The sequence below is a fragment of the Chiloscyllium plagiosum genome, chromosome 2 (genome assembly GCF_004010195.1).
Source record: "Chiloscyllium plagiosum isolate BGI_BamShark_2017 chromosome 2, ASM401019v2, whole genome shotgun sequence".
NCBI classification, from domain to species: domain Eukaryota; kingdom Metazoa; phylum Chordata; class Chondrichthyes; order Orectolobiformes; family Hemiscylliidae; genus Chiloscyllium; species Chiloscyllium plagiosum.
The window spans coordinates 80,179,041-80,245,627 of record NC_057711.1 but is presented as its reverse complement, the minus strand read 5'-3'; the positions used below and the strand labels follow the sequence as shown (position 1 = coordinate 80,245,627).

Genomic DNA, 66,587 nt, shown 5'->3' with positions numbered 1-66,587 from the left:
AACTCAATCAAGTTTGTGAGACATGATTTCCTGCACAAAGCCATGTTGACTATCCCTAATCAGTCCTTGCCTTTCCAAATACATGTACGTCCTGTCTCTCAGGATTCCCTCCAACAACTTGCCCACTACCGATGTTAGGCTCACTGGTCTATAGTTCCCTGGCTTGTCTTTACCACCCTTCTTAGACAGTGGCACCATGTTTGCCAACCTCCAGTCTTCCGGCACTTCACCTGTGACTATCGATGATACAAATATCTCAGCAAGAGGCCCAGCAATCACTTCTCTAGCTTCCCACAGAGTTCTTGGGTACACCTGATCAGGTCCTGGGGATTTATCCACCTTTAACCGTTTCAAGACATCCAGCACTTCCTCCTCTGTAATCTGGACATTTTGCAAGATGTCACCATCTATTTCCCTACAGTCTATATCTTCCATATCCTTTTCCACAGTAAATACTGATGCAAAATTTTCATTTAGTATCTCCCCCATTTTCTGTGGCTCCACACAAAGGCCACCTTGCTGATCTTTGAGGGGCCCTATTCTTTCTCTAGTTACCCTCTTGTCCTTAACATATTTGTAAAAACCCTTTAGATTCTCCTTAATTCTATTTGCGAAAGCTATCTCATTGTGTGTCACTAACTTGATTGAATTTTCTGAAGAAGTAACGAGGAGGATTGATGAGGGCAGAGTGGTGGACGTGATCTATATGGACTTCAGAAAGGCATTAGACAAGGAATTTCATGGTTAGAGGGAAGTTAGATCAGATGCAATATGGGGAGAACTAGCTAATTCGAAACAGAACTGAGTCAAAGGTTGAAGAGAGGTGATGGTGGTGGAGGGTTGCTTTTCAGACTGGAGGCCTGTGACCAGTGGTGTGCCACAAAGATTGGTGTTGGGTCTACTGCTTTTCATCAGTCTTATAAATGATTTGGGTGTGAAGAAAGATGTACTTAGTAAGTTTGCAGATGACACCAAAATTGGTGATGTAGTCAACAGCAAGGAAGATTACCTCAGAGTACAACGGCATCTTGATCAGATGGGCCAGTGGGCCAAAGAGTGATAGATGGAACTTAATTTAGATATATGTGAGGTGCTGTATTTTGGAAAAGCAAATTAGGGCAGGGCTTATATACTTAATGGTATGGTCCTGGGGAGTGTTGCTGAACAATGAGATCTTAGAGTGCAGCTTCATAGTTCCTTGCAAGTGAAATGTCAGGTAGATAGGATAGTGAAGAAGACATTTGGTATGCTTAACTTTATTGCTCAGTACACTGAGTTTAGGAGTTGGGAGGTCATGTTGTGGCTGTACAGGACATTGGTTTGGCCACTTTTGGAATACTGTGTGTAATTCTGATCTCCCTGTTGTAGGATGGATGTTGTGAAACTTGAAAGGGTTCAGAAAAGACTTACAAAGATGAGTTTGAACTATAGGGAGAAGCTGAATAGATTGGGGCTATTTCCCTTGGAGCACCAGAGGCTGAGGGCTGACTGTGTAGAGGTTTATAAAATTATGAAGAGCATGGATAAGGTAAATAGACAAGGTCCTTTCCATGGGATGGGCAAGTCCAAACCTAGAGAACATTGGTTTAAGGTAAGAGGGGAAAGATTTAAAAGGTTTCAAAAGGGCAACTTTTTCACACAGAGGATTGTGCATTTATGGAATGAGCTGCCAAAGGAAGTGGTGAAGGCTGGTACAATTACAGCACTTAAAAGCATTTAGACGGGTATATGAATAGGAAGGGTTTAGATGGACATGGGCCAAGTGCTGGCAAATGGGATTTGATTAGGTTAGGATATCTGGTCGACATGGATGAGTTTGATTGAAGGGTCAGTTTCCATGCAGTACATCTCTATGACACTTGATTGTTTGTACACATCATACGAAGCTTCATTGAAATCCATCAATTTTAATTCTTTCACCAGATAAAGAAAGCCACCTTTCATTCAAGACCCTGTCAATCAAAATGTCTCCCAAAGCTCTTGGAGCACACATAGATAATTTCAGATCTGTGGGTCACATTGGTACCTAGAATGGAATGAATGCTGTTTACGTGCCCATGTAAACCACAGGGAACATGTTAATAAACTCCAGGTCCTCACTATATTCAAAGCAAAGGCTGCAGAGGTGTTTTGAGAGAATGGGAGCAGGCCTGTTTAGAAGTTGAGATTAGATATGTGAAGCCATATCATGAGAAAACCTCCAAGCAGCTTCTGATTTTTGCACAACAAGCATCAGTTTCAGTGTAAGCTCTGGTAAATGTGACAGCTTGTGACACTAATACAGAGTCATCTGCATAGGAGCTCCAGGACTGAGCATGAAGTGACTTTGGTTGTGGATTGAAGGCTGCGTCGGTGGAATGATTTCCTGTCTGTTGTGTAAATTACCTCCACATCTTTGGGTAGTTTTGGTGGAGGTAAGGTGCAGCATTGTGCTACAGAAAATGGAATAAGGATTGGTATGATGTCTTTCTTCACTGAGAAAGGATCTGTAGTGGTTCAGTTCCTCAGGATTACTGTTGTGATTTAAGAAGAGAATGGTGAGAAATATCCAACAGCAACCACGTTCGAGGAGGATGCTCCATGAAGTCTCACAGCTGACAGAGTCAAAGGCATTAGTGGGATCAAAATGGCCATGTATAGCAGTCACTGCTGCTCCTTGCGTTTTACTTGGCTTTGCTGAGCAATAACAATCATGTTTCTATTGCCTCTAGATGGTCAACCGTTACAATGAAAGTCCGTAATCAGCTGCTTGCTACAGTGAGGAAGTAGTTGAATTGAAAAGAGAAAGTAAAATCTTGTTAAATTACCATCAAATATCCATTATCTCGTTCAACAAAGTCTATTTGAAGATAGGAAATATTGAATTTTAAAATCTCAGGCAAACATTTCTCTACTAGAAATCCTTCCATTGTTTCTGAACACATCAAATGGGGTTTACGTCATCATTCATCAGGAGAATTTTTTTGTCTCTATTTGGGAGCTTTGTGAAATAATCTCTTTGCTGTGAACTTTTGAGAGCTTTAGAGAAATAGATCTGACAGTCTAACAATAATCTTGACAATTTAGGTAACAGCATGGAATCATGATGGTATGTAATTTGATAGAAGTAGCAATCTGTTCCATCTCAGACTCCTACTCTTAAGTTTGATATTCCCATTAAGAAATGTCAAATCTCTCCTGATGAAATTCTGGGAGTTGCTGCTCCTTAAGGACTATTACATGAGACTCTCATAGCTATATCCAGTCAATTAATTCATAATCCAGCCTCCCTATTTCAAAAACCAACAGACATGATCCAACTGAGAGTATACAACAGGCACTGTTCCTTCTAATACTCAGGTCAAGGAGTCAACAACGCTAAATAACAAAAAAGTACAAGGCTCAGGAAATTAAAATAAGGGTGGAAATGCATTTTCAGTTGTTTTTAAAATACTAAATTCCTTTCATATGTAAACAAAATATGAATAAAATAAAATTGTTTTACCTTCTGTAATTATACTTTGAAAAACAAAATGGAGAACAATGGCTAAAGATGGAGGATCAAAAAGGTGTCAAGTAGTATGAGATAAAATAAGGTTGTGGAAATTGTTCTAGATTTCTGCCAAATGTTCAAGGGAAAGCTGTGGAAAACCCATAACTAACTTATTTTGTAGACAAATGCTTAGGTCCCTACAGAAGCACAACTTCCATGATTTGTTTAAAAACCAGTACTAATGTAGGAAAGAAAAAAAATCTGAGTGAAGTACAGAATTTCAGATTTGTGGTTCTGGGAAAGTAAAAAATAAAATAGGAAACCATACAATGAGCTGAGGATACATTTGCAAGTTTACCACTTGGATAATACAGTAGAGGAATCAACAGTTCACCTGTTGGGGAACTCATGTGACTTAGAACAGAAATCATTGTAGAATGGGTTCTACAATAGGTGAGCAATCTGCTCTATCTTTATATGGAACAATTAATTAAGAATGACAAGTTATCTCTTACATTACAAAGATGTATGTTTTGGGATAAATCTTCTTGAAAGATGAATTAATTCTTGGAATTTACACAGGTAATTAAAAGCACCTGTTTCTCCTGAAAGTTGCAATGCCATTAAACTGAACTGGAAGTTTCATGGTGCTTCATCGCTGTGAGACAACAGATATAATGACCTGTACTCCTGATTGGTACAGATGTTATTTGTATGTTCACTTTGATATAGATGATGAATTGGCTAATCCTGAGTTGATTCCCCCAGACATTGCAGGAAAAGGACAATGACCATCATTGGTACAAGTGAAGCATATAATGTTTGAGGTCTGTCTTTAATTCTCAGTCCAGATTTCAATTACTTATTGAATCAACATCAGTAGTACACTTGTAAGTTTGAATTACAAATCACAAATAAGGCTTAGAATCAACATAGAAGCAGGTCATTTGGACCATCGAGTCCACCTTGACCCTCCGAAGAGCATCCAACTCAGACCCATCCATCTACCCTAACCCCTGCATTTTGCATGGCTAATCAATCCCTGGACAATATGGCAATTCAGCATTGCCAATCCATCCAAAATGCTAATCTTTAGACTGTGTGAGGAAACAGGAGCACCCAGAAGAAACCCACACAGACATGGGGAGAATGTGTAAACAACACACAATCACCTGAGGGTTGAATCAAACCTGAGTCCCTAGTGCTGTGAGACAGCAATACTAACCACTGAGCCACTATGCTGTCCCTTTGTTCATTTATTTGTTCACCATTTTTGTTTAAGCAGTGTTCAACCATGGAATAACTGTACATTAGTCAGATTGATAATCTGAATTTACTAGTAGAAAAGAAAATGTGTCATAGAATTCTGTGCAAGGTGCAATTTGTACCACTTGTACTTCCTCTGATTATTTATTTATGGGACAAAAAATATTAGAGGGGAACCATAAAAAGCACAAAAGACGGAAACACTACTATTCAAATCAGGACACTCACATTCCATACACTTCACAAATGAAAATGTAACAAAATCAGCTGTAGTTATTTAACTTAACAATATGAACAAGATACAAAAAACAAAGAACTTCAGATGCTAGAAGTCTGAAACGAAAATAGAAACAGTTGGAGAAACTCAGCAGGTCTGGCAGTACCTGTGGAGAGAAAGCAGAGCCAGTGCTATGGATTCAATGACTTTTCTTCAGAATTGATAGTGAACTCCATGTTGCCTTTTGACTTAGCCAATATTATCATGCAATGCAAATGTAATAAAAATATTATTTAAAATCCAGGGTTATCAATATTTTTACCATATTCAGTATGCTGATTTTCCACTTCAGTTCTTCAACAACAGTCATGCTGGTGTCAGAATTGTGAAAATTGTGATGCCAAACAATATCTAACCTGAACATTTGTATGTCTATAATTTAATTAAAATAACCAATTGGCAATCAATTATTATTGTCAATTTTCTGCATTGTGAAGATGTCAAATTATTTTTTCTATCTGTTTCATTGCTCAAACATTATCTCCTGATAGGATCTATCACCTCGTCATTATGTACCTGAAACAAAGAAGCTCAAAAGTGTATTTTTGGCCATAGTTAAACTTCCTTTAGCACCATATTGTGAACATTGAGTCCCTAGTCCTCCACCTATCAAGACATAAGAGTAATTTTTGTGTCCTTTGTTCTTATTTGTGCTTCAAACAGGTTAGTAGCAGGACAAAAACATGTATGAAATGAAATTAACTGACTTCTGGCAATGTTTCTCATTATTCCAGTTTTCAAGTGGCGAGACAACACCGGAAACAATCATGAACTTCATTAATGAGGCTAATTAGGGTGAGGTGGCATTATTACATTCCCAAAACCATTTTGTCTTTGCTCCTTATTATTTCCAGTTCTTGCCCCAACCACAGACTACATTTGGTACAAGGTGAAATGCAACCATTTTCAGGGACATTTTATTTTAAAACCCTTTGCTGTAAAATTGTGAAAAGCTCTGAGATGTTTCCTCATATTAGATAACACCTTCTTTCTGTTTAGGTAATTTATTATAGTACATTCCAAACAGTGAAGGGGTTTCCGACATCAACTTCTTTTCTTCAGCAGAGGGCCTTCAGTGAATTCTTCTGAATAGAGAATGAAGAGAAGTTAAAATAAGTACATTAGCAGTGAGGAGAAAACTGAGCTGCAGTTTCTATTGGGCAAATTTGAAATGATCACCATATCCAAGAGTTTACAATTGCAAAATAAAATTCCTTCCTGTTTTTCCTCTCCCAATCCAGTGGTACTCAGCAATGTCTGGAGTATAGAATTCATCTTTCATTTAAAGACTGAACCCATATACTCTCTGGGGCAAAATGGTGTTGACCCAATAAACAGGTACAGCAATCACAATATGCAATTAACCCACACCAGTTCCTTTTATATCAGGTAGCATGTCAAATTCAGTGCCCTCTCCATTTGCATGATGCTCAGTGCAGTCAGCACAAATACACTATTGATTGTTTGCAAGCCTGAGCATGGTTAGGAACATTGTGAGAAGCTAGCATTAGCTCAGACCAGCTTGAAGCCAATGTGCGCTTCTTCAAGGGGAAGGCATTTTGACTGCAGCATGTGCTGGATGTCATTCTAATACTACATCTTACCTGAGTAGGACAGAAGAATGGCACAAAACGTGAGACACCACGCTCCAATGTTCTCTGATATTGCACTGGTGTCCTTGGTGGTGAAGGGAACAGAGACATCTAATCTACAGGGAAACCTGAAGTTTACTGGACTTCCTCCAGACCAATGTTGTAAAGGCAGTGCAATGAAATAGCCAGTGCAGACATTCCAACAGCATAGTCCCCAAGATCTGGGTACAATGTTGCAAAATGTTCAATGACATTACATAGGAGATTAAGGCCAGTGAAAGTATTTTGAAATTACAGACTCGCGCTGCCCCACCAACCCTGCCCTCTAATCTACAATAAGCACTCATTCACGTATCTGGACCATGACTTCCTCCCTGTCTGATACACAATCCATCTGGCGCCCTTCTGTTTGGCACTCTATCCATCACACCCACCTGGCATCTGACCCACCTTGCACACTACACATTTCGCTCATCTTGCACACCAGCTTGCCAACCAACAATCATCTTAACCCCATACTTATTTTACATATTTACCTTTTCATAGTTTTCATGCTCCAGAAAGCCTCTTGTTGACTGCCACTCAACATCTAAATCATAGAACATGAAACAGTGACTGCCACAAAAGTGGCAATGGTTTCTATCAAGATCTTCCTTGCTAGTTTTGACAATTCCTGAACAGATTTGCAACTGGAGGTTTCAACCTGGAATCACCAGTGGAGAAGACATCGAAAAGTAAGTGTATATTTTTTAATCCAATCAGGGTCAGAAATCCTATTTGTAACCATGATAGGAATATCTGGGTGATAGATCTTGCCTGAGGCATCAATTACAAGGGGGCTATATTGAAAGACAACAATATCTACCTTCTCCTTGGAATCCTCTAGACAGGTTGCAAATCCAGTCCTCTCAAGAAAGTAATTTATTTTTGTTAGGTACACCTCTGACAGTGCATACTCCAGGCTTCATGAAACCCTAGCAACCTTAGTTTTTACTCCTTTCCAAATGAGCTTGACATAGAGTCATAGAGTCATAGAGCCATACAGCACAGAAACAGACCCTTCGGTCCAACTCATCCACGCCAACTAGATATCTCAACCCAATCTAGTCCCCCCTGCCAGCATCCAGCCCATATACCTCTAAACCCTTCCTATTCATATATCCATCTAGATGCCTTTTAAATGTTGCAATTTGTACCAGCCTCCTCCACTTCCTCTGGCAGCTCATTCCATACATCTGTGTGAAAAAATTGCCCCTTAGGTCTCTTTTATATCTTTCCCCTCTCATCCTAAACTTACACCCTCTAGTTCTAGACTCACCCACCCCAGGGCAAAGACTTTGTCTATTTAGCCTATCCATGCCCCTCATGATTTTATAAATCTCTCTAAGGTCACCTCTCAGTCTCTGAAGCTCCAGAGAAAACAGCCCCAGCCTGCTCAGCCTCTCCCTATAGCTCAAATCCTCCAACCCTGGCAACATCCTTGTAAATCTTTTCTGAACCCTTTCAAGTTTCACAACATCCTTCTGATAGGAAGGAGACCAGAATTGCATGCAATATTCCAAAATTCAATAATTAATTTGAAGAACTTAGGCACAAGGCTAGAGCCTCACATACTCATACTGTGATTAAGATTTCAGTAACTTTGGTACTTCCTCCCAGAAAGTGGGAGCACATGTATTTCAGAAGGATGTTGGATTTTTCAGATCAAAATTTGCCTTTAACATGAGAAAGTTAAATGAAAGGCCAAATCCTACAGCACAGGATAGCACTGAAGTTTTCTTTATAGAATCCCTACAGTGTGGAAACAGCTTCTTCAGCCCAACAAGTCCAAACAAACCCTCTGAAGAGTAACCCTTCAGACTCATTTCGCTATCCTATTGTTCTACATTTACCCCTGACTAACACACCTAACCTACACGTCCCTGAACCCTATGGACAATTTAGCATGGCCAATTCACCTAACCTGCACATCTTTGGATTTTGGGGGGAAAGCGGAGCACCTGAAGGAAACCCATGCAGACATGGGGAGAATGTGATCTCAGTTATAATGGAAAACTGGTGTAAAACTTTGCCTTTTGTTTTCTGTCTATTGCTTATGATCTGTACATTAATGCAACTATGTAAAGTGCAGAGAAACATAGGATAAAGCTTCTAAGATCCACAAGAGGCTTTCTGGAGCATGAAAACTATATCTGCAATATAATTCATTATAATGGAACAATCTAAAGTGTTTACATTCCTAAGAGCATGGTCATAAAAAAGCCACAGCTAACAATCATATGGACAAATCTATGACTCTGAGGACCAAAGAGTTTGCCAATAAAAACACAGACAAGGTCATAGTCTTGGTATAGAGCTTAGGGACATAACCCTGGAAAGGAACAGTGCATTGGCTTTCTTAAGCCACTGGAAATAGCTTTTAACCCTCAGACTAATCGTTTTACCGATACAGCCATATTTTATGTGTTGTAATCTATAGATTACAGTGTTTTCTATTATAGAGCATCTGCTAGTGACAATTAACATTTGATTTAACTTTTCTTTATAACACACGATTACCTCTCTGCTGCTTCTCTACCATAAGCATGTTATTTTCCATTTACCTCTTAGGAACCTAGCAATGACCATGTACTTTGTCCACAAGTACTTTGTCACAAGTGCAATGGAAGTGCTCACCCATTGAAAATAAGTACCTCATTTCAAATAGCAGACTTATGCTTCAGGGCTCCTATCTTAGAGAATATATGTTCGGTCAGTATTTCCTCTCCACTATTGTTTCTAAATTCACAGGGTGAACTAAGGCGGAATCTTATAGGAGATTGAATGGTGTACGCTTTGCAGGGAAATATGGCAGAATCATGCCATAAGCCCAGTGATGCCTATCTCAATATTGGGAGCAACTTCAGCTCCTTTTGACAAAGTTACAGTGGGGGTTGGTGGTTGAGGTGAGACTTTCATTAAGCAGCATCGAGATGTCTAGTAGGGGAGGTTATTATTTATTAATGATTTTGTTAACTCCATATCTCACCTCATTAACGTGTGGTTTCCTATCATCACAGCTGCCACGATCAAACTGGACAGTAACCATTCTTGAAATGGTTGCCGGAGCAGGTACCTGGCAACCTGAGTTCAATACTGGCTATGAAGACCCTTTATGTTGCTCAGCACAAAGCAATATTTCAAGGCTTGATATACGCACCAGCTGGATGCACCCTTTTCTATGGACGTCCAATATTTGCCAATTCCTCAAGAACCTCATGACACTTCTCTGATCCACTTTTAAGGACACCAAAGGATCTCAATCCATCATTAGGGGTGTGGGGGAGTGACACATAATGCCATTGTGAAGGTAGTTCAACTATAATATCCATGAGATACTACTTGTAAACTCCCAAGATGGATCCCTCATTCAAGGCATTCTGTATCTGATAAAGGACCTAGTTTTAGGGTAACATAAGAACATAGAACATAAGATGAAGGGCTTATGTCTGAAACATCAATTCTCCTGCTCCTCAGATGCTATCTGACCCGCTCTGCTTTTCCAGCACCACACTTTTTGACCAGGAGCAAGCGTGGTCAAATCGACTCCTGGAGCCTGCTCCATGATATGATCATGGCTGATATTATCCTGGCCTCAATTCCACTTTCCTGCCCACCTTCCATAATCCCTTGACCTATAAATAATTAAAAATATTTCTATTCTTAAATGTATCAAGTGCCTTATTGTCCATTGATACCTGGGATAGTGAATTGCACACATTTACAAACCTTCCAGAGAATTAATTTTCCTCCTCATTTCAGTTTTAAATCTGCCAGCCTTAGCCTAAAGCTGTGACCTTTCATTCCAGCAGTGGGCTATTTCAGGAAATATGGCAGAATTGGGGAGCCTACTGAAAGCCAACCCCTTTCCATTGCTGCCAACCCCCTCCTCCCATTCAACCTGGGATACTTACCCAGCAATTACCTCACCAGTCAGCACTTGGATGACAAGGCTTTGGGTGTGTGGGGGACTGGCAGCAACTACCATCTTCCCACTGGTGCTATCATTGAATAAAGCTGGCAAATCTCAGTAGTTGGGATTTCCATCACTAGGGACTTATCCTTGGGTAGGACCCAAATCTGTTCAATTAAGTGCCTGAGAGGGACTTATACAACAGATATTCCCCAAAAGAGGCAACATCAGACTCCTGCCATAAGTCCCCACTGCCTGTATTACATCCTGTGCAGATTTCTTTGATGTGCAGAAAGAAACCAAAATAAGTTATCAGAAGGGTTAGTAGCCCTTTAGCTCACCAATGGTTTTAATGAAGGTTACATTTTCTCCTTAAATAAGCATTAACTTCTGTATGATCCCTTTTAAATAACCATTAACAGCTGTTTGCTATCATTTCTTCAACTACAATTTGAGATTAAGTTTTTATTTTTGTAACCAGTGGGCATAGTTCAATATGATTTGAATATTGTGACAAAAGTCTCCATTCAATCTATATTCCTTTGAAAATGCTAAGAACAATGTTAGTAATGTGATATTTCCTGACACAGAACTATCAATTTTCAGTCATCACTAACTTGATTACAAGGGGCCAATTGGAATTATATGTTGCACACTACAATCAATTTTTGTGAACAATTTTAACTCAAAGTAGCACGTTCTGTAAATATGCTGACTGGTACAGCAAATGACAGCCTTCATTAAGTTAGTTTTGTTTGCAGTGATACAAAGTTAGTGTTGCAAAGCAGTGATCATGTGAACAAGTCTTTCTGCAAACAGCAAAAAAAGCTAATTGTTCCAATGAATAATGGCTGACATAGATTATAGTTGTAACATATGTAAATTCAAACTGAAAACAGATGTGTCATTATCCCTTCACAGGAACAGGGGAAATACAACTTGTTAACAAATTCCTTGAAATCATATTGCAGTTTCAACTGAAAAAAAAAATGGGAATAATAACAATAGGAATCTGATTTTCAACTTTGGTGACTTAATACTGGTCACTGAACAGAGCAATGTTTCCATCAGTAAATGTCTTAATTCCAGCATTTACTAATTTAGCATATGTTTAATTAGTAATTCTGTTTATTTCACATTCAGCGAGTGCTATCACAAGTGCACTGAATCAGATTTCATGAAAAATGAAGTGTGATTTTTAATACAGAAAACAGAGAAAGCTGCTTGTTCTTTCATTTGACAACACTTCCCATGTGTGTCCCCAGCCTGTGAAGGTAATCGTGATAAACATCAAGCAGAATAGTCTTATTGTTCTTTTTACAGAGAATCTATAGGTGTCCAAAGAATCTATTAATAAAATTAACAGAAATCAAATGATTACTCTTTTTGCATATGGTTCAGTTAAGTTCTTGATGTGCATTGTTACTTTAGAGAATTAAACATTTTTAACAACAAAACATGAAACGTAATCAACCAATGATTTAACCAATACCTTTGTAGACATGTAAACCATATTTAATAGTATTATTGGTTATTATGACAACAATAATTTTGAATACACGTACAAACAGATTCAAGAACAGCTTCTTCCCCACTCTTATCAGATTTTTGAATGGACCTCTTAAATTTTAATGTTGGTCTGTCTCTGCACCTTCTCAGCAGCTGTAACATTGTATTCTGCATTCTGTTCTGTTATCCTGACTGACTTGTATAGAATGATCTGCCTCTAATGTATGTAAGACAATCCTCTTCATTGTACCTCGTTACATGCAACTGGTATGAATCAAATCAAATCAAACTTACATTCATATAGCATCTTTAATGCAGTAAATTCACCACAAGCACTTCACAATAGATTATCAAACAAAACTTGATGCTGAAACACATAACAAGGTATTGAGGTAAATTAAACTTGATGGGACATCTTAAAGGAGGACTGAGAGATTTGAAGTTTAGGAAGGAATGCTAGTATTTAGGGTATAGCAGCTGAAGATATATTGGCTGAAGAATTTATAATCTGCAAAACACATTTCTAAAGCTCACTTTTCCTGGATTTTTAAATAAAAATTAAAATAATTTCTTAATTGATTTAATAAAGCAAAATATTGCAAATGTGGGAGATCTGAAATATAAACAGAATGTTTATTACTATTAATTTAATGATTTGACAACGTTTGGTCATACTTCTGAATGAATATGTTTTAGACTTAACATGTTCCGACTTGTATATCACTTGACTTGTGAACATATTCAGAAACTGGATCCTTTCATAATCCAGGGGTTGTCTATATGTGGGCTGAAAATGTGTTGCTGGAAAAGCGCAGCAGGTCAGGCAGCATCCAAGGAGCAGGAGAATTGACGATTCGGGCATAAGCCCTTCTTCAGGAATGTTTCCTGAAGAAGGGCTTATGCCCGAAACGTCGATTCTCCTGTTCCTTGGATGCTGCCTGACCTGCTGCGCTTTTCCAGCAACACATTTTCAGCTCTGATCTCCAGCATCTGCAGTCCTCACTTTCTCCTTGTCTATATGTGGTTCTGTTTGACATTATTAACCATGAGGAGGGTGATAGCTTCAAGAAGATCCAGATAGGCTGGTGGAATGAGCAGACCATGAACAGATCAAATCTGCAAGGAAATTACAGAGAGGTGGAAACATCATTGAGTTACTAAAATGCAGGACTTTAATAACTTATACAGACTGGGACAGTGGTAATGTAAGGAGCAGAAATGGATAAGTGTTTCAACATTGTGTTCAAAACAATCTCCTTCAGTAATGTGTGTTCAGTCCAAAAGAAAAGTTGTACTACTGGAATTGTTTCTTCAGAATGCGGTGGGTCAAATAAACCAAGTGACAGACACAGATCATTTTGGTGACAGTGATCATTGTATCATAAGATTTAGGATTACAGTGGAGACTTTAACATTGATCAATCCAGACTAAGAATAATCAACTGAGAAAGAGGGCTGACTCCAATGGGTGAAGAATGGAGCGTGACATATACTAAAGGGAAAAACAGGAGCTGAACAATAGGATATCTGCAAACACTAGATGGATCAAATTCAGTCAAAATATAGTCCCTCAAAAGGGAAAGTTGGAATAAATAAATCCTGGGCCTTCTGCATCACAAATGATATAGAAATGAAGTTAAGGGGGAAAAAGTATGATTATGACAGGTGTCAGGTAGTAAATTCACTTGAGAACCAGAAAATACAGAAGAGCAGTCAAAAAGCAATTATGAGAAACAAAGAGAGATAATGAATAAAGAATGGCAACTAACAAAAAAGGAAATCTGAAATTCTTCAACGTGCGTCAGTTATAAAAGGGTGGTAAGGGAGCTATAGGGGCCATTAGGGACCAAAAAGCAAATTTACTCAGGGAGGCAGAAAGCAAAAGACACAAGGACAGATCTTAATGCAGTTAAGGATATTAAAGGAAGTTAAAGCGGATATTGTGGAGGCACTGGTAATAATCTTTCACTCTTACTTATATTCCAGGGTGACGCTGAAGGATTGGAGAATTGCAAATATCATGCTCTTGTTCAAAAATCTTTGAAAACATAGGTCCAGCATTTACAGACCAGTTAGTTTAACTTCAAAGGTGGAAAGCTTCTATAAAATAAAATTCAGGATGGCCTTTGTTGTCACTTGGAAAAATATAGCTTAATTAATTTGGAAGAGGCAAAATGGATTTGTTAAGGAGAAATTGATGTTCACCTAACTTGCTAAAGAGTTTTGAAGAGGCCCATAAAGAGAGTTGATGAGGTCATGGCTGTTAATGTGGTGTACCCCTGTACATGGACTTTCAGAAGATGTTTGATACTGTACTACACAACACACAGTGATAATTGGTGGAATAAAAGGGACAATAGCAAAATGGACACAAAACTGGCTGAGTGATAGGAAACAGAGAGCAATGGTCAATGGATATTTTGGGGGCTGAAGGAAGGTTTGTCCTGGAATACCCAAGGGTTTATATTGGAACAATTGTTTTCCTGATCTAGGGCACAATTTCAAAGTTTATGGGTGACACAATTGTAAACAGTGTGGAAGTCAGTGTAGAACTTCAAAAAGATGTTGACAAGTTAGTGGAGTGAACAGGTAGGTGGCAGATGAAGTTCAATACAGAAAAGTGTCAGGTCATGCACTTTAGTACAAAGAACATAAGGAGATAGTATGAAAAAAGAGGTAGTATTCTGAAAGGGGCAAGGAACAAAGAGATCTGGATGTACATGTGCATAACTCATTAAAGGTGACGGTACAGGTAGAGTAAGCGTACAGTATTCTGGCCTTTATTAATAGGGGCATAAAGTACAAGAACAAGGAGCTTATGCTAAACATGGATAGTGCATTATTAGAACTAAGCTGGAATATTGTGTACAATTCTGGATGTCACACTTTGGAGAGAATTCTAATGAAATGTACAAGAATGGTTGCAGGGATGAGACAGTTCAGTTATGGGGCTAGATGAAGAACGGGGAGAAGAAGGCTGAGGGGAGATTTAACAGAAGTTTTCAAAATCATGACTGGTGTGGACAAAGTGGCTAGAGAGAGGTGCTTTCTTTTCTTAAAGGTTCAAAAACCAAAGGACACAGTTTTAAAGTGTTTTGCATAAGAAGGAATTTCATATTGTTAAGTGGTCAGGGTTTGAACTACATTGTTGAAAGCGTGATGGGGGCAGGTTAGGTTGATGCTTTCAAGAAGATACTGGGTGGTGAAACAACATGCAGGGTATGGGGAAAAGCCAGCTGTTAGCCACTAGGCCAAAATGCTCAAAGTCAATGCAAACATGATAGGCTGAATGACGTGATTTTTTTTAACTGATCAAGTGTTTAGGGTCTGGAATACACTGCCTGTTCTCATAGTACTCTCTCACTTCACACTTACCTGTCTGCTTGCAACATTCATGCCTTGCCTTCCATTGCATTGCATTATGTTACATTGTTTTGTCTTGCAGTGCCAATTAGTGCAGTCACACAACCAGACAGCATGCCGTGCTGGTCAACAGTCCTCAGACAATGGGCTGAACATTTTGCAGAATGTTGTAAGAGTGCTACATCAAACTCACACGTGCACCATGTGCCAACAGCTTACATTGAACATGAAGTGAACTGCAGCCTCCAATACCAGTCCAGGGATAGGCTACGGTCAGACATTCTGTCAAGTGTTCTCATTCTGAGTATTCACACATCTGCTGCACAGGCAGGAGTGATGGTGTGTGGTTCAGTCTTCAGCTTGGTGCCTTCTAGTATCATCCTTTCTCCTTGTGAAGATGGGACTCACGGAGTGAGTGCCAGATTCCCCAACCCCAGTGGCAGTGCTTTCAGTTTTCAGGGCCAGTGGCAGTAGCCAGGCATGTGCACCTCTCCAGCAGACTCTGAAGCTGTTGGGCCTAGCTCCCCATGGCAGCAGCCAGACGATTGCATACTTGAGGAACCTGGGTCCCCGGAGCTTAGGTGCATTCCTGCAGCTTCTGGGCGATGAGGTCCATTGCATCCCACATTCCTGACTGCTGTTCCTGTTCCTCCCTTTGCATGTGGAGGAAGCCCCTGACTGACAATACCACTGGGTCCTGTCCTGCCTGGAGGTGAGCGGGGACCTGGTCTCAAGTAGTCTTCTGAGTAACTGCAGCCTGTGTGTTCCTTCCTCGGTCAGCCATGGAGGTGTCACGATGTGGTGCTCACCAAAATGCACTCACAAACACTCTAAACCTGATGTTCCCAACAAGGTATCAGTAACTAAGCTAGTGCAGGAGGCATCCTTGCTGCTATTTCCTCTGAGACCTCAGTACTCTCATCCTCAGTGGTTGTGGAGGCAGCTTCTGATGGAGCTGAGGTAGTAAATACCCCACTGATGCCAGCAAGGTAAGAAAGAGAAGGCATCACATCCAGTGGTTAGAAGTGATATGCACCAACAACAGGGTTACAGGGATAGTGAGGGTTGCAATGGAGTGATAATTCCTGATGAAGGACTTTTGCCCGAAACATCAATTCTCCTGCTCCTCAGATGCTGCCTGACCTGCAGTGCTTTTCCAGCACCACATTCTCAACTCTGATCTCCAGCATCGACAGTCCTCACTTTCCCCATGAGGTGGTAATTGGCAGGTCATGAATGTCTTGGTATCGCTGCGGAATTATTCCTGGTCTTCTCCTTCCAAGGCCAAGATTCTCTCCTCATTGGGGCTGTGGAGTCTGATGTCAGGCAGGTCTCCATCCATCCTGGTCCTTTTTGCCCTACTGTGGGCTGCTTTCCCCGGCACAGAGAATGGGAGGGATTGAATGAACTGAACAGGGCAATGGGAGGCTTACAGCTGTTAGTCCTGGTGTAGGTGGGCCAAAGATGGCAAGGTATCTCAAGGAAGTGAGGTCAAGGCATATTCGCAGAGGCCATGCAGGGCTGGTGCTGTGGGAAGTTGGGGGAACTAAGTGAAGACATTGCAGACAATAGTGAAACTGACGGAACATGATTGTTGGTGCAGGAGCAGTAATAGGATGAGTGCAAGGTAGCAGAGAGAAGAGTGTGGCACTTAAACCAACAGAGTGAAGAAGGTCATTGTACTTCTTACACATCGTTGGTTGTTCCTCCTCAACTGAGATCGTACTAACGTGGGTAGTGACCTCACAGCAGGCTGTTGTGGCCTCCTCTGTCAATCCTATGAGAAAAGGATGCCCCTCATCTGGACCATCCCCTCCACCAGGACCTTACTAAAGTCCATGTAGATAATACATTCTGCTCTGCCTTCATCTATCATCTTGTAAGTTCTTCACAAAACTTAATCAACTTTGTGAGATACGATTTCCCACACTCAAAGCCATGCTGACTATCCCTAATCAGTCTTTGCCTTTTCAACTGGATGTGAATCTGTTTCTCAAAATCACTCCAATAACTTACCCACCATTGATTTTAGGCTCACCAGTCTGTAGTTCCTTGCTTTTCCTTGCAGCCTTTCTTAAATAAAATTAGCCTACTTTCTTTCTTCTGGCACCTTGCCTGTGGCTGTTGATGACACAAATATCATTGCCAGGGGCCTTGCAATCCCCTCCCTAGCTTTCCACACTGTCTAGGGATACACTTGCAAAATAGAACCAGTTCACTTTGAGAAATCTGGTCAGAATGGATGAATTGGACTGAAGGGTCTATTTCCATGTCGTATGACTCTATGACTTTATGACCTCCAAATTCCTGTCGGAGAATCACAGCACCATCTCTCGCTTCTCCAACAAGTTCACACTTTATCAGCCCACAGGGCAGTTTCAGAATACCAGCATATGTCAGGGTGCACAGCAGTCTTAAATTTACTATGGGCACCGGGGACATGGGTCATTTGGCAAACATATACTGAGTAGTGAGTTGTTCCCAGAATTACATGAGCTAGATAAGGCTAGAATCAGACATAAGGGATAGCATTGTGGATGTATAAGTTGTTAATGAACGTTGTAACTCAGTAGCTTGGGGATTCCTACCTTCTCTGATCACAAAAGCTGAAGGATCATCTTTAATAATTTCAAAAGGCGGACGTCCACAGTCAGTACGTTTTTGAGGATACTTTATTTTGCTGTTTAAAATGATATTTGATCAAAACGAAGCTGAAAGATAAAAGTGAAGAATCTGCTTTGTTCTTTCTGGAATATACAGAATAAAAACACAAATGCAACTTTGATTGTATAATCGAGTATCAAGGTTCTTGTAATAACCTTCACAAATCCTCACTCTATCAATTATTAATGTTATTAAAAGTAGATCAAAGTTTGAAACCAATATCAAAATATTTCCTATTTGTTTACAGAAGTCATTTAATAATTTGCTATTTAAAGAGCTTTTGGTGTTAATTCTACTTGCAAAATAACAAAAGAATTATAATCGTTCACAACAAATGACATTGAAATATTTCTTCAATGGCTCAAAACATGAAAGCCTAGTGAAATGCCCTGTGAAGTTTCTGGAACATTCTGTTGCTTTTACGAGCTAACAAGTTTGATGTGGCCCTTCGTTTTATTCCATTCCAGGCTTGCAGCTGTTTTGGCAACAGACAAGAATCCCATAACAAATCAGATAAAAGCCCATTCTACAGAGAGGAATTGAAAACAGCAGGCCTCAAAAGGACTGCACATGAGATGCCTTGTTCTGGCTTTCAACACAACTGAAATCAGAAACACATTACCATAATCTGAAACAGCTCACTGCTAACACAAGACAGATGGTCCGTAATAGCCCATACAACATTAATAAATAAATTCCAGCATTAAAGACTTTGCAAAGTATGACAACATTATCTCGACATATTTATGACCTTCACTGTTATTTTTAGGGTCTGTTTGTGATGCTAGAAAGTAAATATTGCATTAATTTTAGAAGTGACCTAATAGAAGGCTTGAAGCTGTGCGTTACAACAAAGAAGTTTGAATAAATGCCAGAGTTTTAACAATGCCCTCATTTATGGATGAACAAAGAAGACTGTCATTATTTAATTCCATGACAAGCATGTCTAAAAATAGAAACCTATTCCTTAGTACTTGAACATCTTAAATCATCGATGTGAACTGTCCATTCTTATAACATGTAGCTTCTAGGTCAGTTTAATCATGGGCCCATAGACTTCTTCATTTATGTCATACTCCCTTCCCACACTCTGATGAATGGACAAATATTTGTCAGGGCAACAGGGTTAACTTTCCTCTTGTTCATCAAAGTATTTAGTTGTAGATCTTTTATCTCCACTTGAGATAGAGTTTTACTTTGGTTTCAAATGCAAAAGATGACGTGCAGAGGTACAGTATTCCCTCAGTATTGCATGGAAATGTAAACTTATATTTTTGTGTAAAGAGCTCTAAAGCAAGACTTGAATCCAAAACTGTCTGCCTCAGAAGCAAGAGTGCTAATAATGGAAGCATGGCTGACACAACACTACATTGTGACTACACTTCAGAGAGGTAGCTTGAACTGTATGGTGCAAAAATGTATCTCAATTCAAAGTAGCAGTCAGAGTCCAAAGGGCAGGAACTTGGCTACACAATGCTCTGGGAGGACCTGACCACAGGTGCTATAAAAATATTCTAATTATTTTCTTATTTTAATCTGATTGTCTGAATAGGATGCATGCAAATAAATTAATAGAAACTAAAACCAATCCTTCAGATCATATTATAATGACAGCAATAGTCCTCAATTTCTTCCATACTTGGTGACGTGAACAGAGGAAGGGAGAGGGTTGGGGTGTGGGGGGTGGAGTTGATGGGGGAGAGGGGAAATGGAGAGAGGGAGGGACAGAGAGAGACATCCATTGTTTCTTTCACACCAGGTGAAAAAAATTTCAGAAGGAGATAGATTCCAAAACAAGAATTTAAACAGTTTATTATTTCCCATATGGAGCTAATTTGAATAGGGCCAATTGTCTAAATGCAACCGTAAAGTTATAGTCTTCCCTGCCCTGTCCTTTTTATATAATCTGAAATTGTCCTAAAACTCCCCCTAAGAATGTGTACCTGTTTAAGAATTCCTCAATTCGTGTCTCCTGTATTCTAGTTGCTAGTTGGAATTGGGACTTACATTTGTACCACATAATTTAAATACCCAATGCATTGCGATGGTTGTAACACTATCTTCTTCATTACCCATGCTATTTATGATTTTAGCTTAGCTCATTTGACAGCACTCTTTCTTCTGTGAGTTTAATCAGCATTTAAAGTATGAATGCAATCCACTCTGACACTTTATTGCACTACTGGCAGAGGGCTGACTCATCAGAAATGTATTCTGTTGATTGAGATGTTAACCTAATACCCAAAATGTCTGTACATGTGGGAAATCATATCTTACAAACTGGATTGAGTTTTTTGAAGAAGTAACAAAGAGGATTGGTGAGGGCAGAACGGTAGACATGATTTATATGGACTTCAGTAAGGAGTTTGACAAGGTTCCCCATGGGAGACTGATTAGCAAGTTCATTCTTCAGGAATGAAGAAGGGCTTATGCCCGAAACGTCGATTCTCCTGTTCCCTGGATGCTGCCTGACCTGCTGCGCTTTTCCAGCAACACATTTCCAGCTCTGATCTCCAGCATCTGCAGACCTCACTTTCTCCCTAACCAATGAAACACACTACACAGACGCTATTGCACTGACAGCCTGACTGAAGGTAAGACAGATACCCTTACACCAAAACGTCACAGATTGTGATGACATGTAACTCCTTTAAAGGTACACTGTCTCCCTACTCTAGGGTCTATACCATAACATGACATCCCCTTTATTGCTTTGAAAGAAAGAGAACCCTTTTTATATAACAGGTAAAAGGATCTATCTTTCTTCTTTCTTTGGCAGTTCCTCACATTTGGGGATGATGAGCATCCATTCCAGGGGATAGTGGGGTTGGGATCTACACTGGCTGAATTGTCCAGTCCTGGAGCCACAGACTCTGCCAGAGGTGATGCTTGAAGTATTTGGCACCTTCATGGATGCTTCTTCTTCAGTTTAAGTGTTCAAGGGCAAGTGACTCCCATGTGCCAAGTGTGGTTTTGCATTAATTTAGGGAGGCTTTCAGAGTGCCATTATAGCATTTTCTCTGTCCTCCTAGAGATCACTTACTATTGTAGAGTCAAAGTAGAACATCTGTTTTGGAAGTCTTATGTTAGATATGTTGACCATCTGGCCTGCGCATTGCAGATGGTCATGTCTGACCAGTGCCTTAATACTGGGGATATTAGCCTGGGAGAAGACAATCACATTGGTACACCTAACCTACCAATAGATGTGCTTGATTTTGCAAAGACAGGGCTGATGATAATGCTTCAATGATTTGAGGCATCTGCAGTGCATGGTCCATGATTCTGATGCATACAGGAGCAAGGGGACCATTGTTGCTCGATAGACCATGAGCTTGGTGCTAGGTGTGAGGTATCTCAGACTTTGAAAACGCTTTTCCTCAAGATACATTGCCTCTACACATTAAGATTTGGAAGTGCCCATGTTAGACTGGGTGGACACAATTAAAAATCACACACCAGATTATAGTCCAACAGCTTTATTTGGAGGCACTAGCTTTTGGAGCACTGCTCCTTCATCAAGTGTTTGTGAAGTATAGGATTGTAAGATACTGAATTTATAGCAAAAGTTTACACTGTGATTTTCGGTATGCATGGGGGTGGCCTTAACCGGGACCTTGGGTTCGTGTCAAACTATAGGTGACCCCACTGCACTACATACACACACACATGCGTGCCCACGCCCACACGCACACACACACAAACACTCCTACAGACCATACACTCTCACAGACCCTCTCTCATTCACAAACTCTCTCTCATATGCTCAAATATACATACCCCCCACACTCACATCCACACACGCACCCTCTCACAGACTTACACCCCTTTACATTCACACACATACATATATGCACACTCTCTCATAGACACTCACAACCTCCCCCCACCACCACCACACACACGCACAAATATGGGGTGAATTTGTACTTGCAGAATTACATTTTATTTTGCTCAAAAACTGCATGAATCCATGTGAGCTTCTGTAAATTCCTTTTTTTAGAAATAGAATCAGTCTAAACATTGGGACACTGACAAACTTTAACCTCACACCTTCAATGCATGGTGCTGGAAGAGTACAGCAATTCAGGCAGCATCCGAGGGCAGGCAAAATCGACGTTTCGGGCAAAAGCCCTTCATCAGGAATAAAGGCAGAGAGCCTGAAGCGAGGAGAGATAAGCTAGAGGAGGGTGGGGGTGGGGATAGAGTAGCATAGAGTACAATAGATCAGTAGGGGAGGAGATGAAGGTGACAGGTCAGGGAGGAGAGGGTGGAGTGGATAGGTGGAAAAGGAGCTAGGCAGGTCGGACAAGTCCGGACAAGTCAAGGGGACAGTGTTGAGCTGGAGGTTAGAAACTAGGATGAGGTGGGGGAAGGGGGCACCTATTGTTAAAGTTCACTTGAGAATGTTACTTTTAAAAAAGTTCTGGGATTTACATATGAAAGAACTGAAACCAACATGCCCATTCTAAAAGATGAGAGACTTAACAATCAATGCAAGTCTTTTTCAATATATCATTTCAGTTGCACCACACTGTAAACTTTTGCTATAAATTCTGTGTCTTACAATCATAAACTCCACAACCACCTGATGAAGGAGCAGTGCTCCAAAAGCTAGTGCTTCCAAATAAAGCTGTTTGGACTATAACTTGGTGTTGTGTGATTTTTAATTTTCTACATATAAAGATAATGTCTTAGCAGACATATGATTCAATGAGAACTAACCCCTATTAAGGTATCATGATTTGGCTGTATAACTTCACTCTGTGAATTATGGCAGATTGATAACTCTCATCTGTCATGGATGTGTGGTTATTGTCTGATGTGGTCAAGTGATGGGCCCAAAACTGGACATTCTAATTGACCCACAGCCTTACAGAAAATTGGTCAAACTAAATGAAATGACAACCAGCAGCCAGCAGCCACAGAGAACAATGGAAATCAAGGTCAAAGAGGTTACAAAGGTTCAAGTGGAACCAGTTGTAACTAGGCAGAGGGTTGTGTATTGGAGAAGTATCAAACAGACATTCCGGCACCTTGACTTCCAGTCAGTGCCTCAGGATGCACACTTAACACCTCCCCAGCATGGCAACAGTGAAGGGTGTTGGTGTGATCCCATTGGATGCTTTGACTCCATGACTCCATTGCTTAAAGGCCACAGAGCATTCTGGAAGGTCCAGAATGAGGAGGATAAAAATGCACAGCTGAAAACTACCCTTCAGTGAAGACTCACAGCAAGATTCATGCAAAAGACCGTATGGCAACTTTAGAAGCCCCATGATAAGATACGCCCCTACCTGCCACATCAACCTTCATGGAAGAGAGCAGCCCCACATCAGAGAGGAAGGAGATTCTAAATACCAAGTTCAAATATGTGGATTGTTGTGAATAACAGCTTTCCTTAGACAGATATAGCTAGATAGCGAGTAAATATTGTGAGAATTTGGGAAATGCTTACCAAGTGTTTATAATAAGGAATATTTTGTTAATAAAATTGAGTTGAACCACAAACTGTGCCATTCTGTCCGCCTCACTTACATAAGCACTTGGGGGAAAATGTTTTTAACACATAAACTGGCCGAAGTGTCCAAAGCATGGACAATACTGCAATGGTATCTTCAGTATCTGAGATATCATCATATGTGATGAGTGATTGATGATTAATTTGAATATATTGTCTTTTTCTTTACAGGACTTGACTATTGCTCATTGCTGTATTGTTTCACCTCAGCTGGACACAAGAAAATTAATAGCTTTTCACAAACCCATTTTTGTACAGAAATCTCAATCTCTTATTCTTTGTCCTGTTTCAATACAGTCGGGAGTGTGGTGCTGGAAAACACAGCTGGTCAGACAGTGTCCGAGGAACAGGAGAATTGAACTTTTGGGCATAAGCCCTTCATCAAGAATCCCCAATACAATCTGAGATACAATCTGCATGCTCATTGATCATGCTGTTATAACATTTTCTCCCTTCTTTCCAACAATATGTGATGCATTGGTGATGCAAGTATGGAAGGGTAGAACTGGGTGCATCTGTCTTCCAAATATGAGAGCTGCCAGTGAAGGTAAGCCTTTGTCTTGAGGAATAACACTCAGATTTAACATAACTTGATAATCTTGACAAGTCACTCTAACTTGACTATTGAGAAGTTTACTGTCCAGACAGTGCATTCTATGAGATTATTTAACAGAAGAAGGAGTGATATGTTGAACACCCAATTTCCTGTAAAGGTCTTGCAAGGCACAAATATATTGCAGACCATTGTCTGACCAAATTTACTGAGGAAAACTGAACTAACTGAATAGGGCGGTTAATGCACTAAGATTTGTTTATGTGCGGTCCATTTTCTATTATCTGAATAGCGCACAGAAGAGAATTTAGTGAAGTAGTCAACCACCAATATGTCATCATGCCTTTGATATGAAAATGTCAGTGCCACTGTTACACTACAGCTCAGAAGAAATGTTGAGTGGAAAGAGAGGTGCTCTCAATTGTTGACATTGATGGTGTAGACATGTTTCACACAACTTGATTAGAAATTGTTAATTGATATCCTTGTTTAAGTCAGGGCAAACAATAAACACATGCATCAATTTCTGTTATCTTTTCTGCATTGATGTGGCCTATAGGCATATGGTCTGGCATGTCTTGATGTAGACCTTGAGGAAGTATCACTTATTTTGCCTCTAAAGATTACATTCTTAGAGAATCCAAATTTGTCTCTGAATGACCTGAATGAACATGCAAGCTAGGGACCAGTGGGATGTATCAGGCAGCTGGTGATAGTCTGAAATAGTTTGCTGAATTTATTCTACTTGGCTGTGACCAAGTGGATGAACTTGATGTTGCATTGTGGAATCTTTGGATTTGCAGGTTGATAGGTCTGTTACATTGTGACATGTGTTAATATGTGGATCCATGAATGCTAGTGGACCAATAATAGAAAATCTTACTGTCTCATTGATATGATAGGTTTCAGGTATCAATACTGTTGAGCTGTATTGACAGTAAAGAGGGATAATGCCAATGCAATGGTTGCCAGACCCAATATAAAGATTTGGATAATTATGAATAGATTTAACCACATTGTACCCATATCTTGAGCACAAATCTTGGAAGATCTAGAAAGAGAAGATACTTGTCGATGCCAATCTTGATATTTAGTGCACTTCGTCCAATGCCTTTTGGGGTATGCTACTTGGATGAGGTTAAAGGTGCCAACTTTCCTGACAACATCTATGTGGCTTGTCAAATTGACCATATATACTGTTTGAATGGGGTCTGTAAATCGTAATGTTGCAGATACTTTCTGGGCTTCACTGTCATGCTTTGATGTCATGGATGGAACTTTGGAATCATTATTAAATTGTTTCTTTGTTGCCTTTATTTCATATGTTGCTATGAATCATTACATTGTAGTTTAAGGGAAATTGGATTTCAGACAGATTTTATCCCAATGCTCTCTTAGCTTGCAATGTGACAAAATATTGGACACTGTTTTGGAGGGTGAGACAAGCAACATTCCATATAAAATTTGTATGTTTTACTGAATCTGTTGATAGCTGCAATAGTTACTTGGAATTCAAGCATCTGAAAATGCTGCTGGTCTGCTATAATTGCTTCAAACTTGTATGTTTTTTTGTCAGTGCTTCATTCTTTGGGTTTGATTTAAGTGCCATGCTGAATGATTTAATGAGTTTAGAGGCACTGAGCAGTTACATACTCTTTCAGTTAAGTTATTTTGATGAAGTCACATTCCACACATTTCCATTGATACCTGCATATGAATTGGTTGATCATTTCACCTGGCTATTGTCAATTTGACATGAGCTCACGTCTGTGTAACCTAAAATTGATTTGAACTTGTAGCTTATCTGTAGCTGAAAAATATTGAGAGGTCTTCTTGGTCTCAATTAGAACTATTGAGGAACTTAACCCTTCTTTCTATAACTAACTGAAATTCTGACAGAGTGTCAATCACATGCCAATCCAGGTTCAGACACTTGCTTACCATCTTCACTGTGTTCATTGAAGTGTCAGAAAGCAAATCTGTCTTGCAATACAGTGCAATTTCTTCTCATTTGTCTATAATTAGCTCTCTTTATTCTCTTATTGCTTTCAAAGTAGTAAGCTTTAGACTATAGATGGCATTCGAAATTAAATTACTAAATTTACAAAGTTTTTTTTGCTTTCATCAATGCCTTTATTTCACTGAATCTCAATTGAAACAAGGAAGTGAATGTTTACTATGGTGAGATCCTTAAGTTAGTCTCTGGATTGAACATTATTGTCATGGTTGACTGTTAATCTGGTTAATTTAATTAAAATTACTGATTTAAGTAATAGAGAAAACAAGCGATTGTAATTCCTTTGAAAATTGCAGAGATCAATCTGGACAGTGATAATTGCTTGGAAATTTCAGAGCTGCAAATCAGTGATTTGCTCCCTATTGTTTTTCTGGAGACAGTTTTTCATCTGCACAAAAATGTGAATCTGGTGCATGATGACCAGAGAGTGATTGTGCATACAGAACACAAGATTTTCATATACTATAACAGTTCTCAAAGCTGGTCAGAAAAGTTGCCATTCCACTGTAAAAAAAACTGGATCAATCAGGTGTTTTCATATGCCATTTGACTGAAGGAGGTGTTATAGATAAGATGATCCTACCCATATCTAAAACCAGCTACAATTCATTATTCCATACAGAAGCAAAACATTGCTGTTGGTGGTCTGAATATTCAATGCTGTCATGTGCAGGGTTTTAATGGAGGTGCCAACAGTAAAAGTGCAGATACGGGAATGCCACGCGGACCCATTAAATATTTATACATTATAAACAGCACTTTCCAAACTGTAACATGTTCTGACTTCACAAAATCTTGTAAAGCAGGATGTAATGAATCTTAATATATCCCCTGTCTAGTTTTTCAATCCTTCTTTCTTCCTTTCTTCCTGGAAAGAGTGGCACATGTTAACTGCTCTTCAGTCCTTCAGCTAATGACAGTACTTCGGGCATGTGTTTAATGATCAACAGTTTGAGGAAAGCCTTAGGCATGCATAATTCTTCCCTCATCTAATGTCCACATTCGCTCTTTTTCTCCAGCTAATGCCCGGACTATCATAGCTCACTGCTGTCACTCCATGCTTTGTTGGTTTAAGGTCAGCACAGATCATATTCTGGATCCAAGATGTTTGTGTGTGGCTCAATATATCCTTATGCAATTCTCTTAATACATTTTTAACAGCATCACACATATTGTTTTCATAAACAGTTTCAAACACATGAAACAATAGCAGCTGCCTTAGGTATAACCAAAAATAAAACAGCACACCAATAAGAGTATTTTATAATACAAAAAAGTCAAGGTGAACACAAAGCAATACTTCATGTCAAATTTTTTTTGCATTTTGCAGTTAACATCAAACATGTGAACTAATAGAATTGTCATGAAGCAGTACTGTTCCTGAAATAACACAATAGCGAGGGCTACATATGCTGGGAATCTGAATTGAAATCAAGAAAATGCAGGAGATAACAAAAACAGAAACTGCTGAAAAAGTTCAGCAGATCTGGAAGCATCTGTGGAGAGAAAACAAAGTTAACATTTTGGGTCAAGGAACCCTTCCTGATGGTAGCTAGAAAAATAGCAGTTTGTATGCAGAAGATTGGCTGGGGGGAGGGGGTAAGGAGTAAACAATAGGTGGGGATAGAGCCCAAAGAGAGAAGGACAGTTGGACAGACAAAGGAGTGGATAGTGATCTGGCTAGGCGGGTGACTACCTATTAATAGGGACTGTTAGTGGCTAACAATGGGTTGTGTGTAATAGCAGACTGTGATAGCAAGGCTTTCTGTATGGAGTTTGGGAAAAGGACATGGGAGAGCTATGGCTTTAAAGTTATTGAACTCAATATTGTGTGCAGAAGACTGCATTGCCCAAATGGACAATGGGGTACTGAGCTTAGCTGGAGCACTGCTGCAAGCCTGAGACAAAGATGTTGGCAAGGGAACAGGGTGGTTTGTTGAAGTGGCAAGCAAATGGAAGGTCAAGGTCTTTTTTACAGATAGAACATAGGTGTTCTGCGAAGCAGTCTATGGTTCATTTCCCCAATGTAGAGGAGATCATATTGTGAGCAACGAATGCAGTAGACTAGATTGCGTACAGGGGAGGTAAAACGCTACTTCACCTAGAAGGTATGTTTGGGCCCTTAGATACTAAGGAGGGAAGGAGTAAACGAACAAGTATTACACCTTCAGTGGTTGCAGGGGAAGTTGCTGTGAGGCTGTAGAGAACGTTGGGAGTGAAGGAAGGGTGAACTAGGGTGTTCCGGAGAGAATGGTCCTGCGGAAGGCTGACAAGGGAGAGAAATATGTTTCTGGTGGTGACATCTCACTGGAGGTGATGGAAATGGTGGCTAATGATCCTCTGGACATGCATGTTGTTGGGATGGTAGTTGTGCACAAGGGGGGACCCTATCGCCTTTGGAGGAGGGGAGAGAGGAGATGAGTGCTGAAATGCAGGAGATAGGTCGGACCCAGCTGAGAGCCCCATCAACAACAGTGCTGGGGAATCCTCGGTTGGGGAAGAAGGTGGACATTTTGGAGGCTCACATTTCGAAGTTGGCATCATCGGCATGTATGCGATGGAAATGGAGGAACTGGGAGGATGGAATAAAGATTTTACAAGAAGTAGAGTGTGAGGACATATAGTCAAAGTAACTGTGGGAGTCAGTGGGTTTGAACTGGGTATTGGTGGCCACCCTAATCTCAGAAATGGAAACAGATGTTGAGGAAGGGGAGGGAGAAGTCAGAGGTGGACCAGCTGAAGGTGAGAGCGGTGTGGAAATTGGGAGTGAAATTGATTAACTATTCCAGTTTCAGACAAGAGAGAGAGATGGTACTGATGATATAAATCGATATAATAGAGAAAGAGTTGTGGTTGGTGTCTGGAATAGGACTGGAACAAGAAAAGTTCCATGTTACTAAAGAAGAGACAGGCATAACTGGGACCTGTGCAGGTACCCATGGCCATTCCTCTGACTTGGAGAAGATGAGAGGTGTTAAAAGAGAAGTTGTTCAGTGTGAGGACGAGCCCAGCCAAGCAGAGGAGGGTGGTGGTGGGTGGGGATGGTTCAGGCCTTTGTCCCGGGGAGAAGTGGAGAGCCCTGAGACCATCCTGGTGGGGGATAAACATAGTCATAGAGACGTACAACATGGAAACAGACCCTTCAGTCGAACTTGTCCATGCCGACCAAATATCCTAACCTAATCAAGTCCCATTTGCCAGCACTTGACCCATATCCCTCCAAATCCTTCCTATTCATATACCCATCCAGATGATTTTTAAATGTTGTAATTGTATCAGCCTCCATGACTTCTTCTGGCAGTTCGTTCCATCCACGCACCAGCCTCTATGTGAAAGAATTGTCCCTTGGGTCCCTTTTAAACTTTTTCCCTCTCACCCTAAACCTACACCCTCTAGTTCTGGACTCCCCCACCCCAGGGAAAAGGATTGCAGGCCTATATTAAAGAGTAGGTGACTGGAGACAGCAAACTGGAAATTCTGAAACTAGCATAAAACATCAGAGGAATTGTGGATGTAAGTGGGCAGGGATTGAACTGGGGAGAAAGGATTGAGTCAAGGTAAGAGGAGATAAGGTCTGTGGGGCAGGAGCAGGATGAAACCATAGGTCTGTCCGGACAGTCCTGTTTGTGGATTTTGGGAAGGAGGTCGAAGTGACCTGTGCCAAGTTGGGGGACTATCAGCTTGGAGGCAGTGGGAAGGATATCATCAGATGAAATTAAGTTGGTAACTAGTTGATACAATGGCCTGATGTTCCATCGTGGGGTCATGGTCCAGGGGAGATAGGAAGAGGTATCTGAGAGCTGGCACTCAGCTTCTGCAACGTAGAGGTCAATCCACCAGACAACAACAGCACCACCCTTATCGGCAGGTTTAATTACAAAGTCACAGTTGAATCTGAGAGCATGGAGTGCAGTCAGTTCCTGGGAGGGTAGGTTGGAAAGGGCAAAGGGAGCAGAGAAATTGAGGCGACCAATGTCACGTTGACAGTTCTCAATGAACAGGTCAAGTGCTGGGAAAAGGCCACAGGGAGGGCTGTCGGTGGAGGGAGAGTGTTGGAGTTGGGTGAAGGGCTCTGTGGGACAGGGAGAGGTCTCTTGTCCAAAGAAATGGCCGTGGAGGTGAAGGCAATGGAGGGAGAGTTCAATGTCATGTCATGCCCAAAATTCATTCAGAGAGGGATAATACTGCAACCTTTGCTGAGTACAGAATGGAGAGTGGATACTGCAACCTTTGCTGAGTACAGAATGGAGAGTGGAAGGTTAGGTGGGATGGTGAATATGTGTCAGGAGGTGGAGTTGGGGGAGGGGATGGAGTCAGAGGGAAGGGAAGTAGACAAAGGTTCCGGAAGGCTATGGGTATCTCTAAATTGTTGCATCTTGTGTGCCTTGATGCCTGAAAGAAAAGAAAAGCTTCAACAAGGGAGCCTCTGAAATGTGCACCTTCTTCATCACCCGAGGATTCCACAGCCTTCAGCCAGGCCTCCAGGTCTGGCCCAGATCCTGTACTTCTGCCCTCACCCACTCTCTTCCCTTCTGCAAGATTCACCTGTCCTCACCAAGAATCCACATCCAGAGGATCAATAACTATCATTTTTGCCACCTCCAGTGAGATGCCACCAGCAGATACATATTTCAAACCCCCTCCATTGCCTGCCTTCCGTAGGGACCATACCCTCCAGAATAGGCAGGTCCGTTCTTCCTTCACTTCCAACAGTCCTCCCACAGCCTCCTGACACCTTCCCCTGCAACTACAGAAGATATAATGCTTGTCCATTTATTTCCACACCCCTCAGTATCCAAAGGCCCAAACACACCTTGCAGGTGAAGCAGTGCTTAACCTGCGCTTCACACCATCTGGTCCACTGCCTTCGCTACCTTCTCCTCTACATTGGGAAAATGGAGTTGACTGGGTGACTTCACAAAACATTTTCAGTCTGCCTGCAAAAAAGACTCCAGTTGCCTGCCACTTTAACACACTGCTGTTACCATCTCTGTCTCAGGCTTGATGCAGTACTCCAGCGAAGCTCAGTTTAACCTCATTTTCCACTTGGGGACCCTATAGCCTTGTGGACTCAATATCAAGTTTGATAAATTTAGGGCTTTAGCTCTCTAAAATCCTTACCCCAACTCCCACACACTAGGCCTTGTTATCATGTAGTCTGCTATTATACACAATCCATTGTTAGCCACTAACAGTTCCCATTAATAGCTATTCACCCTCTTAGCCAGATTGTTATCCAATCCTTTGTCTATCCAACCTTCTTCTGTCTCTCTGGGCTCTATCCCCAGCTATCATTTACTTCTCACAATCTCCTCCCCACCCTACCTTCTGCATATAAACTGACATTTTCCTAGCCACCATCAGTTCTGAGGGAAGGTCACTGGAACCGAAATTTGATTTCTTTCCATGGATGCTGCCAAATCTCCTGAGCTTTTCTAGCAACTTCTGTTTTTGGTTCTGATTTCCAGCATCCACTGTTCTTTTGTTTTTTTTCTCTGTAGAAAAAGTGTTTACTTCAGTGAGGTTTAAAGCAAACAGGGAATCAGCGATGACTCCATGCATCTCTGCAGGCAAGGTTGAATTCTATCTTCCAGTTTTCTTAAAGGGAATGCATTGACGTTCAATGCTGGGAGGTATACATCTCCCCTCTTCCTCATAGCACATTGGCCTGCTGAGAGAAGTTGCACACAGCTGTCTCCATGGACAGTTTGGCTGTTGGCAGACATGAGCATGAACCTGCAGTCCATTGCTGCGTTGAGTATTGATGACAAGGTGAGTTTAATCTTTTTTAGGTTAACTGCTATCCTCCAGTATGCTGAAACATTTTATGGTAATTTAGTAATCTGCACAAACTCTAAAACATTGAAGACTAACCAATGAAGGAAAGGAGAAAAGGAGAGCTTCAGCTTGCTGTCTATCATGATGAACTTCACTGCATAACCCTTAGACCCATGTAGACTTAAAACCTGAAAAGCTACATAACCTGAATACCAGGCCATGTTGCTGCTATGTCTCAGTTACTCTTACTATTTCCAGAACAGTGAGGAGGATGTATAACCTGAGTCATTCATTCAGGAGCAGGTTTCAATGAATATTTGACAATGCATCATTCTATTATGGTCTCTTGGATGTCTCTCACAGTTAATTTCCCAATCCTCATTATCGGCCACAGAGGATGTCTCAATGTCTTATTTTGTCTGTGTCTAGGACATCTCCTTTGCATGCTGCAGTTGTGAAGGACACAGACTGCCACAACGATGTAGCCTATTGCATCTTGGCAACTGTTATGACCTCTGGTGGTCACATTTGAAATCTGGCATTGCTGGTTACAGATGAACTGAACATTGATGGAGTGGAAGGAGATAAATTCTGATGATCGGTTACTCTCAAAGCAAAGTCCATAGTACTCCCCACCGAGGGAGATGCCAGTGATGCTGGACATTCTCACTGCCTGATCTACTGACTTTATTTGTCACTGTAAAAGAATGTCAATGTCACTGGAGAAGATGCCTCAGTGACATTCCAGATACATTTGTGGGCCAAAGATTGGGAGCTGATGTTTGCTGCTTAGATTGAGCTGTCAACATTTAAAATTCAGGGAATCAGGATGGGATGGATACTCATTCCTTGCAAACGCAAGTCCTGCTCCAGTAGATTTTACATTTCAGTGATGATGACCTGAGATATCCTTAATCTGTGTCTGCCTCTGGTTTCTGAGAGCTGCAGATAATGAAAGCTGTACCAGCAGAATCGGGGTCTGGTCATTGTCCTCTGTCTCCTTGAGAGATCTTCACCTTCTTCTCCCTCTGGAGACTGTGTGGGAGCTGTGGAGGTTGCTGTTTTGCCTGGGCTTGCTGACAATATTAAGATTGATGCCTTCATTGACACTGTCAACACCTGTTCAACAAAGCTACGAAGGAATCCTTCAGTTGTGGGAATGATGGCAATAGAACAATGTATCAATAATGATACTCCTGATCCCTCGCATCAATCACCAGGAAGTGACATTATGCTTGGTACAGCATGGCATGAAGGCTTTGTCAGAAAGGCAATGTCATGTCTTGACATGGATCTCCAAGCTATAGAGCCTTACCCTGACATATGCTGCATTGAGGAAATATCCATTGTAACAGCGCACCTTCCCAAACAAAGCCACCCTTGGACACCACAGACCATCACTGACTTGCACACTTACAGTTTGGTGCGAGAATATGACAGTTCCAAAGCATTGCTTTCTAGTGTAAGGTATGAAAAATAATGCAGAAATAGCAAATCCAGATGAAGCTTTTTTTGAAAATTGCATCTGCATAGCTTTGCTTCTCTGATATGACAAGTAATTGTCAAGATTACTCGAATCCATAATTTTATTGTTAACTATTGCCAAATGAAATACTTTTCATTTAAATCCAATTTGATGGCAAATGGGTGGCATTAACCAATCAAAGGATGCATAATGCATGGCTCCACCAAGGCCACATATGTGAAGAATTATATGCTCTGCCCCGAAGAGATCTGTCAAGCTTCCCACACTTCCATTCAATCCTTTTATATTTCTGTTGATATTCACTGTTCAACTTGAGTTGTGACTTTACAAAGTGCCAAATCATTGTTAGCCAAGCATTCTCCTCATGCTGAATCCAAAACTAGTGGAAACCAACATCTCAGCCCACGTGCACACCCCCTCCCCCCATCCGACCCTCCCGCCATGCTGTACAAAATCCCACTCTTCTATATTGAATTATGCAATCTCATTATCATCATTGCCTCAGTAACCCAGTCCAATGGAACCCTTGATATGAGCTTTCCACTTTCCTCAAGACTCCACAAACTGCCCCAAATAAGCCCTGATCATTAATACCTGAAACCCCCAGAAGTAATTAAGGCCTTGCCAACTGTCATCACTCCTGCACACCCCACCAGTCCACAACTCTACTAACTTTTCAGGACAGCCCTTATTGAGCATAGCCCTGCTAAATGTCCCTGTAATCTCTGGATTGACTGCAACTACCTGCAGGACTATCCATGGTCCAATCTCTCGACTGCAATGATGCTGATATCTGACTCCAGTAGAGCAAGCATCTGATTAATCACAGCCAACTCCCTCCAACAGGAATCGGGTGAGCCTCTTCACTGAGTGTGAATCACACTCCCCCTTTACTCCACTGGTACTTTCTGACTTTCCTGTGTGGTTGGTTGCTTGATGTGAATGGAATGTTTTTGTTGTATATGCCACTGGTACATCCTGTAGGTGTGACATTGATGTAGCACAGTGCCTACAACAACATATCCATCCCTTGATCATTCAATGCCCTGAAACATGATAAGCTGCCTCTCCCCCCACCCCACCACACTCCCACACCCCCACTCCACACTAAATGGGAAGCAAAGCCAGTGTGCCTGGCAACCTTTAAATAATTGCAAAGACAGTGAGTGCTAAAAAATGAAGCTGAGAATCATAAGCTACATCCTGCCTACATGCATGAGATGCACCTGTGTCCTTGCGGCCAAAGTACCTGCAAGGCATAAGTGTCCCTGTGTTCCAAAGTGATGGCACAAGTGGTGTGTGAGTTGGTCTGTAAGCAGTCATTAGCATGTGGTGAAACTGGTGAAAGAGGTAGGTATCCGTATAGCAGGGAAATGGTGGTGAAAGAAGAGTTGGATAAAGGCCCAGAGAAGCAAATGGTAACCGCTTTGACATTCATGTCAGGAATTAGGAGCCACTTAGTTTCTTGTGGAAGGAGGGGAATTGGGAGCTGCATAGAAATGAGGCAGAATTAGCTCATAATAAGATGCAAATGAGATAGCTGCTGTACATTAGCAACATTCAGAATTCACCATTGAAGCCCTAAGGGGAAAACTTGAATTGTTTCTCTTGAAACTTGGAATCTGATTTTTCCATCCTTACTGTCCTTTCCAAGTTTTCTCATTACTGTCTTGCCACTCAAGACAGTGGAAAATGCCACTCAGAGTTAAGTTCAGGTTGATGATATTACATCAGAGTAGTGGCTGTTCTACTGTTCTGATGAAAAGACAGTGACATGAAACACTGAGTGAAATCTTGTTGAGATGTTGTGTGTCTTTCCCATCAGCTGAGAGCTAGCAAGAGGCCAATTGCCATTTTTCAAGAAGACTCGCCAAAGCACGCATCAATCAGATAATAATGAGGCTGCGAGTGGATCTTCACCTGAAACCAGATATTGAGGGTGGAAATCCAGCCGAGTGAGAGTTGCCAGCCATCAGAATTTTAGAGAGTTTATTTTATTAAATAACAAGCATATTATTGCTATCACTTATTCCAGTTAATGTTGCTCTTGTGTAATTGGTGAGGTTTGAATCTGTTTCTAATTGTTGGCATTATAAAGGAAATAATAAACAACGCCAATTCACATTCAACTTTAACAATTCATGAACATTCATGAGCCACCATTGATTGTTGTAGTCTAGACAATAGAAAAAGTGTTTGTTGCTCACATTAAGAGGATTGGCAATTAAGGTTATCTAAACCTTGACAGCTATATGATCATACGAAATGCTTGTTTCTATATTAGTGAATGTAAATATAACTCTAGAAATCTTAGCTTTTACCTGTGACTGTATTTTGGAGTATAGTTTCTAGTTAAGCTGAAATGTTCACTTTAAGAACCATTTATTTAATTTAAATCAATGTCAATAATTCAATTACTAATAATAGTGTTAATGGAGCAGAATCTAATAACTTGGCTTGTTTGATATTATCAAATGTACAAACTAGGCAAACTAGGCAGCATCTGCTGCATCATTAGACAAGGTCAGCTTCCACACCAAGCTTTGCTTACGTTCCGCTTCATTGCTATGTCTACATGCATGACTTTAATGGTATTCATTACCATTACCTCAACACTGTTAGGAGGTCATGTTGGGACTGTACAGGATGTTGGTTAGGCCACTTTTGAAATCTTACATGCAATTCTGGTCTCCTTCCTATCGGAAAGATGATGTGAAATTTGAAAGGATTCAGAAAAGATTTACAAGGATGTTGCCAGAGTTGGAGGATTTGAGCTATAGGGAGTGGCTGAATAAGCTGGGGCTGTTTTCCCTGGAACTTCAGAGGCTGAGGGATGACCTTTTGGAGGCTTAAAAATCATGAGGGCATGGATAGGGTAAATAGACAAAGTATTTTCCCTGGAGTAGGGGAGTCCAGAACTAGAGGACATAGGTTTAGATTGAGAAGGGAAAGATATAAAAGAGATCTAAGGGGCAACTTGTTCACACAGAGGATGGTATATGTATGGAATGAGCTGCCAGAGGAAATGGTGGAAGCTGGTACAATTGCAACATTTAAAAGGTGTCTGGATGGGTATATGAATAAGAAGTGATGAGAGGGATATGGGCCGGGTGCTGGCAAAAGGGACTAGATTAAGTTGGGATATCTGGTCGGCATGGACAAGTTGGACCGAAGAGTCTGCTTCTGTGCTGTACATCTCTATGACTCTACGAAAGCTAATCTGCCTTCTTCCCACCTGAAAGGTTACTTATCCTCCATGTTATTCTACCCAGTACTTTTTATGGACATTACGTCTTCCCAAATCTGATATCAAAATCAGGAAGATGATATATTACAGGATAGGCTGACACAACGTTTTGGCTCCAACATTACCCACTCATTTCAACTCAAAGTAATCTGAACAGGCATTATGACCCAGGGATAGTAAGTTAAACCAAGTCAGCCACTATCAGTCAATTTGCAGCCCTGTCATCTTCAAACATTGAATGACTTTGAAAATTGTTCAATTGCTGCCTACACAATTTGACAAATAACAGATGTTGGACACCAAGTTTATAACTTAAACAAAAAAATGTACAATTTATTATTAAGAATGTGACTTTAGGAGAACAAACATAAAATAAAAGGCAAACTAATTAATGGCTACAATCGGAGCCTAATCTTCTTCTAATATACACTCCCATTCACACATCAACAGATTGAATTAAGGGATAAATTAAAGACAAGAATCATTATTTGTGTGTTTGATAACTATTTCACAAAATCCTTTAAAATCAGTTTGTATTACAGGCACGTAGGACAAATATTTTCCAAAATGTCTGATCAATGCAAGCAAATTCCACAGACTTTTGGTGACATTTACTTACTTCTTGGAAACTGGGGTCCTTTTTCTCAAAACTTTCAACAAATCAACAACTAGAGAATAACTAGAGACAACAGCACCAAAACCAAAACCAATCCACCAGCTTCTAAAATAAAACTGTTTCTTGCCCAGAAACTCACTCTGTTATCTCTTTCTTCTTCAGTGTTCTCTGTGATTGGCTGGTCAGTCCCAGGCCTCCCTTGATTGACCAATTCAACATTCAATCAACTGCCAATCTCTGAGCATTACACATCAGTCTGCATTTTCTTTCCATTACAAACATCAGTCTTTTATTATCTTTTTTTGTTTTGAAACAAACTACTGCTCAAAATTCAAAGTTCGATTTTCAGCCACAACTCATAATTCAAAATCAAAAATGAGAAAAATAAAAGAAACATACTGATGATCTCAACACAGGCAGTGTTCTGATTGTACAGTTATGCATACAATATAATGTATAGGAATTCCTTTTTGTTTCTTTGCCTAATGTATCTACTATTCCTCACAACATCAGACAAACAAAATGTTGGGCCACAATAAGCAATTTTTGTGGTACTATTGACATCACAACATTCTTTTTTCCGTAATATTAGAATAGTTAGTGGTTAGATAAATCTATCAAGAGAGTTGCAATCTCAGATTCTAATGTTCCATTCTTGAAAATATCAATAATGATTGAAAAACATCCATGATTATGGATAAATAGTTTACCACACAATTCAATTAAGTATTTCCTACAAAGTTTCACATATATGTCCCAAATGTGAAGTTAAGTTCCCTGGATTCATTTTACCTTACTCTCTCCCTAGATTTTCAAACATAAGATTTGCGGGCACTTAGGAATTCATGATTTCTGCAAATTAGTCAAGATTCAGCCAGCATCAGATCAGAGATACCAAAAGCTGTTAGCTCAGCATTATGTATATTACATTTGTTCACAATGCTTGATGACCTAATAGCTTATTGTTCCTAGTAAATTATGTCCACAAAACATATTTTCTTCAACATACTTTTGTTATTTTCTTTCAAGTGAGTGGGATTTTTCAGACATTAGGATTGGGCAGCGAGACTGTTAATAATTGCAAAGGAACACTCACAAAAACATTTGAAAAATGCTGTAAGAAAGTAGTTACTTGAAAGAAATCAAATCTTTTAAGCAATCAAACTATCCCACATCATTACCTCTGGAGCATCACAGGAGCATACCTTGTCCTTTCCCCCGAAAACCCAATGTTTTCCCTATTTGTGCTGACGACATCCAATTGTACTTCATCACCACCTCTCGTGACCCCTTCACCATCTTTGATTTGTCACGTTGCTTGTCCAAAGTCCATCATTGGAAAAGCAGAAACTAGTACTAAATGATATTGAGAAAACTGAAGTTATTACTTTTGATACTCATTACAGACTCTGAACTTCAACTACCTTACTCCATTCTGTGTATACATTTGGCCTCCTATTGAAAGAAGGATACATGTCCGATGGACATTGTTCAGATGCTGTTGTAAAGTGAAAGATGGATAAATGTACCTGACTAATCTTGACCAGTTTGTAGTAACCCTTTTAAACTCAGGCGCATTGCGCGATAAGATAGCCAAAGGGACAAGAGTCTGGGGAAGGTCCAACAGAACGTCATTGAACAGTTTATCAAGGGAAAGCAATATTTATGAGATTATAATATTGCACTTTAATTAAACTCTACCAATCTCTTCACAGGGTTCTTCAGTAAACAGTCTCAAATCTACTCTGGTTATCTATGTCTGACACATGCTACCAAGGAGTCTCTATACCCTATTCACAGGCCTCTACCACTGTATTTGAACTGTTTGTCTGAAAGGATTGGTAATAGCTGTTCAAGAAGGCTGGGATAGGATGTTCTTCTATCATTGAGGTTTGGCTGATGTTTCAGATCTACAGGATTTGTATGCATGCTATCTTAGCAGTTTCAGGCCTCTCTGGTTTTGATGGGAAGTTGATAGCACAAGGCCTGGCTGCATGAATATTGTCTGTTCCAGTGCTACAGTTTATATTTTGTGACTAGGTTTAAACTTGGCTTTCACACTTCGAGATCTTATCCATGCTCATTAGAAAATGTCAACATCGCTGTAATAATCCTGGTGGTCATGGGACACCTGACCACAGAGGAATGAGCAAGTTGTCTTATGAAGGGAGACTGAACAGACTCAGTTTTCTACTGAAGAGTGAGGGGAACTTAATTAAGTGTATACAATCCTAAGTGGTCTAGATAAAATCCTAAGTGGTCTAGATGTGGAAAGGATGCTTTATAGAAACATTGACAATTGGCTCAGAAGCAGGGCATTTTGCCCTTTGAGTCTGCTGTATCATTCAATATGATCCTGTTCCAGCTTCCACCCATACTTCTTGATTCATTTAGCTCTTAAAACTACATTTATCTGCTTCTTGAATCAATCAGTGTTTTGCCTCAACTTTTTATGACAAAGAATTCCTCAGGCTCTCCACTCCCTAGGTGGACACATTTCTCCTCATTTCAGTCTGAAGTGGCCTACCACAAATCTTTAAATTGTGACTCCTGGTTTGGGACTCCCTAGTCATCGGGAATATCCTTCCTTGTTTACAGTCCTGTTAGAATTCTATAGCTTTCAATGACATCCCCCTTCAAACAAGTCATGGCTATATGTTTGTTAAACAAGTCATGGCTCTCTTGACCAGTTTCCTGCCTTGCACACTCCATAAGCTAAAGTTCCTCAAAGACTCTTCTGCTTGTGTTCTTATGTCCTGCAGTAGTTTGTTAGAAATATTTTTATCCTTGTTTTGAATATCTCCAAGGTCTTGTTCTTCATTTGCTCTGTAATCTTTACCAGGCCTTTAGTCCTCTAAAACATTCAATTCTGATCTCTTTTACATTCCAATCACTGCATCATTATGCGTATGCCTTGTGGGTAGGCCATACATTCTGAAATTCCTTCCCTAAAATACACTGTGTTTCTTTCCCACTTCCTCTCTGCAGGGCATCCATGTTGTTGGCCCTGTCTCTTCCTTGCATGAAGTAGGCAGATCTTCCTTGAAGCAAGGTAGCATGGTCTCATGGTCTACTCAAGTCCTAGTGGAGCTCCCAACTGTTTCACTGGCCTCCAGCCAAGAGTCTTGCAGAATGGTGAAGCAAATTTAATCAACATATTTAACTTCAAGAATACTTCAAACTCATAGTGAGGAACTGTGAAGATTGAATTATGTGGAATAATTGGATAAATTACCCATTATTTACATTAGATGACTGAAAAACCAATGTAATCTAGAATTATTACACTAGAGCCATGGAGAGAACAGTTTTTAGTATTTTAGTTCTCAGTTTGTTATTCAAGCTGGAAGATTGGAATCTGCAATTACTTTTCTTGAATTTTAATGTAACTTACTGGTAAAAGAAAATTAGGAATGCTTATATAATTTCCCCAGGTATTAAAGGTTATGACTGGGGCAACATCAGATGCCAATAGTGGAAACAGTTTTCATACATCTGGATGGATTCAGAAATTAAAATATGCCAAGCTGATTGACATGTATTTTGAAATATAGAAGTGAAAATATTAACCTTTCTCAATAACAATACACACATGCACACACACACACTGGCTAAAGAGAAAAAAAGGACTTTCTTTGCAGAGATCAAGTTTCAAAACCTTTGGCCATGTAATTATTAATTCTTGAAGAATAATGGATGAGGAATCAAAAACTTCCAAATGGCTTTCAGTTTGGTACCCCACTATACTTAGATAGGTGTCACTGGGCATATGTGGTTGTGGCAGCATTGTTTCAGAAGCAGTCCATTCAGGAGAAGTGAAGAAAATGTCTTCCAGGACGCTCAAAGTTTTTCAGGATGAGATGAGTGAGTTTTGCTCTTAGCAGGCTGTACATTAGCTACTCTTTCCAAACAATATTTAAAAGAAAGCTTGCATGAGCCATAAATGCAGATATGTGTAAACAATTCCAAGCAGTTCCATGGTCCAGAGGGCTCTGGCTATATACTTGGCTTAATATTCTCTTCCAGCAAATGGAAGGTCCAAAATGTTGTTTCATTAGTGGTTTGGCATCTCCCTGTCTTTCAAACTGACGAATTTTCACAACTTTTTAAACACAAGCCCTCAAAAAAATATTAATAGTGGAAGCACCTTCATAACAACATAAAGGAGCTGCAGATATGTACCATGCGTGCCTTCAATTGCAAGGAAAAGATTACAGAAACGCAACCTTTGCAATGTTAGTTCCCTGACAAAGTGGTGAATCCAGGCCTCTTAAGTGTCCAGAAAGACTAACCAACCCCTATACAGATTACCTTATCTCATCAAATAAGCATTCTGACAGGAATTGTCGGTTAGGAGCATGACTAAATATATTGGCAGACACTAAGTGTAGACACAGCGTTAAAAGGTAGCTGGAGACAAGGATAATTGGATTTTTATCATCAGTTAACTAATAAACACTGTTTGTATACATAGGTTTCTGAGTTTATTTATTTGCCTGCTTTCAGCATTTGGAGTTTGGACAATGAAAATGTAGATGTTTGTCATGACGAAACTTGGCAGGAGTCTTCTCGAATGAAAACCTCATGGTAGCTTTCTGACTGTCTGGCACTAATGTCTAGAGTACGGGAAGACACATCTTACAAATTGAACAGTAATAAAATTAAAATATTTTCTCTTTGTAAAATGGTGGTCGGGGCCAGAATATGTTAAAATCCATTTGCTTATTTGTCTCTCCCGTCATTTGTGGGAAACTGTAAAATCTGTCGGTCAGGCAGAACCTGTGGAGAGAATAAGTTAATGTTTCAAGTCAATGATCATTCATCAGAGAAGTTCTGATGAAAGATCATTGATGTGTAATGATGACTCTATTTCTCTCCATAGATGTTGCCTCACTGGCTAAAGCATTTACAGCATTTATTGTTTTATGTTAGTTTCCCAGCATTCACAGCACTTTACTTCGGTAAAGTGATTAAACTAGATGGCTTTAGTTTCTGTTTGCTTCCATTGATAAGGATAGAAATTGTACTACTCTCCTCCATGAAGCAACTGTAGTAGTGTTAATCCATCCCGCTAATGTGGGGAAAAGCACTTTCTTCCGACTGGAGTATTAAATCAAACCTATTTTCTTAGTTTAAGGGTGTTGCAGGTCTTCACCTAGTCATTGACTTTTCTTCCCAATGCCTCCACAGAGGCATACAGCCATTTGGGGCACTGATGTCATAAGTCTAGGTTTATACACCCTCTTAAGTGAGTACGTGTGCATGACAAGATGTGTCTTGTATAAAACCTTAATTTCTGATTGGGCTTTTCTGCTGCTTGTTTGATGCACTTTGATGAATAGTCATGGAAACTTTCGAGATAGAAACATTGAACAGTTCATTACATTTCCTTGACAGCATTTACATGAGGCCTATCAGGCCCTAGGGACTTTGTTAAGTCATTATATCAGGTGCAGATCTTTTTTCAGTAGTTTTGAGTGATACACACTGTCTAGAGGTGTCTTGGTATGTGAATAAATTGACTGGACTCAAAAACTTGTTTAGAGATTTCGACAGATTTGCCTTACAAGTGAACTGACAGTTTAATGACATCAGAAAATTCTGGTTGCAAAATCATTTTTCTTCATCATCTTTTTGCATGTGAAATACATCATGCGTGTGACAAATTACAGATCTTGCATAGGTAACCACAACTGTTTCAAGTATGAATTTAATTTCCTATAACTCACGCTTCATTAACTGTTAAAATCTACAAGTGCAAGATTTGCCACAAAACTTTATGTCAATTTGTAGAAACCTGGCAGCAGACTATGGACTGTGTATACAAGGAGGCCACAGAATCCTACATTAACTGGAATTGCCAGGAATACGCCAACAACTGCATCAGCACAGCCTTCTGGCTGGAAGAGTTGACTGAATTCACAGCTTTAAAATCCAGAAACAATAAAACACAGTAAGTAAGTTGCTGATGCATGATTTAATGAAGTAATTAATTGTTTGCATAATTGGGTTGAAATTTCTTCCTGTGGTCAGGATAAAGTTTTATGCTATTCAAACCACATCCTGCCAGAAATAGTCCTCTGATCTGACTTGGCCGTGTCAGCCCAATTCATGACCAGAGGACATGCTCACTCTCCAATGAAGGATGGCTTGACAGCCAAATGGAGATCCTTTAATTTTGTAAATCAGAAACCTCACCATTTGAAGTCCTTTTTGTTGGAGAATCCAGAACAAGGGGTCATATTCCTGTTAACTTTGCAATTCTCACAAACACATTCTTTTCAGATTTAAAAGACTGATTACTGTCTTGTTTAAAGACTGATGACTTTAATTCCTTTCCTGAGATTGTGAAGTCAGAAAATCTTTTTAATCTGGAAGATATTTCAGCTCAAGAGCATCCTTTATGGAAGACTGTTGCTTTCTCATAATATCACGGACCTCTGGACCAGGCAGTTTTCACTTTGTGTAACAATCTTGAATCCCTGAACCAAACATTCTTTTTTCTTGACCATGTCCTGAATCTGTAGATATTGGTTGTGCTGACTCAGTGGACGTTCCCATGGGGTTGTACGTACCAATCCTCATTCTGTGTGAGCAAATTTGTATTCGCATTCTGCAGGTAAAGCTGGACTGAAGTGTGGAGACTCTTCTTCAAACTTGTATTCAAACATTAATACTTCCATTCACTCTTATGATTATAGTATGACTGAAATCAAAATGATTGTTTCCTCAGTCATAATCTTTGAGGGTTATTCCATGCTTGGCGCAATCTCTGTTTCTGGTTCTAAGGATATTTTCTGGGATGATAAGAAAATTAAATCTTCTCACCAAGACTACTGTGAGCATATCTGAGTGTCCCACCTTGGGAAGGAGATATTAGCTTTGGAGAGAGTAACATCATCGGTTTACACAAATGATACCTGGACTTCAGGGGTTAAATTGAGGGGAGATGCTAAATGAACATTTTTAGATTTAGATTAGGTTCCCTACAGTGTAGAAACAGGCCTTTCGGCCCAACCAGTCTACACCGACACCTCCAAAGAGCAACCCACCCAGACCCATTCCCCTACATTTACCCCTTCACCTAACACTACGGGCAATTTAGCACGGCCAATTCACCTAACCTGCACATCTTTGGACTGTGGGAGGAAACCGGAGCAAACCCATGCAGACACGGGGAGAATGTGCAAACTCCACACATACAGTTGCCTGAGGCGGGAATTGAACCCGGGTCCCTGGCACTGTGAGGCTGTAGTGCTAACCACTGAGCCACAATGCCGCCCTAATATTGGACTTTTACTTAAAAAAGGGGAAGCCTGAGAACTATAAACCAGTCAGTCTGACATCAGTGGTGGTTAATTGTTAGAGGAAATACTGAGAGATAAGATTTACAAGCATTTGGAGAAGTAAGGACTGATTAGGGATGACAGCATGGCTTTGTCGAAAAGAAATTATGTCTCACAAACTTGATTGCGTTTTTTGATGACATAACCATCGTGATTGGAATGAAGTTGGCCAGGTGAATCTCATTGAGTATGAGATCCCTGATTGGGGTTGACCTGGGCCAATCAGGGAGCCCTGGGTAACAGGAATAAACTGAGCTAGTGAGGTCAGTGTAATTTATTATGCACATCTAAATAAAGAGTGACTTGGTGACAGGATACCAGCCTTTGTGGAGTTACTTCATTAACCAAAAGTCTGATGAGGGCAAAGCAGTAGACATTGCCTATTAAAACCATTGACAAGGTTCCACATGGTAAACTACTTAGTAAAGTTAGATGACATTGTTCTCCCCGTGTCTGCGTGGGTTTCCTCCGGGTGCTCCGGTTTCCTCCCACCATCCAAAGATGTGCAGGGTCAGGTGAATTGGCCATACTAAAAAATTGCCTGTAGTGTTAGGTAAGGGGTAAATGTAGGGGTAGGGGTGGGTTTCGCTTCGGCGGGTCGGTGTGGACTTGTTGGGCCGAAGGGCCTGTTTCCACACTGTAATCTAATCTAATCTAAAGGAGAGCTTGCCATTTGGGTGTAAAATTGGCTTGACGGTAAGAGACAGAGGCTGGTGGTGGAGGGTTCTATTTTTAGAATGGAAGCCAGTGACCACCAGAATTCCACAGAGTTCGGTTCTAGGGCCACTTTTTTGTGTCATTTATATAAACAATTTGGATGAGACCTTAAGATGCATGGTTAGTAATTTTGCAGACGATGGCAAAATTGGTAGTATTGTTGACAGTGAAGAAGGTTATGTAAGATTACAGAATGATCTTGATCAATTGGGTCAATGGGCCAAAGAATGGCAGATGGAGTTAATTTGCATACATGCGAGGTATTGAATTTTGGTAAAACAAACAAAGGCAGGTCTTGTACAATCAAAAGCATGGCCTTGGGTTTTAGGACAGAGAGACATAAGAGATCAGATGCATAATTCTTGGAAGGTTGCAGCACATATAGACAGGGTGGCTAAGAAGGCATTCATCATGTTTGTCTTCATTGATCAGATCCTTGAGTATAGGAGTTGAGACATTGTGTTGAGGTTGTGCAGGACATTAGTGAGTCTTCTTCTGATGTACTCTGTTTAGTTCTGGTCACCATGTTACAGGGAGTATATTATTAAGCTGGAGAGGGTTCAGAAGACATTTATCTGGATGTTACTGGGAATGAAAGATATGGATTATAAGAAGAGGCTGGATAGGTTGGGACATTTTCACTGAAATGTAGAAAGTCGAGGAGTCATTTTATAGAGGCTTATAGAATCATGAGGGGTATAGATAAGGTGAATGGCAGGTCCCGTTTCCCTAGGGATGGGGATTTCAAGACCAGGGGGCATAATTTTAAGGTGAGAGGAGAAAGATTTTAAAAAGACATGGGGGCAATTTGTTTTATATGGAGAGTGGTTCATGTGTGGAATCAACTTTCAGATGAAGTGGTGGATGTGGTACAGTTGCAGTGTTTAAAAGACATTTGGATAAGTACGCGAATAAGAAATGTCTGGAGGAATATGGGCTAAGTTTGAAGTTTTGAAGGAGTTTCATAAATGCCTAAATAATGCTGTCTTCAACATTTTTTAAATAGTGATCACTGGAATGGTGAGGAGGGCTATGTCTACATTATTCAGATTGATGAATCAGTTTGCAGAGCTCGAAGATGTGGAGAAATCTGGGTGTTCTACTGCATGCATTGCAAAAGACAAGTATGCAGGTAATCAGGAAAGCTAATAGAATGTTTTATTCTACTCCAAGGGGAATTCAATGCGAGAGTAGGAAGGCATGCTTCAGTTATGTAGGGCATTTGTAAGACCACATCTGGAGTAACTGTGTACAGAACCGGTCACCATACTTATGGCAGGATGTTAATTTTTTAGAAACAGTTCAGAGAAAGTTTACTGGACTAATATCTGGAATGCACAGATAGCCTTATGAGGAAATGCTAGACAGGCTAGGTTTGTATCCTTTGAAGTTTAGAAGAGTTAGGATGACTTAATTGAAACATATAGGATCCCAAGGGAACTTGAACGTGTGGATATTGAAAGCATGCTACCCCATGTTGGTGAATTTAGAACCAGGAGCCATTGTTTAAAAATAAGTGTGTGAGCATTTAAAACACAAATGAGCAAACATTATTTTCTCTTAAAGAGTTATGAGTCTTTGGAATACCATTCCTCAAAAGGTATTCAGGTTGCAGAATGGCATGGTGGCTCAGTGGTTAGCATAGCTGCCTCACAGCACCAAGCCCTGGTTTGATTCCAGCCTTGGGTGACTATCTGTGTGGAGTTTGCATGTTCTCCCCTTATCTGTATGGGTTTCCTCCCACAGTTCAAAGATGTGCGGGTTAGGTGGATTGGCCCTGCTAAATTGCCCATAGTGTTTATGTGGATCAGTCATGGGAAATGCAGTGTTACATGGGCTTGGGTGGGATTCTCCTCAGCAGGTCATTGCAGATTCAATGGACTGAATGGCCTGCTTCCATACTGTAGGGATTCTATAATATTCAAATTTTGTTTAAGCTAGAGTTAGTCAGATTCCTAATTAACAAGGAAATGAAAAGTTTCAATGATATGCAGGAATTTAGAGTTGAGATTCAAATCAGATCAGTCATGATCTTATTGAATGGCAGAGCAGGGGCTGTGTGGCCTCCTCTTGTTCCTTATTTGTATGTTTGTATGTTCTTATATAACAGAATATAGAGTTATATTTACAAGCTTGCAGAAGACTGTGATAAAACTCTGCGAAATTGAGTTCTATGTGGGAAGATAGGGTTCTGAGAAAGAAAAATAGTAGTATTTTCTTTAAAGAGAAACATGCGGAGCTATGAAGAAACAAAATGACTTAAATGTGATTTTGTTGCAAATAAGTAACTTAAAGCTAGTGCACAGGGACAAAAAGATAAATGGAATGTCAGAATACAGAGGAGAACATGAGGCACTTCAGCTGTGTGAACTTCATCAAGGGTATTACATTCCCTCCTGCTCCTTTTGTCCCTATGAAACCTTTTTAAATGAATGAACTTACCTCTTATTGGCTTGCATAGCTTTGTGGTGCTGGATTTAGTGAGAAGGATAACAGCAGGCGCCAATCGGTCCAACTCTGAATAATATCATCAGATGTCAACATTGGAATCTAAATCAGGCCCATGAAGATCACATTACCAATATTTTAACTGCCTGTGGATCTGGTTTTAATTGGTTGCAGAGGGATAAAATTAGATAATTGGCCATGATAATAAAAGTGAAGTGAAAGGGATCAGTCTGTGGAAGAGGCAGGATTTAACTGAGATTTGCATCCAATTGTCAGTCAGAAGTGATGATTGGATGATCCATCACAACTTCCTCCAGTGGTCCCCACTAACTCAGATTCCAGTCTTCAGCCAATTCAATCCACTCAAAATGATGTCAAGAAATAGCTAAAGATACTGGATGCTACAAAGGTTATGGGTCCTGACAACTTTCTGGCAATTATATTAAAGACTTGTTCTTCAGAACTTACCACTAGTCAAGCTGTTCCAGAATAGCTAAATCATTGACTTCTCTCTGACAATGTGCAAAATTGTACATAAAAACAGGACAAATCCAACCTGCCCCATCAGGCTACTCTCAATCATCAGTAAAGCGAGGGAAGATGTCATCAACAGTGCAATCAAACTGCACATGCTCAGCAATAACCTGCTCAGTTACACCACATTTGGGTTCTGCCTGATCCACTCAGCTCCTGACCTCATCACAGCCTTGGCTCAAACATGAAGAAAAGAACTGAATTCCAGATGTGAGATGCGAGTGGCAGCCCTTCACATCAAGGCTACACTCAACCGAGTGTGGCATCAAGGAACCTTTGGAAAATTTGAGTCAGTGTCAATCAACAGAAAAAACTCTCCACTGGTTGTGATCATACCTTTCACATGGGTAGATAGTTTTGGTTGTTAGAGGTCAGTCATCTAAGCTCCAGGACATCTCTGTAGGAGTTCCTCAGGATAATGTCCTAGGCCCAACCAAGTTCAACTGCTTCATCAATGACCTTCCCTCCATCAGAGATTCAGAAATGAAGATGTGCACTGAAGATTGCACAATGTTCAGCAGCATTCATGACTCCTCAAATATTGGAGCAGTCCATGTTCAAATGCAGCAACACTTGGACAATATCTAGGCTTAAATGATAAGTGGCCAGTAACATTTTCACTGCACGAATGCCAGTCAATGGACATCTCCAAAATGAGCCAATCTAACTACTTCCTCAATGATATTTCCATCATTGAGTTCCCCACTATCATCATCCTGGGGGTCACCATTGACCAGAAACTCAACTGAACCCCGCCACATAATACAGTAGCTATGAGAATGGCAGCAAGAAACTCACCGTCTGTCTCCCCAGAGCCTATCCATCATCTCCAAGAAGTGTAATGGAATACTCCCCAGTTGCCTAGCTGAATACACGTCCAAAAACACACTCAAGAAACACGACACCATCCAGGATAAAACATCCCCCTTGATTAGCACCACATGCATAAACAATTACTCCCTTCACCAATGATGTACAACTGCAGCAGTGTATCATTCACAAGGTGCATTGTAGAAGTTCACCAAAGTTCCTTGAACAGCATCTTTCAAACACAAGACCACTACCATATAGAAGGACAAGGTCAGCAGATGCATGGGAATGCCACCACCTGCAAGTTCCCCTCCAAGCCATTCACCATCCAGATGTGGAAAAATGCCACACTTTCTTCTGCATAACTGTGTCAAAATTCTGAAACTCTCTTCTTGACAACATTATGAGTGTACTACAGCTAATACACTGTAGCAGTTCAAGGAGGCAGCTCATGACTAACTTCTCATTGACAATTAGGGATGAACGATAAACCCAACAAGCAATGTCCAAATCCCTGAAAGAGCAATAATATATCAAATTGTATTGATTCTACTATTGTACATTGTTAAAATAATACAATGGCATTTATAGGCATTTTTACTTCCCAGAAGACCAGCAGTTTTTCATAATGAATTTCCCAGTCACAATCAACCACATTGAGGACAGTGGAAGGGAAAAGCAAATGGGCATCAGAGCAGGGGTAAGTTTGAACATGGTGTGGGAGAGGGAAGGTCAGACATTGGTGGAGGAGAGGAGGAAGCTGCAGTTTGGAAGAGGAGTGAGAGAGCAAATGAGACAGGAATGAATTGATCAGAAGGATTCTATTTGGAAGGGGGCTTAGTGCTAAGGTAAGCTTAAAGTAAAGGACACCTACCATTTCTTGCCCAAACTCTGTGTTGCAAAGACCTGATGGATCCAACTATTCCGATTAGTGTAGCTATTCGATTTATGAAGAGATATTGAAGTTGTGTTTCAGACTGTTGAATTTTTAAAACCTCTGTTGTCTGTATTAAGAAATTAAAATTTTCTCATTGTGGTTGCAAAGAATGAACAAGAGTTTTTAAATTACCTACTGTGAATGACTGTCATTTTCACAAGAGAACTAGTAAGTAATTTACATTGACTCCCATTTAAAAATTCTAAAATACCTAATATATCAAAACTGACCCAGTAAATGGCTTTAAAATGAATCCTAAAATAAGTCTTCAGAGATCAGCATCCAATCATCAAGTCACTCTTTATTTACATGTGCATAGTTCGGCTTCCTCAGAGTCCGCTCTCAGAGTAGACAGAACCTTTGACATTCCTGTTTATTTTTTTTTTATTTTTTTTTGAGGAAGATAGGAAAACACCCGGGTGGCCAGTGACAAGCACTGCCCTTCACATCAAAGGACAGTGCTGTGTGATCAAAAACAGTGAAGGGGAGGGTAGGGACTAAATCAAAATAGAGTTGGAGGGAGAAATGATGCACTCCACACCCTGCGGCGCCCACCTCTCCCTGAACAACTCCAGGGTGTTGGTCGACACCGCGTGCTCCTTCTCCAAGGACACCCAGGCCCTAACATAGCCGCGGAAGAGGGGCAGGCAGTCGGCCCTAACGACCCCCTCCACGGCCCGCTGCCTGGACCTATTTATGGCCAGTTTGGCCAGGCCCAGGAGCAGACCCACGAGGAGGTCTTCAGACCTGCCCTCCCTCCTCCGTGGGAGGACTCCCGCGTAGAGAACCCTCCACTGGGGATCCCCACCGCCCGGTGGCAAATGGGCACGCCAAGGCGTGTCCGGACGGTGGATGAGGGAGAAGAGGTGGACGGTGTGCAGCAGCAGTCTATACAGGGTCATCCTTTTTATATCCCTAAATGACACAAAATTAAAATTTCGGAGGCGGCTCAGGTTGTGGGGCACAGGCTCCCGAGGGAAGTACGGGACCTTGGGCCAATGTGAAATTCCGTCCGGGCTGGGGTGAGCGCGGACGGGATCCCACCGCACACTTGAGCGTCCTCCAACTGGTGCACTACGTCAGGTCCGAGCACCGCCGTTTTAAGGCGTCGGATGGCGGTGGCCACGTACTGGACGTCTACCGCTGCCCTACATTCCTGTTTATATCTCTCAGACAGGGCTCCTTGATTGGACCAGATTAACAACTCCAATCAGGGAGCTCATATTCTATGACCTCATTAAAATCACTACATTTCTCCCTTCAAAGTCCAGCAACATAATTGTATTCTTTTTCTCTTAGTCTATCCTGGGGCATGTTCACACTGGGTCCAATTCCTCTGATTCAGCTTCAGATATGAGTAGTCTGCTTCTTTTGCCCGGGGCATTTTGGAAAAGATTCATCCTCTTCTCCAGGTGGTAAGGTGTTGAGGTTGCAATATCTGCTGTGTCCATCTCAGACACCTAGCTTTCTTCAACACTAGATAGAGGGGGAGAGGCCATAGGCTCTGACAACCTTTCATGCTGTTCAGAGGAGTCAGGCATGTTTTACTATTGCAGCTTTCATGTGATCCATTTTTTTCTTCAGGATCTCCTCATCTACCCAACTACATCACAGGGCCAGATGTCACATTGACTGTGCCTGTTACATATGCAGAGCCATTTCTGTGGTTTCAGCACCAAACTTCATCCCCTGAAGTAAAACTGTCTCTCTCACTTAGTGGAGTCTTGTGTCCGGTATTGGCATTCCTGATTCTGTTTCACCTGCACTCCCAGGTCCAGGAAGCTCAGATTTAACCTGGTGCAGAGTTTTCTTCCCATTAGCAACTCTGCTGGAGCTGTCCTGTAGTTGCATGAACAGACATTTTGGTATTGAGTGAAGTTGTAGGCTGTTTCTTTAATTCTACCTTCAAAGTTAGGCTGCTTTTTCTGCCAGACCATTGGGCAATGGATAGTATGGAGCTGTTCTTAGATGCTGAATGCCATTTGACTTTCAGAAATATTCAAAATCTGTGCTGGTAAATGATGGCTTGTTGTGTGTGACTAGCACCTCTGGGAGTCAGTGTTTTGCAATAGATGTTTGTAGCTTTTCTATTGTTGCCCCTGTGTTTGATGAATGAACTTTCTCATGTCCAACCATTTTGAGTGGGCATCCACAATGACTAAGAACATTAATCCCATGAAAAGACCTATATAGTTGACATGTATCTGAATCCAGGGTTTTCCAAGCTATTCCCACAAATGCGGGGGAGCTGCTGATGGCAAGTTTTATCTTTATCAGCATTCTTGACACTGCCCCATCAAAGCAGATATGTCTGCATCCAATCCTGACCACCAGACATAACCTCTCATCAACTTATTCATTTTTGGACACGCCTGAATGACCCTGGTGGAGTTCAGCCAGTATCTGGTGCTGACCTTTGCTCGGGACAATCACGCTTGCTCCATATTTAGTGCAGTGATGTGGTCTTGTCGGGTCCAGAAAGGTTTTTAATTCTGGTTATGATGGCCATTTTGCTTCCCCCATCAACATCAGCTCTTTTACTTTTGCCAGGACCAGATCTATTTTGCATCTGCCATCTGATATTGTCAGCAGTGGCCAGAAGGGTGTTCAGAAATTTAAAACCATTATGGACTCTTTCAGTGGCAATACCAGTGGTGTATCTGCCAGCAGGATGTGGCTCAATACATTGCATTTGCTACTTGGCCTCCTGAATAGTGTTCCAACTTCTAATTGTACACACTTAGAATGAGAGCCCACCACTGAATTCAAGCTGAAGTTATGGGTGGCACACCTTTGCCCTCTTTGAGTAGCCCTAGCAGGGGTTTGAGGTCTGTTTCTATTGAAAATTAACATCAATAAATGTATTGGTGGAACGTTCTCACACTTAAGATGACTGCCAAACCTTCCTTCTCTACCTGGGCATATTTGCGCTCTGCATCAACCAAAGTCCAGGAAGCATATGCTATGAGGCATTCCTCTCCACTGGGCCACCTGTGAGCCAACACTACCTTGATACCTTATGAGGAAGCATCACATGTCAACACCATCTCTCTTGGAATTATAATGTACCACCACCTTAGTCAATGATAGCTATTTCTCCACTCCCCTAAAGTCTATGTCTTGGCTACAAGTCCATTTCCAAGGCGAGCCCTTATTCATTAGCAGGTGTAAGAGTGCCAGGATAGAGGCCAGGTTATGAATAAACTTCCCGTAATAATTCCACAGTCCAAGGAAAGACATAAACTCTGGTACATACATGGGAGCCAGGCATCTTTGATCACCCTCACTTAATCTTCTAGCAGCTGTAACCCAGTTTTGTCAACTAAGTAGCCCAAGTAAGTTACTTGGGATGCCTGGAGCACAGTTTCCCTTCTGTTCTCAAACTGTTGAGTTAAACTGATAATGTCTCAGAATTCGAGTAGGTTTAGCATCATAATATTCCTTAACTGAATCCATCAGCTCTTGAAAGGTTTTATATTTGGTTCCTCAGGAAAAGTTATGTCTCTAATAACCGAACAAGCTACAGGTTCACAAGATGTCAGGAGAATTACTCATTGCTTTTCATTTGTCCGGAAAGATAATGCATTCTTTCTGCATACTGGGCCCAGTCTTCAACAGCAGAATCAAATAAGTCAAGCTACCCAAATAATGGCATGATGCCAGAAATGCTTCCATCAATTCAAAGATGATTGATACAGGTAAATTTCTTCAAAAGCATATGTTTTTCTCTCGTTGCCAATGAAATAACTTCACAGAGGCAAGTATCATCAATCACCACTTATTTACATGTGCATAGTACTTGACACTGGTCCGGCTTCCTCAGAGCCAGCTCTCAAAGTGGGCAGAACCTCTGACACTGATGTCTATATTTGTCAGCCAGGACTCCCTAATTGGAACAGGTTAACTGACTCAATCAGGGAACTCATATTCTATGAGGCACTTGGATGACCTCATTACAATCATTACTAATCCCTTGTTGTTACGTTTTTATTTAAGTTCCTTGCCTGAAGAAGTTGAATGACTTTCACCCATCAAACAAAACTACTCTAGTTCAAATAAATTCAGAATTTAGATCATTTCATTATCCTATCTTTACAAAGTTTCATGGAGACTATACAAAACCAATTGCACAAGCTGACTGAATAGTTAATCTCTCTCTCTCTCTAAAACAATTTACCAAATATGTGATGCAGAATGTTAAGAACTTAAAGCTCTTTTTTTTAACCAGTTGGTTTATAATTTATTCCGAGTTGTTAGAGTCAATTATTTTTGATTTTGTGAATAATTGTAATGCTCCTATTGATATTTTTAGGCCTTCTGATGAAAGATAGTGGCCATTTATTGAGAAAAGTGGCTGTTTGATGGACAGCCCTTTCTATTACTAATTTATTATCCATTTGGAATAATAATTTGTAACACTCCATTGCTAAAATTATACTTCAAATCCTCAGCATTCATATTGAGTGATAAATGCTTTATCAGATGTCACTGAAGCCTGATTTTTTCAGCATACTGAAGGTCCTTCATTAAATCTAATAAACCTGGAAGTAAATTGCATTTTGCAGAACTATTTTTATAGCATTTTACAAACTCCATTTGGATCATGGTCCCAATTTACTTTTCTCTGCTGAATTACACTCCAGCCTCTCTAAATGTATTTCTTTCAGTCACATTCATATTGAACAGTAATTTAGCTCTGAAAGCAGCATTCATCTGATTTTGTCTCTGCAATCATTGTTCCAGATGAGCGTCTTCTCAAGGACAAATTTAAAAGCACTACCAGAACCTCTCATGTAACATTACATATCTGAAGTATCAAAATGCACTGTACTCTGCAGCCCCTTTCTTCTGCCAACCACTTGTGTTCCTTGCTTTCCATCTATTCCATCATTCTTTTCTCTGTAATGATTAAACATGCATTAACCAAGTGCAACTGAATAGATCCTCATATATTTTCTACATGTTCTGCAGGCATAAGAAATAGAAAATATATAAAATCAGGATTGTTTTAAAATTATTTTTGTATTCCAAAAGCAAGTATTAGTATGAATTGTTATTGGCTTTGCAAAATATAATATAAATATCTTTTCAGACCAAAGTATTTCCAGACAATTGAGATCTAGTTTCTATTCTACTAAAATTAACGTAACTAAAAAGCCTATAAAAATTCCTCATGTGTAACAATATTATGAAGTGAATGGGAAGAGATGGATTTTGTGATTTTGCAACATAAGATTTTAAACTAAGCCAAATGAAATTTTAATTAAGTAGAATACATTTCAGGAAAAAGTGAATCATCTCCTCGAACAGGTATAAGAATCACAATGCTCAATAAACACGTGTTGGCTTGTTCTGATGCAAGAAGCAAACTTCAATCTAGCAGTTCATTTAATGTGGAACCAACATGAAGCATGCTGTTGAGTGGCTGCCTAGCAGACATAAGTAGGTGTGGATAGCACAGATTCAAGCTAACCTACACTATGTACAGTCAGTCTGCATCTCTTACAGGAGTGGAGCAATGTAGCAGAATTAGGAGGCACCAACTCATTCTTAGAGGGAGTGTGACTTGAAAATACACAAGAATAGGACAATGTGATAGAGAATATGCTCCAATGTTCATCAGTGCAGCACTAGAGACCTTGGTACAGGAAGTGGGCAAGGGGGCAGAGCTCCTCCACAAGCTGTCCAATCTGACACCGTTAAGGCATACCATTGTTACACATGAGCATTTAGAAATGCATAACATGATCAAGCAGAATCAGGATTACTCCATGAAGGGACATGCTGAACAAGTTTATGCGAATTAGTTGAGGAGGTAACAAGCAAGATAGATAAAAGGGAAACAGTGGCTATAATTAGATTTTCAGAAGGTGTTTGATAAGGTGCCAGCCATCGGGCTACTCAATATAGTAAGGGCACATAGTGTTGGAGATAAAATATCAACATGGATAGAGGATCAACTAACCAATAGAAGATAGAGAGTGGGGAAAAGTGAAAGCATTTTCAGGCTGGCAATCTATGACAGGTAGCATGGGGATCAGTGCTGAAATAAATGGGAAGATAAGGCACACGATGACAAAAAAAGTCTGCAGAAGTCTATGGATAGGTTTAATGAATAGGCAGAAAATAGCAAATGGAATATTTTGTGAGGAAATGTGAGCTTATGCATTTTTGCAGGAAGACTAGAGAAGTTGAATATTATTTAAATGAGAAAACACTACAGAAAACTGCATAATTGAGAAATTTGCATAAATCATGCATAACTCACTAAAAGTTATCATTCAAGTTCAATGGGTAATAGGGAAGATAAAGAGAATGTTGGCATTATTTCAAGGGAATGAAGTATAATCATTTTACGATAACTATACAAAGAACTAGGTCATAGATGAAAGACTGAACAGTTTTGGGTGCCTTATCTAAGGGAAGATATAAAAGCATTTGAGGCAGTCCAGAAAATACTCATTAGGATGACACCAGGTTTGGAGAGGTTGATTTACAAGGAGAGGTTGAGTAGATCTGGACTGAACTCATTGGAATATATAACGATGAGAGATGACCTTATTGAAATATAAAGGTTCTAAAAGGACTTAACTGGGTAGATGCAGAATGTTGGTTTCTTCTTGTGGGAGAGACTAGAACCAAAGGGAACAATCTCAGAATAAGGTGTCACATGTTTAAGAGGAGAAATTTATTCTCTCAGAGGTTATGACTCTGTGGAATTCTTTCCCACAGAGGGCTGATGAGGCTGGATCATGAATTATATTCATGGCTGAGATAGACAATCTGTAAGGGGATCGAGGGTTATGGTGAGAAAGCAGGAAAGCAGAGATAAGGATTATCATGTCAGCCATGATCTCATAGAATGGCAAAGCAGACTCGATAAGCCAAATGGTCTAATTTTGCTTCTATGTCTCACTATTCCAATGAGCCACCACACACTGCAGCACAGACGAACTTCGGAAAACAGAGGAGAACCACCTATACAATGTATTCAAGAAGAATGGATTCTCAAAAAATACAGTCCGCAGATTCCTCGGGAACAAACCATAACAAGCAGACCTAACACAGCCAGAAACCCTAACCACCTTACCATACATCAAAGAAGTCTCAGAAATGACAGCCAGACTACTAAGACCCCTCGGAATCCTAGTAGCACACAAACCCACCAACACTCTCAAACAAAAACTAACAAACTTAAAAGACCCAGTACATCCCATGGACAAAACCAACGTCATCTACAAAATTTCATGCAAGGACTGCCACAAACACTACGTAAGACAAACAGGAAGAAAGTTAGCCACCAGGATACACGATACAGGATACACGAACACCGGCTAGCCTCTTAACCCTACACACGGATGAAAAAAGCCACCATTTCGACTGGGACAACACATCTATCCTGGGATAGGCTAAGCAAAGACATGCAGAGAATTCCTAGAGGCCTGGCACTCCAACCACAACGCGATAAACAAACACATAGATCTAGATGCCATCTATCAACCCCTCAAAAAACGAACTGGAAATGACAACACCAAAAACCCCAGGAACCCCATCCAGGACAAACATATAAATAGAAAGCAGGAGACAACAGCTTCGCTTCACTTGGAGGTCGCCACTGATGTTGTTACCTAGCCAGGTAATGAAACGCTTGGATATCAAACCTACAGCTCCGCGAACAAACCTACACCCTAAACCTCAACCTGAGCTACAAACCTTCACAATCCTTGCATGTCTTATAGTCTCTGGTCTATCAAATCCACATAAGAATCATGTAGGTTTCAATAAGTTCACTTCTCACTCTTCTAAACTCCAACGAGTATGACCTAACCTACTCAATCTCTCCTCACACAGTTCCTCCATACCTAGGATAACCTTGTGAACCTTCCCTAGATTGCCTCCAATGTATATTTTTCCTTAGATAAGGAGCCCAAAACTGTTCCAGTTTCCAGCCCTGGTCTGACTTGTATCTTGAATAATTTTAGCAAGATCTCCTGATGTGTATACGTCATTTCCTTTGAAATAAAAGTCAACATCGTGTTTGTCTTCCCAATTACCAACTGAACTTAGGTGATAGTTTTTTGTGATTCATGCATGAGTTTCCCACTTCCCTCTATACTGTAGCTTTCTGTAGTCTTTCTTCATTTAAATAATATTCAGCCCCTCTATTATGCAAAGTGCACAACTTCACATTTTCCCAGAAGATCTTCATTCTGCCAAATTTTTGCCCATTCACTTCATCTGTTTATATCCTTCTGTAGACTCACCACTTGCTTTCCCCCCTATTTCTGTGTCAACCTCAAACTTGACTATTGGGCATTCACTTTCTTCATCCAAGATATTGATATATGGTATAAGTAATTGTGGCCCCAGCCTTGGTCACTGTGGCATAACACTAGTTTCAAGTTACCATCCTAAAACAGCCCTCCCATATCCCATAATTCTATTAGTTAGCTAACTCTCGCTCCATGCTACCGCTATAATACAGTGGACGTTTCTCTTATTGAGTAGCCTAGCATGTAATGCCTTACCAAATTCCTTCTGAAAATTCAAATATATTAAAACCAATGTTTCCCCTTTGAGTAACCTATTTGTTTACTCCTCAAAACTTGGATTAAATTTGTTACCCTTTGTGGTGCCATGTTGACTCTGCTTTATCAAATTATGTATTGCTAAAGGTTCTGCTATTACATCCTTTATAATAGACTCTTTACGTTTCCCTAACAATGGATGTTAAGTTAACTGGCCTATAGCTACTTGTTTTCTCTCTACTTCCCTTTTAAAATAAAAGTGTTACATTGGCAGTTTTCAAATTCTGTGGAAGATTATTACCAGTGCATCCACTGTCTCTGTAACTGCTTCCTTTAATATCCATCTCATGGAGGGAGTTCCTGGAAAGTGCATCAGTGGAAAAGGACAAGAACATAATAATAATAATAATAGATGAAACAAACCATGCAATCTTTTGAGCCAGTTTTATATTTGATCTTCTGACTCAGCTGCGCTTTCCTGCCCAAATCTGTGTCCATTGATTTCCCGAGAGAACAAAACATCTGAATATTTTAGCCTTAACTATACACATTTACAATGCTCAAGAATAAACAATTAAAAGACTCATAAAACTTTCTGTACTTCTCAATGATCAGTCTCTTATCCTGAAACTGTACCCTGCATATAGGCATTTAATTACACGGATGAAAAAAACACCATTTCGACTGGGACAACAGTCTATCTGAGCAGATGCATGGATCAGAACATCATCCATGTGACAATTACTTCATCCAGTCTATCTAAGGTCCTTGTCTTCTGAAATATTTCTGGAACTAATGCGTTGGCAAGGGGTAGTCTGTTACAGTACAACCTCCCAAATGGTGGAGTGAAAGTTGTGAATAACTTAGAGTCTTTATCAAGGAATAGTTGCCAACAGAAACAGGATTTGCATCCAACTTCATGAAGATTGTACTCTTCCACAGTTTAGGCTTAGTTTTCAAAAACAGATGACACAGATCAAAATGTGTGTTTAACAATTTTGTTCAGTTGTGTAAGATCTATGCTAATTCTGTTCATGACTTGTATTTTTGGATTGGCTCTGTTTTCAAGGACTACTTGATAGTTCCCTCTCAAATGAATTAAACCTTTGATTCCAATGGAGTCAATTTCTTCCTTTACTTCTGGCAAAATGAATGAGGAAATTTTGGATGAAAACAGAGTCACTTGCTTCATATCAAGGTAGAAGGTAATGTGATATGCTGACTTTAGTTTTCCTGTGTACAACTGTGAAAATTTAGCTTTGAAGTTTTTAGTTTAATCTTCTCGGCTTTTAAGATCCTCTATTCTGCAAAGCAGATCAAAGTCAGTACTGGTTGCAGTTTTTGAGTGAACAACTCTGCAGCTGTATTATTTATAATATTTCTATGATTTTTGCCTTTCAGAATTGGAAGGTTGCAATCAGCTGTCCTATGGCCTAGAGTTCTATACTTCTTGACCCATATAGTCGTTTGCGCGATGGCTGAAGAGACCTTACTTTCAATGTTATGACAACTTTGCTTTTTGACTGTGGACTAAAATTTGGGAAAAAATACTGCTTTAAACTAAGGAAGCTATTTCAGTGGATGTTTACAGGTTTAAAAATAACAAGTTACTATGTCACATTGTGAACTGTATGTCCATGTGGTCTTACTGGAGCAGTGAAGGACAATTTCAGGAAAATTGCCTATGTGTATTCAGGGCAATTCTGCCAGAGATAGCTTTTTGATTGCCTTTCAATTGGTACCAGTTGTTGTGGGCTCAGGAAGATTCACTTATCACAAGCTCTTGATTAGTTCCTGGGTATGTGGTCTTGTGTGTGGACCAGACAGCAAAAACATCTATCCTGCAAAGGAAAGTAAAAGCAAGTCCCAAGTACCAAGCACCTTCAACTGAGCTGCTCTCTTTGCAAGCCTGCTCAATCTTCTCAAAAGCAATTAGGAATGGGTAATAACTATAGGCCTAGCCAGTGATGGCCGGATCTATGAACAAATGAAAGAGCTATCGCACTACTTGATGATGTATGTCGTATCAGATTAGTGAGGAGAATCAATGGCAGTAATTTTCTAATAAATCAAGATAGAGACATTTTGACAAAACAATGGACATATTATACATAGATTTCCAAAAGAATTTGATAAGATATTATGTCAATGGCTAATGGAAAAATTAAATATTTGAGAGTGTGTTGCTGGAAAAGCACATCAGGTCAGGCAGCATCCAAGGAGCAGGAAAATCGATGTTTCGGGCTGGAGACTTTCATCAGGAATGAAGCTGGGAGCCTCGTGAGGTGGACAGATAAAAGGGAGGGGGTGGGGCTGCCAGCTCAGCACTGCCCTCATGACCTGTCTCACCTGTCAATCTTCCCTCCCACCTATCCGCTCCACCCTCCTCTCTGACCTATTACCTTTACCATCACCACCTATTGCACTCTTAGCTACCTTCTCCCCAGCACCACCCCCCCGCTCCCATTTATCTCTTTACCCCGAGGCTCCCACCCTCATTCCTGATGAAGGGCTCTAGTCTGAAATGTCGATTTCCCTGGTTCATGAGCCAAGTGGCAAATGAATTGTCTTATGGTCCAGTGACTGCTGAGTATTTCTCAGTATATAGGTAGAGTTAAATTTTGATAAATCCATAATTCATTTTAGCGAAACAGTCTGCTCTTGGTTTATTATTATACATGGATCAGTATTTTCCACACTTGAATTAAATGCAACCCCAATTCTTCCAAGGATTAATTCAGCAACAGGAAATGTCAAAAATATGTAATATAATTGTATGTTTCATTTTGACATATATACATAATAATTGACATAATCCATTGCCAAGATTCATCGCAATACGTTTCTTCAAATGTATTGCGATGAAACTTGGCAATGGATTATCTAAAGTTTACATGCTGAGCATAAAACTCTACTTAGATCAGCATTAAGCATGCAAATATTTTATTTGGATTACAAATTCAGTATACTGTGATTGCATTAGAAGTGGACTTGCAGGTTTGAATTGTGTGCTGGTATTATGTACCTGTTTATAAGGGTTTTCATGTATAACATAATATTGTGCCAAATACAAACCATAAGGGACATCATTGACAACTGCTTTGACAGGTAATAGGATGAAAGTGAGTCTTGATGGAACTGCTGCTGTATGCCAAGTCAAACATTGGAATGCTTATCCTACTCCCCGGATGCTGCCTGATCAGCTGTGCTTTTCCAGCAACACACTCTCAACTCTGATCTCCAGCATCTACAGGCCTCACTGTCTCCTAGCAGAAAATAAATACCATGGTAATGAAGGTGACATGTTGGCATGAGTAGAAATTTGACAAGCAACAGAAAGCAGAGAGTAGGAAAAAATGGCTCTTTTTCGGGCTGGCAGGATGTCACAAGTGATGTGCCACAGGAGTGTTACTGTGGCCTCAACTCATTACAATTTATGTAAATGATTTGGATGATGGGACTGAAGTTAGGCTATTTAAATCTGCTAATGCCACAAAGATAGGTAAGGAAAAGAATTTTGAAGAGAACATATGGAGCCTACAAAGGGCAGGTTAAGTGAGTGTCCGAGATCTGCCAAATGCAGTATAATATGAGAAAGTGTCAAATTGCCCATTTTGGAGAAAGGATTAAAAAACAGCATATTATCAAAATTGTGAGTAGTTGCAGAACTCTGAGATACAGAGAGATCTGGGTCTGCTAGTACATGAATCATAGAAAGTGACTATTGCAGTACACCAAGTGATTAAGAAAGCTAATTGAATGTTATGGCTTATTGCGAGGGGCATTGAATGCAAGAGTTGGAAGGCTATGCTTCAGTTATACAGGGCATTGATGAAACTGCATCTGGAGTACTGCATACAGCACTGGTTACTGTACTTTTAGAAGTATGTTAATGTGTTAGAAACAGTTTAGAGAAGGTAGACTAATACTTGGAATGAGTGAATTCCCTTATGAGGAACATTAACCTGCTCATCCTGTATCCTCTGGAGTTTAGAAGAGTCAGAGGTTATTTAATTGAAATATATAAGATCCAGATAAGGGTCCAGCTCCAATAACATTCAAAAAGCTTGACACCATCCGGACAAAGCAGCGCACTTGATTGGCGCCACATCAACAAACATCCACTCCCTCCACCACTGGCATTCAGGAACAGCAATGTGTACTATCTACAAGATTTGCTGCAGAAATCCACACAAGATCGTCAGATAGCACCTTACAAACCCATGACCACTTCTGTCTAGAAAGACAAAGGCAGCAGATTTGTGGGAATCCAAAGATGTGAAGGTTAGGTGAATTGGCCATGCTAAATTGGCCATAGTGTTCAGGGATACGTAGGTTATGTGCATTAGTCAGGGGGTAAATGTAGAATAATGGGGAATGTGTTTGGGTGGGGTATTCTTCAGAGGGTCAGTATGGACTTGTTGGGTCAAAGGGCCTGTTTCCACACTGTAGGGATTCTATGATTTTGTGATTCTACCACCTTCCTCTCCAAACCACTCACCATCCTGAGTTGGAAATAAAATATCATTCCTTCACTGTCACTGAATCAAAATCCTGGAATTCTTCCCCTAACAGCAGTATGGGTCAATGTCAACCCACGGGTAGACTACAGCGGTTCAAGAAGGCAGCTCACTACCACCTTCTCAAAACTAACTAGGAATGGCAATAAATGTTAGCCAGCCAGAGACTCCCATATCTCATAAATGAATAAAAAAGATTCTTGATCACCAAAGGGGTGAAAGATTATCAATATTATACAAGAATATAGGGTTAATGTTAAAATCAAAGTGGTCATGATTTAATTGAATGTTGGAGCAGGCTCAAAGGGCTGAGTGGCTGATTCTTTGTTCCTTGTTTGTATGCTTGTAAATAAAAAAGCAATCACATGGGAAACACAAAAATGGGATAGAATACAAATATAATGCTGATGAGTGTGAATGCATAAATGCTGGCTGCATTAGCAGAAAGCCTGCAGTCACAGTCAAAGGTATGGGGGAGTTTGGATGTGGTTTTATTCGAGCCTAACTTTTGTACTTTAGAAATGATGATCAATTCATTTCCCACAGTTTTGGACCCCAGCATGAAGCATTGCCTGATGACTGTCATTTCAGTTTCCAATGCAGCACAATCGGCACTGATTCAAACTTCAATATATTCCTTAATCAGCCAGACCTGGTATTATGGAGCAAACCCCCCAATCATCAAGGTCCATGGAAAGGTCTTAGAGAAGGTTGACCACCTCCAATACCTCAGAAGGATCCTGTCAGCCCAAGCAGCTATTGCTGAAGAGAGACAAACAGGAGGCTGGAAGAACACAGCAAGCCAGGCAGCATCAGGGGGTGGAGAAGTCAATGTTTCTTCTTCAGAACTGGGTGTGGGGGCAGGGGAGCTGCAGATAAAGGGGTGGGAGTGTTTAGGAGGGGAAAGGGGCTGAATTGTGAGGTGGTCTTAGGTGAGCACAGGTATAGGGTGCGAGCTGGTTGGTCGATGAGAGGAACGAATCCAGTTGTTAACTGGAAGGAAGTGTCAATGAAAGGGAATGGAAGGGAGGAGGAGGAGCGGGGAAGGGAGTTGGGGAAGGGAAGGGAGGTTATTTGAAGTTAGAGAACTCAATGTAGAGTCCTCCGGGCTGTAGGCTAACCAGGCACAAGATGAGGTGTTGTTCCTCCAATTTGCAGTTTGATTCACTGTGGCAATGGAGGCAGTTGTGGATGGTCATGTCAGAGAGGGAGTGGGTAGGGGAATTGAGATGGGCCATCACTGAGAGGTCAGGTCGGCTCCTGAGGGCCCGGCTGAGATGCTCGGTGAAAAGGCTCGGAGATCCAGTATCATTTCCAGGGAGCCTCCGACTGCCTGACAAAAAGGGTTATCAAGAACAACTACATCAGATCTGACAACAAGATCATGGTTTACAGAAATGTGATGATCCTCACCCTCCTATGTGGCTCTGAGACATGGACTGTCTGCAGCAAGACCACCAACACTACCTGTGCAATATCCTGTGAATCTGCTGGGAAGAAAGACTCACCAACACCAGCATCCTTGACCAGGCCAACAACCCTACTATCGAGGCATTGACCACTCTTGATCAGCTGTGATGGGCTAGACACATCGGCCACATGACCGACATGTGACCCCTCCCAAGCAGTTGCTGTAATCCCAGCTTTGAAATGGCAGGTACTTCAGCGATACCCCCAAGACTGCACTGGTGAAATGCACCATTCCTGAAGATACCATTCCCAAAAATCACTGGCCCAAGACCATCCAAAGAGGAGGAAGAGCATTTGGGAAGGCATCAAGTATCTCAAGACTTGCTGTTGGGAAAAAATGGAAGCCAGGGAAAACAGCGAAAGGAACACATTGTCAATCTACTGCCCCATCTGCCCCTTCCTGTGACCACCACCTGCACCAAGTGTAACAGAGCCTGCAGTAGCTGTATCTGTTAGTACAGGCACTTACAGACTCACCCTAAGTGTATAAGAGAGTAATTTTCATCTGTGAAGGAGTGCCTATGATATGATGAATAAACCCCATGACTCAGTATCAACAGCTCAGAGCAGGGAATTCCTCCGAAATAGAGAAATTAAGATATATTGTTTGCCTCCTTTTTTTCATCCTTTTCACTTCCCTTCCATCTTAACTGTTCACTGTATTCCCTCACTGGCTGAGGTTACTTTGAAGGATTCTCCTTCTCAACCTTTTTCTTCAGCTGTGGCATGGTGACGCTCAGATTAAGTCACGCCCAGTCATCTCTCTAATGAGAGAACAGCCCATGGCAACTTTACCCTTTATCTCTGGTGGCAAGTGTTGTGCCCTCATGTGGTATAGGTTAAGCAGAGTACAGCAGATTAACTGAGTCACGACACATTCTCTAGCAGGTGCTGTAGGGCTCCTCCACAGTGGATCCAGATTGTGGAAATGTTGCTTAAACACTCCAATGATCTGTTTGACAACATTTGTGCAGCAACGTACTTCTCATTATCTGCAGGTAGGGCTTGTGTTTGGTGATTGAGCCCTGGAGTCATGAGCCAAGTGGCAAATGAATTGTCTTATGGTCCAGTGACTGCTGACTATTTCTCAGTATATGGGTAGAGTTAAATTTTGATAAATCCATAATTCATTTAGCGAAACAGTCTGCTCTTGGTTTATTATTATACATGGATCAGTATTTTCCACACTTGAATTAAATGCAACCACAATTCTTCCAAGGATTAATTCAGCAACAGGAAATGTCAAAAATATGTAATATAATTGTATGTTTCATTTTGACATATATACATTTCTTCAAATGTATTGCGATGAAACTTGGCAATGGATTATCTAAAGTTAACATGCTGAGCATAAAACTCTACTTAGATCAGCATTAAGCATGCAAATATTTTATTTGGATTACAAATTCAGTATACTGTGATTGCATTAGAAGTGGACTTGCAGGTTTGAATTGTGTGCTGGTATTATGTACCTGTTTATAAGGGTTTTCATGTATAACATAATATTGTGCCAAATACAAACCATAAGGGACATCATTGACAACTGCTTTGACAGGTAATAGGATGAAAGTGAGTCTTGATGGAACTGCTGCAGTATGCCAAGTCAAACATTGGAATGACTAAAGTTCTTATTGATCAGCTTAATGTCAGTCATCATCCAACAGTGAAATAAAAATCTAAAGATGTTTTCAAAATACTATACTATGGCAGTTGCAATGCACATTTCGTTCCAAAAATACAACAATATGGCCTTTGAGTGACTTTACAAGTAAACAGCCTCATTTTACTAAAGCTGTTTTCAGTTTTTTTTCAAATTCACAGAATTCAGTTTGTGATTTTAACTATATACTCTCAAAAGAATGAAAATAAGAATAGCATCCCATTGCTGGCACCAAACATCAATATAAGTTAGGTGTCAGAAAATTCCAAGAACGATGGTTAAAATCATATTTTCACAGAAAGAA

The 66,587-nt window shown here is 40.5% G+C and overlaps 1 long non-coding RNA gene across 1 annotated transcript; it reads right to left on the bottom strand.

Annotated features, from left to right (window-relative positions):
• Positions 1–5,864: 5,864 nt before the first annotated feature.
• Positions 5,865–37,401, bottom strand: LOC122539291. Its single transcript, XR_006309023.1, has 3 exons — positions 37,317–37,401; positions 18,020–18,142; positions 5,865–6,100 (listed from the first exon to the last, which is right to left on the bottom strand). It is a non-coding gene; the product is annotated as an uncharacterized LOC122539291 (long non-coding RNA).
• Positions 37,402–66,587: the final 29,186 nt, after the last annotated feature.